Below are 60,948 nucleotides of genomic sequence, written 5' to 3'. Positions count from 1 at the left end.
ATATCTTCTCTTTCTATGAGGTTACAAACATCTTAACAAAAACCATAAGAAGTTTGTGTGCCATATAGAACAGTTAATCAATTAATATTTCTTGAGCAAATGAGAATATCATGCCTCTGAGAAAGGATGTGACTAATTAGTTTAAAAGATTTTGCCATGGAAAAATGTGAACAGCATAGCTTGTAATCTCTAATCTCAAGGTAAATCAGTTCTTCAGGTTCCAGTGGCCATTTAGATCATTTCTATTCAAAGTGTACCAACAGACTAGGGGTGAATCTTTTCCATTATTTAATCTATAGCACTTCATACAGTGTCTGACACTTGGTAGTCCGTCAGTGATTATTGTGTTGAAATTGAATACATTCAGTAGGTAGTTCAAACATTTATTGAGGTCTTACAACTTCCCTCCCATGACCTCTAATATTTATGAAAATTATTTGAAGAAGGTATTAGTATCATGATTTCAAATATGATGGATCTAAAGCCCAGAGATATTAAAACATTGTCCATCTTCCCAGCTAGAAAAGGACAGAGATAGGACACAAAGTTCATTTTCCTTGGATCCTCTAAACCCCAATCCTATGTCCTTTTCATAGATCAGACTACCTTACTTTCAGGGATTTTATTCTGTTGCATGGGCCTTAGTTGAATTAATGTAATTCCAAGTCTATAGAGAAATCTCATACTGGACTCAAATCTTCCTAAACTTGGTAGAGGAGCCATTTCAAAGAATGACTCTCAAAAAAACCTATTTTATATTGTTTGAGAACTTAACGCTGGTAGGGAAGAGACTTTGGACATGAAAAAGACAGATAAGTGAAGATCTATTGACAGTTTAATGGGAAATATTGCTCTTCATCAATTGTCTTTCTTTGATCCCATATCATAACTTTACATTCTTAAGCACTTTGTACTTAAACACCTTTCTTTTTTTGGCTAGTTATTTGCCCATCTAACTGTCCAATAGAATTGACTCCTATGACAAAAATTTACTCCCTATTTTTTTCTTCCCCCTCAACCCCATATAATCCATGGGATTATGTAGGAGTTTGTGGACTTGTTTTAGAACTGGAAGGAAACTCACACATTTGTGAAGCTGAGTGACTTGATTAAGGTCACAGATTTAGCTAGCCTCTCAGTTAAACTGTAGACCTAAAATGGACCCAAGAGATCATCTAATTCAACCCCTTCATTTTTTCAGAGAAGTTACCTTAACAAGTGCACACAATCCCAATACCTTTCAAGGTAAATACCTACAGTGACTTTCTACAATGACCCGGCTCCTAGTTGCAGAAGTGACTGATGTTTTGTGTGCCTTTGTGCTAACTTAAGGTTAGATTCTTAAATATACCCAGACCCCTAACTATAGTGGACAGAATTGAATGTTCAGTGACCTTTGGAAGCCTCGCCATGGAAACAAAGATTTGGATTTCTTCAGATTGGATTTCAATGTTCTTCCTCTAGAGCAAATAAATTGAGGCTCCTGCAGGCATGGGTTCTGTCAGATGAGACTTTAAATTTCAAAGTAAAAGATTCTTCTCAGCAGGATGTTAGAGTGTTGTGGTGTACCATTAGGAAGGAATACAGCCTGTCCCAATTCTCTTGGCTGACCCTTTGAAAACCTTGACAGAGGGAAAAATCTCATTCTTGGCCTCCTGTACTCATGGTTGCTCTAAAGAAATGGAATTGCTTTTTGCAGCTGATAGACACACATGGCTTCCAAAGAAAATATATCTAATTGTTGATCATTAATATAGAATAATAGAGAAGTGAAAAAGTTAAAATACAGGATTTTATGCATAATAAAAATATTGCTATGTTCAAACTCAAGAGCTCTAGAAAGTCAGTTCTGCCTCTGGGAAGTAATTTTTGTTGTGTAGAGGGAGGACCTGTAACTTAGAAAATGTAACAGTTGCTAGGTGGTCAGCTATAAGGGTGGGAGTAGAAAGTAAGGGGCTAATTTGTCCTTATTTCCAAGCTGACGCAACATGTTTTAAGTGGATGGTGTTTGGTTTCATTAAGTTAACAGCATCTCCTTGTGCTCTTTGATGCATCGCTCCAGTGCTTAGTAATTTAGTAACAGGTTGGAAATGGGCTCGGGGTAAAATGAGCCTCTGTTGCCATAGGGACAACTATCCACCTCTTATTTTTGAATTAGCATAGTAGCAGAAGGTGACATTTTGCCCCAGGGTTCAAGGGAAAAATAAAGTTATAAATTATACCATGCATACAAACTTGTTGAATGTACAAGTCCTCTAGAATCACTCTTAAAGTACTACCTGATCACAGATCGGTATGTCCTAATCAACTCAACATGAGACCTGATAATTTTACATTTGTGCAAAAAGAAATATATGAATGTGTTTATGATGAAAATTACCTGTTCACACTTTCTACTCCTGTAAGACTTGGCTTATTTGAGATGCAGATGAGCTGGTTTTCTAATCTTTTGAGGCATGTCATTAATTATTATTATCAGTCTAAGGAGCTGAATGAAATCGTAGGCATGAAACAAATCAACTCCAGATTTAATATAGGGTGTATGATTTAACTTTTGTTTTATTTTGCCTGCTTTATATTAGTCTTAAAGAACTTCAATGATTATGCCTTACTGAAATACTGAAAGCATTGCCCTTATAAATATCTGGAATAGCTACCAGATAAGACAGTATATATATCATGTTTGTAAAAAGTTTTAATAAATATTCACAGCAACAATTTCCAAATATGTCCTCACTAAAAAAAATGTGATTCAGCCAATAAAATCCACACAGTGGACACTAGAAGAGTTACTATGGTCTTTTTAGCCCACACTGCAATGAGATCTCTGTAATATCATTTAGGTCTTAGAAGTGCATTGTTCCTTTTGTGTGTATGTTAGCTTTTGCATGTGTATGTGTTATAGTTAAAGACTAACCTTTGGTTAAGATCTAAAGTCAGTGAAGAACAGTTAGCAATCTCACACAGCAAGGTGCTCTATAAGGCCCACCCCCTGCCCCCAACAGTAATGGTTTGTTGCAGTTTATAGTTTCTTGGGTAGAATATTTTAATGTAAGTATTGCAAATGTTTTTAGGTATTCTTGAATACCAGAATGCTAGAAAGTACAGTAGCTTTAAAAGTGCTAGAAAAGTCCATCATTTTGCTGCAATTTATGAAATGATGACAAATAGTATGGATTCTATTTCCTGGAACTGTAATCGATTTAGGTGGGAGAAGTAAGGGATAATAATCTATATGATAAGTAGCTCTCCATCAGTAAATGCATGGATCAAAAAACAACAACAACTGTGATACATTTACACAATAGAATACTACACAGCAAAAAGAAAGAAGGAACTCCTACCCTTTGTGACAGCATGGATGGAACTGGCGAGAATTATACTAAGTTAAATAAGCCAGGCAGGAAATGACAAATACCATATGATCTCACCTGTAAGTGGAACCTAATGAACAAAATAAACGAATAAGCAAAATAGAACCAGAGAGATGGAAATAAGGAACAAAGTGACAGTGACCAGAGGGATAGAGGGAGAGGGATGATGAGGGAAAGAAGGGGAAGGGTCTAGTCAAGGAACACGTATAAAGGACCCATGGACAACAAGGTGGGGAACTGGACTGAGGGACTGGAAGGCGTGTGGTGGTCGAGGCAGGGGAGAGCAATGGGGGGGAAAATGGGGACAACTGTAACTGAACAACAATAAAAAAATTAGAGTTTCATTTGCACTAACAAGCCTTCCTTTTGGATTCAAATGTTTTCTGGAAGGGCTAGTTATTCCTTAAATTTCTTTAATTTACTCAATTAGATTGAGTATTCTGAATGGGGAGAAGTAGAGATTTTGACTGCATGGAGATTTGGTCAGGATTGTGAGTGGTCGTCAAAACAGTGGTGATGAGTTCTGGGCCATAAGGGGTCAGAATCTTGCCCCTTCCCCAGGCTGTTCTATACCTGACCCCTCCCCAGCTCACTCTCTTTTTCTTTATTCAGAGATTTTTCAGACTGCCTGATTCTTGGAGAGATCTATAAACTCTTCTTTAGAATGCAAAGTCTCATTTTTGCCAGAGAGTTGAGAATTCACTCCTGAATATGAAATGTTCTTCTCAGGAAATAAAGCACAAAAGAAATTCCTCCCCCAACCCTTCATGTTCAAAGAGCTGTGATCAGGGTGAGTAGAAGAATATCTAGAAGACCATTCATGAACTTCCTAGCTGTTTTTACTTATTTATGAATCAGTTGATTGTTTCGACCTTTTTGCACATGAGTTGGTGGTGCTGGTTCATCTACCCTATTGTTGAAAGGGTTCAAGAAGAAGCTGAATGGTCACTTGCTGGAGTTGTCTGAGAGAGGGTTTAATCACTGGATGTTGCGTTGAGTTATGTTACCCTCAAGGTCTCTGCCAATCTGAAGTTCTAGGAGAGTGATGACAAATAAATTTCAAACAAGTGCACATTTGGTCAATTATGTCTTCATAATGTCCTTAATTGAAAAGAATTCCGAGGCCATGTCCAAGCTCTTCAGGAGAAATGTTTGTGATCAATTAGTCAGTGTTCACCTTTCTATATACAGCATGAGTATGTTTGACTGTGTTTGCCATTCCTGTCCTAGGAAATTCAGTAAGTTGATTCTGACCTGCATTTTCACCTGAAATTGTGTTCATAGTTTTCCGTTCGTGTTCACTGACTACACCTTGAACTCACCCAGCTGTTGTGTGTGACAGGCTGTTAGTTTGAAGAAAGAATAAGACAGCATGGCTCAGCGTAAAGCAGGCCTTAGAAAATAACTCAGTTATGTTTGTCATCAGCGTCTCTCAAATAAAGGGCAATGCTTTAAAAATGGAGACATTTAGATTGGTATGAGATAATTTGCTGCTATAGCTGTAATTAAAAGTGACAAAGGACTTGATATGTGGTCTCACAAGGCAATGCAATAATAGACCTAAATGTACAATCTTCCATTTAAAACATGACCTGTTGACTGTAGTGTAGTTTTGAGTTAAACTGGCTTTAAATCATTCTCAAGAAATTATGGCCCAGGTTTACATCTTAGATTAGTCAACCACAGGATTCCCCTATCAAGATACATAAAGTGAGACATTAGATGTATGTGATTTAGATGAATTGCTGTTTGCCTGTGTCTGTGTGAAAGGCTGTCAAAAGGGATGTTGCCTTTAATCTAAAAGTACTCAGCTGTTGGCATTTTGGCATTGTCCCTACTCCAAAATGAAGATACAAGATTTAAGGTATTTCTGAGGAATTTTAAATAATTGCTAGAACCAATTTGAGTTCTGTAAAAACCTGTACCTATCTTGGGAGTGAAAACAAAGAACTATTTATATAGATGATCCCTTGCCAAATTGGGCGTGTGAAAGCTTATAAGAATTTGCTTATATACCTTAATATAGTGACTTAATGCCTTAAGAATATAACTCCTTCAAATGCCTTAAATTTTAAGAGGGTTTTACTACCCATGTTTTCTTTTAAGAATGTGATGCATTTGGAACAATATAGTTGGGCAAATAATTCTTTAAGCATTACACTTGGCACCAAAGAGGAATTAAAATATAAGGTTTACAGATTGTGTATGCTAATACATCAACAAAACTAGAAAGCAGAAAGATCAGTGCAGGCATTTTCTCTTGTGTCAAGCGATTAGAGAGAGAATGCATTTCTCTAAATATAATGGGCACATCAGCTCGGTCTGACTAATCTTAGCAAACAGAGGTGAATTAAAAACAGGTAGGAAGACCTTAGTCCCAGAGTGAGCTGAAGTCAGCAAAGTTCTCCAAGTAGTTGAGGGCAAAGTTGTGGATAAACAAATGAGTTAAAGGCATTTCTTGTTATGTTATACGACGTGCTTTTCATATGGAATACATTTCTCCCAGCTGTTAGCAATAAGATACTATATGCCTTTACAAATAAACTACATACTTTCTTTTATCAGACAATAAAATTTCACATTTCCTTTGTTGCACTGACTGCCAGGAATCTCAGGACTATATTTAGTACTTAACTTCAGAAGCAATGTCATTCTAGCTTCCTGGTATAATTATGTCTTTTTTCCTCATGATTTCTCTTTTGCCTTAAAATAGTTGCTAGCTTAGAAGTTCTATAAAACTGTCAGTCACCTCAAATCATTTGTGGTACTATGAAGGGTTTAATTTCTATTTAAAATAAAAATATGTAGTCATTGTTAAAATAATTTGTGTTTTGACCTTAAGATCCAAAGATGAATTTAGAAATTTGGGCCATTTGGATTATGCAAATTGTTGTAAAACCACAGTCAAATGGGGGGCAGGATTGTTGTGTGGAAATGTAAAAAATTGAAAAAGCCTGGTGCATCATTTTTCTCCATGTACACAGAATACCACATGCATCTCCTTTCTTTCACATGACAGACTGCTACCCGTCCACCATGAGCCTTATGCCTGTCTATTCCACCTGTGTGAATGATCTTTGAAGATTTTCCTAAAACACAGTGAAAATTTTTCTTAAACACTGCCTCCTCTCTGAAACCTCTGTCTATATACCTCTCCTGCTAGATGCTTTCCAATTCCCACTACATTCATTTCCCCCCATTAATATTCCTTTATCAGTGTCATATTGTTGTTCAATATCTATATCCATGTCGTCTTCCCACCTATTACCTAGACCATTGCTTCTTAGCCTTGGCTTTGCATTGAAATCACTGGATGGGGGGATATAAAAATACTGCTGTGTTAATCCCACCCCTAGAGATTCTGATTTGATTGGTATGAAATGCAGTCTGGGTAGCAAGATCTTTGAAATCTTCCCAGGTGATTCTATCTGTAGCCACGATTGAGAAGATTAAGATCATTTTTATTTATTCTTCTCCGATTTAAGAACAGTAACTTGTAGTAGGTGTTTAAAAAATATTCACTAGTATGTCTGGCTTGGCAGCTGTTGGGAAATCTTTCATTCTGTCAGACACTCTTTAGAGAATGTAATTATTTGTCTCTTTTATTTATTGCGTTATAGAGCGTACATGAACTGAGCAGCCTCTGCTAAGAAAAAAGTGTGTGGAGTTGGAGCCCCGCCCTTGACCTGCCAGCCAAGGAGAGCTATGTACAAAAGTTCAAGTTACTCACTTCTGTGGTACCACTGCTCTTATTTATTATGTGCCTACTGTGTGCCAGACACTGTTCCAAATGCTTTGTGCATGTTAGCACACAATTGCTCACAGCACGACACTTTTTATATTACGGGGAACAGAAGGGGAAAACAAGACTGCGGCCACAGCTCTGAGGCTGGATTCACGTGACTCAAACCCAGGGTTCTTTGCACACACCAGGCTACTACTAAAGGCCTTTGGTTACTGTTGCTGTTTTGTATGTGTATGTTTAATAAAAATAATGATAAGAAGCTTATTTTCAGGCTTGTCTTTTTTAAACTGTCATTTCAGTGATTTAAAGACATAATGTCCATCAAATGTCATTCAGTGGGGGATTTGTGCAATACTCCTGCAAATGTGCTGTTTGATTGCAGCTGGTCACAAATCCTTTTAGAGCCCCCTTCTCTTCCAGAACCTGTACAAGACCTCAGCAAGGGTGGGTGGGTGGAGTATGGCCAGTATACTGGCTGACACAGTAGATGGAATTGGAAAACTATCCTTGACTCTTTAGTCACAAATGTAGGGACCCAATAAAAAAAATACAAGTACCACATCAGACCAAGCGTGGATAACAGTGTCTCAGGGTCCCCGTGCCCCCAGCCTCCTATAGACACACCTGTACTGTGGGTACTTTTATTAAGTTTGTCTTTACTGTTGACATATTTTCTTCCACTTCTGTACAGTGTTAAATTAGAAGCTTGCCCACAGGCGAGATGTTTTTAAAAACAACATCTATGAATACAACTGTTTTCAGAGACAGAAGGCAGTGGTAATTATTATACATGGCATTTCTCCGTGATATCCTCTCTCCCTCTCTCTCTCTCTCCCCCCTACTTTTAATTCCTCAAATCAGGCGACTTTAGCAATCCAATAGTGCAATCCGTATCTTTGTGATACCTGGATATTTCTTTAAGTTATTTAGAAATGCTTTATTTTGGTGTATATTTTTAATACAAGCAACATTTCTCATAAAGTATATCAATACAGAAAGTTTATGCCCTAGCAAAAGGGGGTATAATACTTTGAATGCTGCTTCCTAAGAATGACTGCATGCTGAAACTTTGCCTGGTGATTTCAAACAAAACCATAAGTAAGTTATTTTAGGTTAATCTCACTGAATGAGAATGGAAGCTAGTGTTCCCTCTTCCTCTTTGATGCAGTCGCTTGCCATAGTAATGTTTGCACAACGATGTCTCTTCTCCTGTTATTATTTTTAGACACAATTGCAGAATAAAAACTGTCTAGGAATGAGTACAGAATTATAAATAGTGTCATCAGATATCTCTTCAATTTAAGCTCATTTTTTAAAAATAACTTTTTTCAATGTTTGGGCTTCACGACAAGATTCTAGTTCACAGTGCCATTACTTGCTTCTACTCCTAAAGCTCTGCTGTGTGTGCCCAATGAGCCAATACACTCACAAAAGTAAGACCACTCCTCTCTCCTTGTTTTAATAAACGGGAAGTAAAGACTTTTAGTTTCCGAAGAAGCTAATTGTTCAAAAGGACCTACACAATATTTGATAGGGGTAGAGTTAAACTTAACTGTGCAAGTTAGGGTGCAGTAGGGAGTACTTCCTCCTATTTAATCATCACCAGAAAGAGGCTAGAAAAGCAGCAGCTTTGAATGGCAGATCTTGAAGGCTGAAGGTTTGTTCTACTGGAGAAACCAATAGGGCTTTTGCTCTACAAAGTGATTGATTATGTTTTAGAAGGTTTACACACGTTATGGTGAAAACAGTGATTACAGGCATAGCCTAGAGCCACTGCTCAAGTCCTTCCCAGACCAGCACCGCAAGTTAGAAATGCAAATTCTCAGACCCCCGCCCACACCTGAATCAGAACCTGAGGAAGTAGTCCAATGACGGCCGGTTTAACAATCTCTCTCGGTGGTTCTCTTTTGCTAAAACCTGAGAGCCGGTGGGCTGGAGACAGGAAGACTAGACATATCTCGAGTTGAGGAATGGCATTTAAATGACTCTGCACCTGGCATGTAGCAGGTACTCAGTGCATATTTACTGAATAAGTTAATACAGTCAAAGATGATAAGAGCTTAAACTGTGAAAGAAAAAATTACGAGAACCAAGAAAGAGTTTAGTTCCATTTGCAATTCAGTCAAGAGCAGAATTCACTTTTAATGAATGGGATTTTATAAATAATTTATGAAATAAATTTCCCCTTATTTGACAATTTTCTTCCTTGTTTTTCCTTGTAGTTGTTCACTCTAAACTCAAACGGTGTGTCGTGCTTTCTTACAAGATTTGAATTAAGGGGAAGAGTTTGGTAGCTCACACCTGCTTCTATAAAGCGCCTGGGTACAGCTCCTCCACTTGAATGAGAACCCAAGTGATAAGTGAGGTGACTGAGGCATACAAGGAATGGTGGCCCAGTTCTGGGTCTATCCGGAAATGTGACAGTGGGAATACGACAGATAATCCAGGACGGAGAAAGACTTGGGATGGTTAGGACCAGGAGGAGGGAAAACATCTTTGACCATGTTTTCATGAATCTGCATTGGCATTGCATCTGAGGAGATTCCAGCCTTGCTGTATGAGCATTAATGTCTTTGAATGCTAAAGGAAAATACTGAAAACAGGAGGATTTATCAGTGAGAGGGAGGCACACAGATATATACTCTTCATCAGCCGTTCTGTTGGAACCTGAACAAATGTATCTCATTTAGGCCTCACCACCTTATCATGCATATTAATACCACCATTTTATAAGCTGGGGCAAAGGGGATAATTTGTCTAAGGTTATACAGTCACAAAATGGTAATGCTCGATTACAAACTTGGGCAGTCTAACTCCACAGCCGGCCTTTAATCTCCTGTTACTAAACAAAACGCATGAGGTTGCGATAGTTTCAGACCTTCTGAGTCTTTATAAAGCATATATTTGTTTACATAAACATTATCAAGTTTATAATTGTATATAACATATAAATTCATAGTTTAAATAAAATATTTTGGACTTGAGTTTTGAAATAAGGATCACAAATGCCATCTCTTGCTATAGTATGTGTTGCCTGGGGAAATCAGATGTAATGGCCACATTCTGGCTCCCAGAAACTTTGGAAGGAACGTAACATTTCATCCCACTCCCTCAGCATTTCTTTCTCTATCAGAAGCTTTTAATTATGGTTGTATGCATATAAGTTGAAGCTTTTTTATCTGTGCTTTTCCTATAAAAGTAACATATTCTTCTTTTTCCTGCTTATATTTGATGTGTATTTCAAGCTCTGAAGTGAGTTACACTAGGGACATCCAACCAGACCTCTGTAAAGAATGAGGTCTCAGAGTTGTCACATTCTCCCTTCCTCTTCATGCATGAACGTTATTTGTTGTCAGACAACTTGGCAGCTTCATCAAAGCAGTCTTGGATGCAAGAGACTTGACTGTAACTGGTCTTTGGCTGGTTCGAGCCTTAGGGTCTTGAAAATTGCTTTTAACTTCTTCACCTGCAAAATGAGCATCACAGTATTTGCCTTGAATTTACCTTTTGTGGGATTGGTTGTGGTGAGGAATGACTGGGTGGGTTAATTTATGCCAAGTAATTTTAGCTCTGTAAAGGAAATATGACAAAAGTTAAGCATATATTCTATATATTTTATTCTGAAAATGGGCTTTGCAGTGCTAAAAATCTAGAAGTCTTTGGGTAAAGTGGGGGTGAAGACTAAGACATTATTCTTATTTTAAAATGATTTTTATAATATGGCTATCACTATTTCATCCTTTTGGATGTTTTATTCCTCATCCCCCATGTTCCAACAACCTTTCGTTCCTGTAGGAGCACTGGAACAACACTTGGTGACTTAGCAGGTGCTTGGTTGATTTAAGGTTGCACAGGAAGAAGTGACATACTACAGAGCAATGTCAGAACATGATGGGGGCATTCTTGCTTTTGTTTCTTCCTTAATCCAAAGAATCTATGCAATGAGGAACAAAAGATGGTAAAAACAGGACTGGAATTCAACCAATACACCCTGGTATAGCAGTGCATTAAAATATGAAAATACTTCTGTACCCTCTGTTCCCATCTGCCCACCCACCCCTATTTACTCCCTCAGCCTCCTCCATGTCAACACTGGGACTCTCTAAATGTCCTGTGTCCAGCAACTTAAGGGTTAACACTTACCCTAGCAAGGGCTTGCAGGACCCTGTTGTGGGGACTGTTCTGATTGGCTGTGACCAGGACTTACAGTTATTAAGTATTTTGAATACCCCTGTAACTACATATAAAACTAAAAAAATTGACCATACTACTTGCAGTGAAATTCTTGACAAATTACTTTTGTCTTCATTGATATGTGCCCATCTGCTTGGACCTTAATTCCTGTGATTTGTGCTTCTATTATTGCTTTAGGAACATACTATCAGCGTGGAGGAAGAAAGGGAGGGAGAGAGGAGGGAGGGGGATGAAGAGAGAGAGAGAGAAAAGAGGGCCATTGGGAAGCCAGTAGAAGGCCCACAGGCTCACATGGGAGATGAGTTTGGCCATATTCAATTTTACTGAACATCTTGAAGCATTTAAAACAAACAACATTCTATGGAACCCAGATGCATATAGGCATATACCCAGGTGCTTTCCTCCTAATATTTGAACCCATTTTATGGGAGATTTAATCCATATGTTAAATGATTGACTTCAAAAACTATTTCTTGAGGAGCTAATTGAAACGATGAAAAACAGGTCTAAAGGTTATGCTCAAAGATGCCATTCATGGATTGGGCGTCAGGGGGAGACTAGAAAGAGAAACTTGGGGGAGTTTTATGAAGTCATTTAAGCATGTGACATGTTCTAGAGCACAAGGGAATTCTTAAAATTTCATAATCATAGAATCTTCCCTCATTTCCAAAAGAACATGTTTTTGAGACAGTGTATATAATATAGCTATTTGTTCTCTTGAACACATCTCAGGGAAAAAAAAAAGTTAGGAAAATGAGCCCATTGTTTTTCAAAATTAGTGACAAACTTCAAAATAATTCCAAACAAACCTCCAATAAAACATTTTCCCCCTACTGTGAATCCTATTTAAACTGTTTGGATCAGCCTGTTTTAATGAGTCGTATTCACGCTGACACATCCACACACTTCAGACAAAGACGACTGTACCTCTAAACCCATTTAAAAATGATAGATGACTGTCAGTTTTGTGAAAGCAGCACATGCAGTGGCTTGATAGTGCAGAATGAAAGCAATCTACAAGTGCAAGTCTGTTTCTTTTGGCAACGGAAGGAGTTGCTAATGGATTCATCATTTTCTGTTAAGCATGAATGTCAAACAAAAAAACATTTAGGGCTCTATTCAACTGAATTTCCGGCTCGACGCTTGCCAGCCATGGAAGCCCTGTGACTTGGAACCTGTACAGCCCCAGCCTGATTCTTGTTTCCAAAGTTCTGTGGGGCCAGTGCCACGGAACTTGGAATTCTGCCGAGGGCTCCTCCTCCTCTCTTTGGCTCCCCTTCCCCCTTTTCTCCAATCATATGAAGCCACCAGTCATGCTTCCTAAATGAATGCCATCTATGGAGGGGAGCTGGTTGCCAACACTTACGACTTCAGCTGACTCCACGTCAGAGTCACACAGGAAGTCCACTAATGCCACTCAAGAAGGGAGGGCAGGATGAGGATTTGTGTATCCAGGGTTGCTGGGGCCTGTGTGCCTTGGAACTTACTGATTGCTGTGGACATTGCCTGCTTTCTATTTTGGTGTCATAAATATGCAACATGTTCTATAATTCTTCTCTAAAAAATAAATGCAAAAATAATAAAAGTTAGAATACCTGGGCTTCACAAATGTTATCTGGACCTTTGGAGGACTGGGGGGAACTTCTGGCCTTAGAACACAGCTATTTTTATGTCCTTGACTGCAAAAGAGCTACCTGTGTATGGAAGACTGGTTTCTTCCACTGGCCTCACAGTGTACAGTAGCAGGATTATGCAAACATCAAACAGATTAGCAACATCCACCCTGGCAAAAAAAGGTAACAATGACAGGCTTTGGGCCCTGACATATAAGAACACTACCAATTCTACCACCAGCTATGTGATCTTGGGCAGAACTTCTAAAGGAATAAATTAACGGTCTTCCTCAAAGATACTTGAATCTACTATATCAAATGTCACCTCTCTCAGGAAGACTTTCCAGAGAGACACAACCATGGTATATACTTCAAATATATATTTCTTATGATACCATTCATTTCTTTGACCATTTGTATTACATCCATATTTACAGTGGCTTGATACTCTTTTAAATTCTATATTCAATACCTCACAGAATTCCTAGTGTATCATAGGAGCTCAGAAAATTTTTATTGAATTTAATAGATATAACATCTGGGAGATAAAGTAGATTAAGCTATCATTCTCCCGGAGCATCCAGGACTTGGCCTATCTAACAATCAAAACTAAAGATGTTTTTTAGCAGAGTATTAAACTTTATAAAGGTTTAGTCACCACATGTTTTAAAAAAATACTTCCACTTAGATGATGCTTTAATTAAGTTAAATGATGTTTTGTGAAAGCACTTAGCTAAATGTTACATGCATATACCTCTTAGAAACATTATCTAGTTCACCCGGGAATTATCTATGCTTATATTATAATATATTAGCAAAGTTACATCCCAAGTGTCACTTTAACCCACAGAAATGATCAGATTTGTATTCTACAGGGCTTGTTTCAATGAAGAATTTTCAGAATGATGAAACCAGATTTAGCTGGTAGCAATTATTGGGACATTTCAGATGAGCTCAGCGTGAAGGATAAAACTAAAGGAAGATTAAGTCTCAAATACTAAAAGACAGGGGAAAAAATGAAAAGAAAGAACGAAAGGGCTTGAAATGCAGGAAAGGACCAGTTATCTGCAGGAAGCTGGTATTCTTGTGTGAGATGCATGTGACCCAGTCTGGGTTAGAATGTTATCTCTATGTGATCTGCAGGATTTCTCTCTTGACTATAGCAACCTCAGAAGAATGAATTAAAGTCTTAAGGAGAAAAATCAATAAAGAAAAAAAGATGAAAGCAGTATGTCTGGAGAGTATTTCAAAAACCATATAAAAGTCTCTTAAATGGCCACAGAAGACTAACCACTGTTTATAAGGATTTAACAAGAATACCAATAAGAACAGATTTTTTGGTCTCCTTAAAGGAGGAAAGGGGCTTCTGGGTGGTTGATGGCATTTGGCTGGTCTTTGTTTTATTCTAGTGTGTGCCACACAGAAACATGAATTGCATAAAAGACTGCCTATGATGATAAGAAATTCATTGGAGAGAGATTATGAGAAAGGTGGGGTTAGAGTAGCTCTTGGTGCTTGCTCAGTGCTATGGATGAAGTACAAGGCTGAATACCTTCCTTCTGACGAGCTCTATTTTATTCCCAACCTGGGAATGTCTCTGAACTCTATGCCAGAAACAGACAATATAGTAATTTAATCCCAACGATAATAATGCTTCATCTAATATAGCTTTAAAAAATCTGTAAAATGAGTTTTTCATATAATTATAAGACATGGGATTTATTCCAAACTTTCTGCAGGTCAACTCTCTCCTTAATTGAAATGAGATGATGAAAGAATTGAGAAGGAAAGAGCTGATGAAGTGCAAGTGACAGGAACTTTGGGAGGAACGGGTAGAGCATATTCCTACCAGTCAAGGAAAGGAACACCAAACAAAATCTAGAGTTTTAGAGAACTCAATTTCAATATGTTCACAGAAGACATAACTATGGTTCCCTTTGTGGGTCTGAAATCCATATGTGGAGAGTTTCGATGCTACATTCATCTAATAATGCACTGATTTATGCATTTCAGTACAGTCTTTCTTGAGTTCCCATCATACCACAGGTACTCTTTTGTTAATGAGAAGATTTCTCACTAATGAAAGTGAAATTCTCATAATACAAATATAAATATTTTTAATTAGGAAGAAAAAAATGTGTGTGTTTTATTGAAGGTCCAATGTGAAACTTCACAGAATCCTGTAAGTCTGGGTCTCAAGATTGGTTATATGACTCGTGAGAGTCCCAAAGCTAGTAAGCAAAGAGCTAGAATGCACATTGGCCTCCGTCTAATTCCAAAAGATGTGCTCTTGGCCCCAGGACAATAATCCCAGAATTGCTTAATCAATTGCTTAATCAATGAGCTCCTGTAGCTAAAAATGCCCCCATTAAGAATGGTGGGGTAATAGAGATTTTATAATTCACATTCTCATCCTTTCTTCACACATGCACACACATTCAGACACTCATCTGGGCCACCTAAGAAGAGACTTCAAGCAGTCCTAATCCAATCATTTAGTGACACTGCAACAAGTCATTTTTGCAGCCAGTCTAGTTTTACCCCGTGGTTATGGTCTCTTGACTCCCGTCCTTTTCCCTGTATGAAATCCCAGTGCTGACAATCTGTCTGTCCCCTGTTTTTCTCAGACTGAGAGTCTGCATTGCCTCAGCTCTTCTTGACTTGTAGAAGCTCTTTATTGCTTCTACAAGTCAAGCTGCCATCAAGCACTTTGGGTACTATGGGCTCCCTATGACCTGAGCTACCTTTCAAGACCCAGAACCTGCCCTCTCCAATGGGTAGGTCTAAATCTATCCCTAATCTTCCATAGTTGGCCTCATTCCATGTGAGAACACACACTTATGTTTCGAAATATGACTCTTTGCTCTTGAGAATCCCTTAGAAGTTTAAGATTTTCTTTTTGAGTCATCTCAAGGGGGTTTCAAATCAGAGTTTGCCATGAACCTGGTACTATGTCATGAACCTGAGTCTGTGCCTTTATTTCCTCACCTGAAAATTGGGAATGATATCTCTCTCTCTCTGGGCCGTAATGAGGATTAAGTGAATTAATTTATAAAATTCCCTTTTCAGAGTGCTTAGCAGGAATGTGCTCAATAAATGCTAACGCCTATTATAATCTTCACTAACATTTTCATGATTGCAATGGTCACTTCTGGGCAAGCAACATCTTAGGGGTGAATTGGTGGGAAATCCTTATTGATGTGAACTGGAGGCAGGAACTGGCACCTTGCATTACATAGAGAAGAAGGTGGTGCAGGTTCTTGGAAAGAACCCACAACAGGCCTTCGTTTTACTGCCAGTTCAGCCATCAATTAGGGATGATGCCGTTTCCCCTTTATTCTTACTATTTAACAAAAGCTGTCAGTGGTCTTTTTAATTGCAAGTTTCTGGAAATACTGGGTAAGAGTTTTGTATATATACAAATTTGGGCCCCAGTCCTGGAGAAATGATTCAGAAGTCTGGGTTGGGCTTCAGCACTTTTGTGTAAAAAGCTCTGTGATCCATCCCCATGAGAACTGCTTCTTATCAGTGTTCATTGACGGATCTTCAAGTCCTTCCTAACTTGACATCCTGCAATTTCATGGCAATAGTAAATGAAGAGAATAACATGGGAAATAAAAGGTGATTTGCCCAATTCTAGAGTATACATTTGTATTAATTTCCTAGAGCTCCCCTAACAGATCACCACAGACTGAATGACTTAAAAGGCAGGAATATATTTTTCACAGTTGTGGAGGTTAGAAGTCTGAGATCAAGGTGTCAGCTGGTTTGGCTTGATTTGGTTTGGTTTGGTTTGGTTTCTCCTGAGGCCTCCAAAGGCTTGCAGATACCTACCTTTGCTCTGTGTCCTCACATGATATGGTCTTACCTGGCATCTCTTTTTGTATCCAAATTTCCTCCTCCTGTAAGGACACCAGTCTGATTAGATTAAGACCCACCCCTAAGGGGGCTCTCATTTTAACTTAATCACCTCTTCAATGGCTCCATCTCCAAAAACAGTCATATTCTGAGAGCTAGGGCTTCAACACATGAATTTAGTGGAGACAAAAGTCAGTCCATAACAACATTGAAAGCCTTTAAAGGTGTATGTAGGAATTCACATCTAGAAATTTATCCCAAGGGAAGAAAGAGAGGTGCCCAAAGTGTTCCTTGAAGCAGGAGTCCTGCCTGTGCCAAAGAAGGCCTTCCAACCTTTGCCGGGGTGGGCCTGAGGAAGTAGGGCACCTCTAGGACCACGTTTGTCTGCCCTCCGACCAGTCCGGGCATTAGTGTCTGAGGTCTGTAGAAAGAGGGCTCGTAGGCAGAGCTGAAGGAAATGTTTTTGTTGCGGGGAGGGAGGGGCTTGAGGGTTAAGCAGCAATGTGTCATCTGAATCTCTCTAACACAAAACGACAAATGGTCATGGAAGTTAGATTTCTTCCAAATATGAAACAGAATGTGGGCCACTTAAAGCTTACTGGGGACACCAGTGGTTTCCAGAGGATACCAATGTACTCACGGAATGTTCACAAGAAGAGCTACTACCCCAACAGGAGCCAAACTGTTAGTGAACTCATGAGAAGCTTCTATCCCCAGGGGCTTCTATAAATGTTCCGGGCTGAGAGTCTGCATGAATGGGGGTGGAGGACAAGAGATGGTGACAGGTATGTCACTACTGTTAAGTAGATCCCAGCTGTACTCACTGGCTGCAGAGACCTGAGGAGATTCAAGTACCGCTTACAACAGAAGAAAGTTTGAAACAAAAAAAAACAATAACAAATGTTCAACAATGAGAGAATTGATTAGGTAAATTATTCTGTGCTTCTGTGCTCATACAAATATAATATTGTGAAGTTATTAAAAATCATGTTGTGGAAGAATATATATTTTCTTGATAACTATTTAGGATACAGTGCTAAATAAAAAAGATAAGAATAATATATATAGAAAAATAGCTTTTGGTTAATGAAAATTATCAATCACCTATTAAATAGCCAAGTGCATACATTCCAAGTCATGATTATCTTTGGATAGGGAAGTCAAACTTTCATTCTTAGTTGTCTTCTGTGTTTTTTCAAGTTTTCTGTATTGTGCATACAGGTTATTTATATAATTTGAGTTTTAAAAGAGTTTAATAAAAGAAAACCCAGCTCTGCTAAAATGGTATCCAGACTGATACCTGTCATTAATCTGTCTATGTGATTTGAGAGGGACTATTTATTTTCCTTTTCTTCTCAAAATTATTTTTCCTACTTTTTTTATTATAATCATTTTGAATAAAATGACAAAGACGGCAGATGGTAATTTAAAATACATTTAGTTGGAAAAAGAGAACGTTGGTAGCTCTATGCCAATGTCATTGTTTAAAACATTTTCTTATGGGTCTCCGAGACACAAAAGTCTGGAAATAACCACAATAAATATTCCATAATGTACCATAAAAATAAACCTCACTCATACATCTTAAACATATGCTGAGAGTCTTTCCCACCACTTTTTACACACAGGCTTCTGATTTGTGTCTCAGCGGGATCGCATCGTCATTTCTGTCCCGGGCTGGCCCAGGGGCCACCCAGCGGATTCAGATCATACACCCATACTAACTCATCAAAATACCCTCCATGTTCTGCTTATACATATCTATATGTATATCCTTATATGTAGCTATATCTCTATATACACACATATATCTGGTTATACACATACAGTGTACATAACTGCTTTCTTTTTAACTTGGCTAGTTCTGTACTTGACACCTTTCACATCTGGTGCCCAATGCATTGCAGAACTTTTTCTGACATGCAAAGCAGACCAGAGCCACCTCAACTGAGTGTGTATTTTGATTTTTTTGTTGTTCCTGGAAATATTACCCAGTCCTTTTTTTTAAGAAATTTGACCTAAGTCTCATCATTTTCTCTTCTTCATCTAAAATATGTCTAAAAAGTCAATTTTAAATCTAAATCTTCTTCAATGTGTACCTCACATTCCTGAGCTTTAAGAAAGAATAATAATAACATAAAAGGCGACATGATTTATAAGTGACCAATTCAAGTGTGGTTCTTTAGAGAGAAGTAGCATTCTTTTAGAATATATTATGAAGGATAATTCATAACTAGGACTGATTGAAATGTTGGTCAGAGCACCTATAATTATATCAGATGCTTTAGAAGGCATTTTAATTTAAAAACCATAATAACTGAGATTTTGTACAGAAATCACATAGCTATGTGTATTTCAAAATACATACCTGGAACACTTAACAAGGCATTTAATATAGTGTATCATGTGCCTTAAACAAATAATCCCATAAAGGTAACACATTACACTGACAGGCAAGTTTACCAAATGAGAGTAGGACTGTGTTAGGTTTGAAAGGCATCTGCACAAAGGTTAAAAAAAGAGGGGTGGGGGCCCTGAAAGGATTATTTGGAGACAATTGAAAACCAACTCACCTACTTCACTAATGCATCCAGGTCTAGAGTGAGGTTCTCCTTCTAGAGACTCATCCAAGGATTGTCTGTTTGTTTGTTTTTATGTTACTCAATGGAAAAGAGGAGAACATCTTTATTGATTCTGTCCTTATTTTTTCTATTTCATATTATTACATTCAACTTTTCCTCCAGATGTCTATAAATTGATTTTTTTTGTTTCTTTCAAATCTTTAGTAGTTGCTCAATAAATTTTAAATGAATGGGTGAATGAATGAAAATGAAGAATGATGTTTTAAACTTTTAAAATTTATTATAGAAATGTCGAACATGAGCAAGTTGAAAGATAATATAAAGAACTCTCATGGACCCATTGCCTAGATTCAACAGTTATCCATTTATGACCAAACTTGTTTCAGCTCTGCTTGTTTTACCTCTTTGCTTGGTTCTTTTAAAGCCAGTTCAGGTGTCCTGTAATTTCATCTCTAAGTATTTTAATATGCCCTTCTAAAAATACCTTTTTAAAAACTAATCACAGTATTACACTAAAAATTAATAATATCCTTAACATTTGGTCAGTTAAAGATTTCCTGGATTTTTGCACATATATTGTTTACTTAAATTAGGATCTAAATAAGGTACATACATTGCAATTGATTAATATGCCTCTGAAGCCTCATTTAATCTATATGTTTTCTTTCATCTTTTTTCTTCTCAATGTTTGTCCTATAGCTTTTTGTTTGTGCATTTTGCTATTCCTATCCCCTTGGTGTTGCTGAGAATGTTTTCTTGTCCCTCTGTTTCCTATAAATTGATAGCTTGATATAGAGCCTTGATCAGATTCAGGTTTGACTCTTTTTTTTTTAGCAAGAATATTTTACTTTGTGTACATACATCAGGAGGTATAATCTGCTTGCCTCTCTTTTTGAGATGTTAACAGCCATTAAGGATCATTGCCTAGATCCATTAATTCATTAAGAGCTGCAAAACACTGACCGACATTTCAGTAATTCCTAGATCTTCTATTATTCCTTTTTCATTTACTAGCTGGAACACTTTTCTAAAGAAGTATTCTTTATCAAGTATTTATTCAAACTGAGGTACAGTTCAATAGTAAAGACAGAACAAATGTTTCTTTCCCTGTGTTAACCAATTTTCAAAATAATGTTAAATCTTTAACATTTTCCAAAGTAATCAATACATTTTTAAAGTATTATTACAAATGTACAAATTTAAACATACTTGTTATGTTTCAACCCATTTTAGATATTATCATTATCGTTGCTCAAATTACTGTATCTTTAACCAGTGGAGAGCTTTACAAGTTGTCTGGTGCATTTATTTGACAAAATTCTAATAAACCTAATATTTTTCCTACTCTCTAGTATGACAAGTTGTAGATTGCCTGCCCCACCCTAAAGCAGGCACTTTTTAAAAAGGATCTCTTGTTCTTTTTAATGGGAAGAAGCATCTAAATATTACCATTTTGATGATAGGAGTACCTAACGCTTCTGGATTGGTAATTGCTTCTAGGCCTTTTCAGTGGACAGAGCTAAGAAATAAGTATTTTTTTGCATGCAAAATCTTTTAATAACAAAGTAGGATATGGGGTTAATTTTTGTAGCTGTCTGTGGCCCATGGGCCTCTTGTGTGCTCAAACTTCTGGCCCTTGGTAGGGTTTGGTGTGGCTGTGAGGGGTTCCTGGTGCTTTGACAAAATGCCTGTGCACCTCTGGGCCCTTGGCCAAAGATCAGGAAGCAGGATGGTGCTGTAGCCCTTGGGGGATTCCAGAGCCAGCTGCTCAAAGGTGAGGATCTTGCTGCTGTCCTTAAGGAGTTGGCTCAAGTAGCTGCTCACATGAAGAGCACACACCCGCAGCTTGGGCACCTCCTGCACCTACATGTCATCAGTTGTAGATCCTGCAACAACAGCAGGTTTGCCCTTCCATCCAGGAAGCTTCATCTTCTGGATCGTAGAGGAAGGGCACAGAGGTGGCCGATGGGTATGGCTCATGAACAACCTCTGCAGCATCACTTGGTTGAAGGTGGAATTGGTTCATCTGGCTGGAAACCTGTACAGCTTGACCACAGCTTTAGGTAGAAGTCCTGGCTCTTAAGTTGCTTGCCCCGGGCCTTTTGGTCTCTGTCGTGGTGAATGTCCACTTCCATGATGGTTCCTCCTATTCCACCAGGTCCAGAAAGAGTGGAAATAGGTATTTTTCGGAGACAACACATCATTATTTCATACTGATACCTCCAATTCAAATTCAGGACTAGAGGATTTTTACTTAAACTCTTCTTATACCTGCACTCTTTTGTTCCATACAAATGTTCTTTATTCTGGCACTAAAATAAGTACTTATTTGCTTTATCTTAAAATAAATACATAACAGAATCAGAATAACATTAAAACTACCACCAACAATATGATTACTGAAAACAGTACAAGTTTTGTTTGTAATTCTTTGGTCCTTAGAATATATTCCACTAGGGATAAATGTTTGAAATACTGCATTTTAAAGTTACCAGGATTAGCCCTGGCTGGCATAGCTCAGTGGATTGAGTGCGGGCTTTGAACCAAAGTGTAGCAGGTTCGATTCCCAGTCAGGGTACATGCCTGGGTTGCAGGCCATGACCCCCAGCAACCACACATTGATGTTTCTCTCTCTCTCTCTCTCTCTTTCTCCCTCCCTTCCCTTTCTAAAAAATAAATAAATAAAATCTTTAAAAAAATAAAGTTACCAGGATTATTTCTTTTCTGTGTGGTTATGCTTTCAAACCAAGGACAGAGGTAGTATAACACATACATAAACATTTATAGTGCCACACACTTCTCCACTTTCCCTCTTTCTCCGAGCATAGCACAGTAATGAACAGAGATACTCCACATTCCTTTGTACAGCAGTGTAGTACTCCACTGGGTGTGCTGAAATTGATTTAGCTTTTTAGAGAGAAGTAATGTGCCTGTTCAAGCCTTTGGCCATGTTTCTATATTGGATTGTATCACTCTTTTTATTTAAAGAGGTTCTTTAGATATTCTGGATACATGTGACAACCTTTGTCAGAGAGAATTGCAAACATGAACTCCTACTCTGCATCTTAACTTTTAAAGCCTCTAAATGAGTTTTTAATGAGCAGACATTCGTAATTTTTATGTGGTCAAACTTATCATTTTTCCCTTTATGGTTAGTGCTTTTTAAAATTCTGTTTTGGGAAGTCTTTGCTTATGACAAGATCATGAGGGTATTTTCCTACATCATGTTCTAAAAGCTTAATTGTTTTTACCTTATATATTTTCATCTACAGTTCACCTAGAATTCAATTTTTCTCTGGTATAATGGGAGATTAAGTTTTCTCTTTGGATATCCAATTGACTTGCCATGATTTGTTACAGTTCTGCTCAGCTCACCATTCTGTAATGTGACCTCCGCCCTAAGTCAGGCGTTCACACCAAGATCCTTTTCTGGCTTCCTTCTTGCGTCCCACTGGACCATTTGCCTAAGCTTGAATTGGTGTTACAGTGTCTTAATTGATGTAGCTTGAGAGCTAGTGGTGTGTTCTCCAAGTGTGTTCCTCCAATCTACCTTGTATGTTCTTGGTTCTTTGCATTTTAAAGATACATTTTAGAAACTTGTCTGTTTCTCCCTCCAAAAATCCTCGCTGGGATTTTGGTTGTGACGTTGAGTCTGTCACTTGCTTTGGGGAGAACTGGCGTATTTACAACATGGACTCTACTGATTTATGATCAAGGGATAGCTCTTTATTTATTTAGGGACTTTACAATTTCTTTCAATAACATTTTAAAGTTTACTGTGTTGGTTTTGTGCGTATTAGATTTATTCTAAGGTATTTAAAGTCAATGCTATTATAAATGTTATTTTTCTAATAGTTTCATTTCTTTATAAAAGTACAATTGATTTTTGTAAATTGATATTGATATTTGTAAATTGATGTATCAGATATTGAGACCTTGCTAAATTCACTTATTAAGTATAATAACTTATCTCTAAATTACTTTGGATTTTTCCATGCACAATTATGCCACTTACAGATGATGACAGTGCTTTATTGCCCTGGCGAGGGTCTCCAGAACCATGTTGAATAAAAGTGGTAATAACATGTGTCTTTGCTTCATTTCTCATCTCATTGAAGTGCTGAAAGTTTTAGCACTTCAATGTTAAGTATTCAATTTCAGTAGGATTCTCTTGCACTTTTTATCGGATTATGGAAATTTTCACTATTCCCAGTTTTCTATTTCTCATTTCTGGCTTTTTTTTAATGACTAGGTTATGAATGTTATCAAATTCTTTTTCTCTAACTACAGAGTAATAATATAATTTTTATTTTAATTTTTCCCCTCACTTGATGACATTTTTTCATGGCTTTTTAGAGAGAGAGGAAGGAAGAGAGGAAGGGAGAGACAGAAACATCAATGTGAGAGAGAAGCAGGGACTGGTCACCTCCCTTCACATGTCCAGACTGTGCATTGTATGCACCTGGACCGAGGATCGAACCCAAAATCTGGGTATGTGCTCTGACCAGGAATCGAACTTGCATCTTTTCAGTTATGCAGGACATACCAACCAACTGAGCCACAGTGGCCAGGGCTATTCTAATTTTTAATGTGTTGAATTAATTGATTTTAAAATTTGAATTGAAGTATAATTTACATACATTAATATACACAAATTTTAAGTGTACAGCCTGGTGAATATCTGTATATGTATATACCCAAGGAACCAGCATTTAGATCAAGATTTAAACTATCTTCACCCACCAGAAAGTTCCTTTGTGCCCATTCTCAGCCCACATACAGAGGTAATCATTATTCTAATCTTTGTCACCATGGATCAGTTTTGCTTGTTAACTTCATATAAATAAGTCGTCCAGTATGTAAGTTTAGTGTTTAACTTCTTCCATTCAATATAAATTTTTATGTTATTTAACAATGTGTTTTTAATTTCTAGGTGGAAGTTCCTTTTTGTTTTTTTATTTTGTTGTTAATTTTAGCTTCATTGCACTTTAGTCAAAAATGTTGTTTGTATTATTTCTTCTTAGAAGACATTGAAAATTTCTTTGTGGTCCAGGTATAGGAATATAATTGTTTTAAAAAAGAGTGAAACAGAGATTTATTCTAATAGTTTCATCTTAGAAAAAAAGCCCAGATTTTTGGAGAATCTCACAATATTCCTTTGAGGTAGGTGGGTAGAGCAGGTAATACTTTTATGCTATTGCTACTTTGGAAATCCAATTTTAATGTTTTAATTTTAAAACTCAACTGAAGTTTGTGCTTCCTGAGATATTGTACAGTTGAGAAGTCAAGGGCTTTCAAAGCCCTTCACTGTCTCTAACATTTAGTTGCTTAGAATTACTTACTTTGGTTTTCTTATCTGTAAAATAGAAATAGTAGTATCCATTTAATATTGTTTTTGTGATGACTGAATGAGATATCTTATGTAAAGCATCTGGTAAGTGGAATAGGTAGGCACTTAATAGATAGCAGCTGTGGCTATGATTGTTATTAGCTTTAAATAAGCTTAGTCCGTGCTGTTCTCGCCAACATGTGAGAAAATGACATCTAGTTCTAGACTGACTAAGCAGCAAAGGAGCCTGGATTGAGAGGAGCAAACATTCACTAATCAAGCCTTATTTCTCTGAATTGACATATTATCCTCCATTCATATTCAAATCCTCCAGAAATAGCGTCACAGGAAAGCATAGCAGCCCCTTCGTCATTTGCATGAGTTATAATATGGATGATTCCAACATCAACCAGAATCAAGGGCCAGTTTGATCACCAGGAGAGAAAAGGTCCTTATTAGTGGGTAGGGAAGAAGGGCAGGAAAAGGAACAGGTAAACGAAGATGATAAACTTTACTTTATTATTTTAGCCCAGAAACAGGTCCTGCTAAGGATCACTAGTTGACGTTTGTGATCAGTTTTCATTCACAAAGAGCCTTGTCAAGGGCTCCCAGGGACTCTGACTCTGGATTTTGCATTCTCTTCCCCAGCAGTCCAAAATTATACCTTTGCTTCCCCTCTGTGGTACTTTCAGTTTGTCCTGTTGGCTCGTAGCCAAATCCTCAGGCTCCAGCAGTCTCATTCCTGACTGTCTTCCAGTTTGAGAAGAATGAAGACTTGGGAGAGGGAGGGGGCAGTTCAAGGAGGAAAGAACCTACAGGTGAGCCACAGGGCAGTTCCCGCCTGTGACATGCTGTACTTCTCAAGGTTACACGGATCAAGCTGCTCGCAGTCAGTTGTGAAGAGAAAGCTTCCCTCTCTCCTGGTGTGATAGCAATGGGAATGGCTGGTTGTGATAATAACAGTGTGCTCCAGGCCTGATGGATGTGGTGACAGCACCAGGCTCGCATGAAACCTACTGCCAAGACTTTGGGCCTCACTGGGACTGTTGACAACCTCTTTTTCTACTTGACTCATATTGCAATCACCTGAGAAGCATGTTGTCCAAAATTTCAAAGACAGTGAAGCAGAATTAATGGGCCAGAGGCAGCACCGAGTGGGCATTATTTGTTGGCAGGTTAAAAAAAAAGTCAGATAAAAAAAGGTCAGCTAAAGAGGGTGTAGGTTGTGGTTGTTGAGAAACATGCTTATCACAGTCAAGTCCGAACAGGTTCAGCTGGTTTTGTGTGGCTATTTATGTGGCCACTTACTGTCTCAACAGGAAGTCATCACTCGGTAGATCTGCAAGCAGTCAGCTTACCCACCGGTCAGTGCGCAGCTGTGATATGCCTGTAATCTAGAAAAAGCATCGCAGGAAAGTACAGCAGTCTCTTAATCATTTGCTCGAATCATAACGTTCTCATAAAGCTGACTTCGAAACATGATTTTATGTGTACACATGCTTTTGTTTGTGTTCAGCAATTTTTCATGTCCAATTTTAAATATACTTAAAAAATAGAATGAGTTAGTTGACTTTCCAAAAATTTGTGGAGTTTCAGGAATGGCTTTATATACTATAGTTTTAAATTGCAACCTTTAACTTTCATTGCTGGTTGAACACTGATGTAATCCATGGAGGAATCAACCAAAAGGGCTGGAAAACGGATGTGAGGTGGCAATGTCACCTACCATCAGAACAGCTGGATCTGGACCCCGTGGGAGACCTGGATTTCCTGCTTGCACATTCACTCAAGGATGATCAGCCCTGGAAGGTGGAACTCACACTAACTCAAGGGCACAGAGTCATACAAATCAGAATGCCTATTTTATGAATTCAATGAGATACATAACCGGCTCATTCAGGTTGGCGTACAATTCTTTTCCCATAATCAAAGCATATGAGTAGCCAAATCGTAATCAGAGGCCACCTTTTGGATTTATCCAGAAATCATGCTCAGGAATCAGAAATAGTTTAATTCTAGGTGAATGAATGGTATACTCCCTTCCTATAGGCAGATCTGCTTGGGAAATAAGAGGTTGCTTGATGAACACAGAGTCAGAACACTCAAAACTTTCCCCATGAATAACATCCCAGCTACATGGTGCATCTGTTACAATTGTTAGGCCTGCACTAACATCATTTTAGCCCAAAGTCCAAGATTGATATTACAGTTACTCTTGGCGGTGAACATTCTATGGGTTTTGGTAGGTGTATTATGATACATATCAACCATTATAGTGTCATATCGAATAATTTCACTGTCCTAAAAATTCTCTATTTAACCCTTCCCAACTCCGCTTCCTCAGCTACAACTGAACTTTATATTGTCTCCATAGGGACTCCATCCTGCCCTTTTCAGGATGTCACATAGTTAGAATTCTACAGTATGTAGCCTTTCCAGATTGGATTCTTTCATGCAGTAATATGCATTTAAGTTTCTTCCCACTTTTTTAATGGCTTGATAGATTTTTTTAAGTGCTAAATAACATTCCATTGCCTGAATGTACCACAGTTTATTTGTCCATTTACCTACTGAAGCAACTTGGTTGTGTCCAAGTTTTGGCAATTAGGAATTAAGCTGCTATAAACAGCCGTGTGTAGGTTTTTGTGTGGATATAAGTTTTCAACCCATTTCAGTAAATACCAAGGAATGTGATTGCTAGATCGTATGGTAAAAGTTTGTTCAGTTTTGTAAGAAGCTGCCAAACTGTCTCCCACAGTGACCGTGCTATTCTCCCCAGCAATGAATGAGAGCTGCCGCGGCTCCTTGTCAGCCTTTGCTGTAGTCAGTGTTCTGCGTTTTCACCATTCTGGAGAAGTGTAGTGGTGTGTCACTGTCATTTTAGTTTGCATTTCCCCGGTGACATGTGATTTCATCTTTTTACATGCTTATTTGCCATCTCTACATCTTCTTTGGGGAGGTACCTGTTCAGGTCTGTTGATCATAATATGGTCAGTATGTTTGTTTTCTTATTGTTGAGTTTTAAGGGTATCTTAGATAATCATCATCAGCTATGTCTTTTATAAATATTTCCTCCCAGTCTGTGGCAGTGGTCTTCTCATTCTCCTGAGATCCACTTTTTTAAATCTTCTTTTTTTCCTATTACATTGAGCTTTTCGGTTATCTTTACTATTTCTTTCCTTTCATTTCCTTGAATTTATTTTGATTCTTTAAATTTCATTTCATTTATCCTGCTGTTATTCTAACATACTAAGTGGGATACTCGATTTACCTCTTTTTCAGTCTTCCTTTCCAAGGAGAATTTAGATAATAAATTTCCTTTCAAGTGCCATATCAGCTGCATCTCCCAAGTTTTGGTTGATAGACCAAATGAAATTATAATGGAAATTTTAAAAAATGAAATTACTACCAACCAAAATTTATGGTGCAGCTAAATTGGCACTTAGGGAACAACCAATGTATGTGCAAGGTTTTCTGTTGTTACTGATTTTTAAAAATTGCATTGTGTTTTGAAAGTGTATTTTATGTAACATGGATTTAAAAAATATTGCTTTGTGGTCTATATTAGAACATAAGAAACTCTTAAAAATACTACATGTCTGCATAAGAAAATATGTATTTTCTAGTTTGTGGTGTATTACTCTATAGTATCATTTTGATAATTCAAATACCTGATGACTCTCACTAATGCAGGCTTATTTCCTCACACCTTTGTGCTTTCCACTTCACCTGATCGAACTCTTTAAGGCCTGGTTTTACAGTTGACTCCTTCAGAAAGGATTGGCTTTTGATTCTGCCAGGTGTCTGACGTAATTACCAACTCAGGAACACTTTCACTGAATTTTCAGCGGGGAAGGTTTATATGGCTGCACAGGTGGTCAAAATTCCAGCCCCAAACTGACGTGAGAGCAGTTTGATGTGGATGGGACTCCTCAGAGGGCTCTATTTTCTGCTCCTCCAAGAGCCAAAGCCATGGTCACTGTGCATTCTCAATATCTTTTTTCTGTGGGGCACATTTTGTTAGTTCACTGTCTGAAGGGGCCACCTTTATGTGGTCCCATCTTTGTGTAGGGGCCATTAGTTTGAATTCTTATATTGTAGAGGTCTTAGGCCTCTGTTTGTCCAAGTTTTTAGAACTTCCCTCCCTTCTACCTTAATAGAGTTGGGTTAAAATATCTCATTTTTGGTGACTACTGTTAGTCAGAGTAGGTTGAATGGTACTGCAATAATTAATTAATTCTGAATGCTTTACATGTTATTTCTTGCCCATGATACCTGTCTTGAGCAGGTTAGTGGAGAGCTCTGCTCCATGGAATCACCTAGGGGACCCAGCTAATATAGGTTTCACCATCTCAGCCCATGACCTGGCCGTTTGCTAAAACAAAAGAACAGAAGAGAGACCATATGAGGCATTCTACTGCCTCAACTCTGAAGCGACTCCCATCACTCCTGCACACATTTCACAGACCATCATTGGGCACATGAACCTCCTTATTTTTGAGAGGACTGGGAAGTATAGTTTTCTGGCATCTAGGAAAGAGGAAAATAAAATAGGATTTGGTGATCATATATCTTTGTCTCTGTGATAGCTACTACATGTTACCTAATGTCCTGAGCATTCCTAAGTCCTTGAGTGACCAGCTTCACTTTATGAACAATAATTAACCTCCTCTATATAAGTTCTTCAAAGGTGTTATACATGATTTAATATTTATTAATGATAAATCAGGATTTTAAAATTAGTTTGAAAACTTCAAATTCATAATGTGTACTGCAAAGCTGACTGGACCCAATTTGATTTTAGCTCTAATTAAACAACAACAACAACAACAACAACAACAACAACAACAAAATAAAATGTGTATTGTGGTAGTCTGAGAAAAGCAGACATAAAAATTGTATCTCCAGGCAATTCATTTATCAGTAGCCTGGTGTTCTTCATAAGATTTGACAGTGTGCAAATTTTGGTCATCACTGTTTTGATTATAGCTATTTCTTATCACAAATAGACCTTTCTTCTATATGAAACCATCCATTTCTCCTTTAAAAGTTATTTGAAGATGAGTGCAAGGTACTGCACTACACAGGGAAATTGATACAAGTCTTATAAAGAAGCAGCAGGGGCAAGCGAAGGAACATGAATGGAGGACTCATGGGCACAGACAATGGGGGGGATTGACTGTGAGAGTGGGGGGTATGGGGTAGGGGTAAGCAATGGGGAAAAAGGCAGGACAAGTATAACTGAATGACAGTTTTAACAAACTTGCATACAGAACTGTGTGACAGAGACAAAATTCACCTCCATCTATTCTGTTGCTTCACTTTGTCTGCTGCCTTATTTTAGACAGTTATCTGACTTCTTTAACAATGTAGTTGTGTTCTTTTGTTTTTCCAGCAGAGCTGTAGGAAGGCCCATTGTCTCTCTTCTTCAGCTGCAGGTGAGTACTAGAGGGACTAAAAATGGAACAGCCAATCCTCTTTAACTCCCTGATGTATGTGTGGATTTTAATAAGCACTTCCTGAAGTTAGGCTCCGACTGTCAAGTAGGAACATAATAATAGCAGGCAAGAGAATACTACTAAAGGTAAATACTTGCCTGGAGAGATACTCCTAATCAATGCTTATTCCTTATTCCTTTAAGGCTGATCTGGAAGTGGGATTAGAGGGTTAACCGGTGGGTGTCCTTTTTCCTTGAGTTGGAGAGAAATACTTTTGTTGATTCAGTGGCTGTGGTGAGTCAGAGGGGACTATGATCCAGGATGAAGCCCTTGCAGGTAGAGACTTAACTAAGGCTGTTTTGTCTAAATTCTTCCGAGACTTAAATTCATGATACAAACATTTGATCATGCTTTGAAAATGTGGTGAAACTACTCTTCCCCTTCTCTTTGGGCACTTGGGTTAACGGGGGGGGGGGGGGGGGGGGGGGGGGGGGGGGGGGGGGGGGGGGTGGAGGAACCTGAGCTTTAAAGGCAGGTGGAACCTCTTTTTACTTACAAGCTGTGTGACTCTTGGCACAATACTTATCTCTATTTTGTGAAGTAGGATTCATTATACATTCTGGATTGTTGTGACGATGAGTGCTACATGACATATAAAAGACACTCAATAAATGGTAATTATTACTATTAACTGTAATGCTTAAAATGTATTAGGAACCCTACATTATATTCAATTTATGTAGATATGTCCTAATTTATTCTTTTACTCGGACCCATATTGCCAAAATGTTTACAGACTTCCTGGGAAAATGGCTTTCCTTTCGATAGATGACTGTCAAGTCTTTCATAGAGACATATAGGGAATATCACTACGGGCACAAACCTTCAAAAAATAGGGTAATGAAATTTCTTAAACCAAATAGAATGTGTTTCTATGCCATTGGCATCCTGTGTGCCAATGTTCTTTGAAGTCATTTCAGTTTTCTGTGTGCCATTTTCATCATCTGTAGAATGTGGGTGTCAGCTAATCTCCAAATTCTCTTCTAACTCAAACCCCCTATTTACTGATGCAGTGAGAGAGGGCATGATTCGGAAACTCTGGTTTTAGGAACTATGGATTTCCATTATGAAACTGTTCCCTAAGCGGCAACTTACTTTCTAGTAGCTGTTCTAGGAGGTAGGAGAAGGCTGGCAGTTTCAAGAAGAAAGTATTATTATCTTAACCACAAAGCTTTGTTGTACAACAAAAGTACAAATTGCCTGCAAATTGGAGGTCTTAATTGGACTGCAAGACACCTATGGACTAAAAACATCTGAAGCTAGGAAAACAGGCTGGCTTCAGAAATGTAAGATAGAACCATTTTCTATAGCTCCTCCCTTTCTGTCTTAAGACACAACCACTGAACATATACATTTATTGCTTGAAAAATATTTGTTCCATGGTTTGGGCATAACCTGGGTGTCAGCTGCCCATAAGCATTCTCTCCCCACACAGCTGGACAGTGTGACATCATTCATACTATGACAAGTCTTGCATTTAGAAAGCAAGAGAAATATTAGTGATCCATTTTACACATTTCAAATGTGGTACTATTAGAAATATGACTTTTAATACTACATTAAGTAAAAGATAATAATAATAATAATAATAATAATCTCTGAACTTCCTGAAAGCGGGAACTGTCTTATTTATCTTTATTTCCTTAATACCTTTCACAGGCAAGAGGATATTTAAAGGTTTAAGGGAATATTTAATATTTTTTGCCAGAGATTTTTAAATTGAATTTATTTTTGAGGTAGCAGTGCACTTTCTCAAGTGTTTTACTAATTTCTTCCTCGCCATTATTTTCATGCTGATGATCTCATTTAATCTTTAAAAAAATACGATTCTATGAGTTATTTTGGAAAATAGGAGTAATTCTTCACCTAGGATTTGATAGTGAATTGAAAGTCCCTCTACCCTGTGAGACCAGTCATCTCTGTCCAGTTCCAACTATAAAATATTCCTGAAGAACATGTGCTTTGGTGCAAGGCAAATTATTATTTTGTAGTTGTAAGAATTTGGAAACTTAACCATTACTTAACTCCTCAAGCTTCAGTTTTCTTATCTGTACAATGCCTTTGTTGTTGTGGCTTTAGACGATATTAGACAGAATGTGTATAAAACCTCTAGCACAATGCCTGGCACATGGGGGAGCTCTTATGATTGTCATGAAGCTATTTTCCCCTCGGGCAAGAAATGACATTTTTCTGCTTGAAAATCAAGACCAGCTGCCTGGCACTTTATTAAATCTAGGCAATATCCCTTTTTGGCTTGAGAAAAAGATGTAGGATTTCAGAATTATCACATGAAGTTAAAAATGCTAACCCCTCTGCCCAAGGGCAATCCCCCGAGTTCCTGAGCATCTACTCAGCCAGAACTGCTAGAATAAAGAACAGTCAAGACAAGGTCCCCATGCAGAGCTGAATGATTCATGTGCAAACACCCTCTCTGATTCATAACAAGGGAAGAAATCATCCTGTCATTCCCAGAAGCCCACAGAGCCAGCCTCATTTGGCAGAGACTGTGGGGGCTCCCAGCTTCCGGGCACAAGAGTTTGGCTGCATTCTGCATGCTTAGTGATGACCAAATTGGTGAGGAATACAGCTGAGCAGCAGGGCTGCCGACTCATGGAGGTACTGTGGGTAATTAGAGATTCATTACAATCCCATAGTTTGTATCATGGCTCGGGGTCAACACAGGGTCACTGCACATGGCAAACTTAGGGAGCTGTGTCTGGAAGGATGACGCCAGCTAAGAGAAGCTGGGAGAATGAAACGGACAGGGATTAGGAGCCGGGAGGGGGACGCTGGGGGTGGTGGTCTGTAGATACACAGCCAGGGACTGGCGACAGCCCGGATGTGGGGCAGTGGGCCCGGGGCCTCTGGGGAAGGGAGCAAAACACAGGCAGCTGAACTGGCTTCCCTACCGCCATCCCTGCCACCTCCAATTAACCTTCTAAGCCAAGGGTTCCCAGGGGCTGGCATGTCAGGGGCCAGTCCAATTTCAAAAAATAATTGGGGCCTGACATGGGGTAGCCAACTTTTATTTTGCAGAGAGAGTAAGGACATTGAAAACAAACAAAACAGTTGCCATCCACTGTCACCATCATTTCAGAAGAGAAAGGGGATTTTTACACTAAATAATGTAGGAAGGACATAATCTCAGGATAAATGACAGTCATGTAAATTTAATTAATTTAGCTCACCAACTTGTGGTTGTTTTTCTCATTACCATGAAGACTTATGAAAACTCTCTTGCAGACTAGCTTTAGGTTTTTCCCTCCTGATTTTCCATAACAGCAAGACCCAGAGAAGAGTTTTATAAAGAATACCCATGAAGAGAAAAATAACACTATAGACTTCATAAACCTTATCAACTTGTGAAGAAAAACTTCTGAAGAGTTCTTTATGAAGAACTTCCATCCATCCTCTACAGTTTTTTCACTCTATAGTTAAAAGAAAAGAAGAAAAAAAAGAAAGGGAAAGTTTTCTATTAAATCATGTCATTGAGATGGTATTTGAACTTCTGCTATAAAAACATCCCAATGTATTTAAATAGGATTTTTGATTATGTATTTTTTCAGGTGACATAACAGTAACTTAGACCATTCATTTGTAAAGGACTTTCACACTTATAATCTTATGATTCATAAACAAATCCTATAGATATTATTGTTATTTTTATTGCTGTTATTATTATTACATTACCCATTTTATAGATGAGGAAGCTGAGGGTAAGATTTGCTCAAGTTTTCCTATTTGATAAATTGTGGAGCTAGGACTTAACCACAGGCCCTCTGGTTCCCAATTTTGTGCTTCTTTACTTCATGCAGAAGACGGAGGTACCTTGACATTTTGCCTTGCTTAATCTATTTTATTCTCTAGAACAAGATGATCACACTTTGGGAATGCCTTACAAAGACCCTAAAATTCAACCAGGATAGACCTAAAATGAAAGCTATGTGCTCAATCCCAGAACCCTCTAGTGACCAGGGTGTGTCAGCTCCAACGTGGTCTGTTTAGTCACAGGTTATGCTCCCGAGTGGAGTGCCCTGTGGGGAGGGATTACACAAAAGAGAAAAGCAGAATGTTCAGTTAACAACACAAAAAGTGCCAGTGTCTCTCTCACCTGTAGCTAGTTTTGTGTTTGTACTTCTAGATTTTGTTTTCCTTTAAAGGACACTTTTGTACCTTCTCCTATTCCATCAAAAACTAATTGAACTTGGTGCTAACTTGTACACATTAAGAGCTGGGAGATATCTCCTTGCTCTGAAGTGTTCTTTCCAAAAGTAGTGGGAGGAGGGGCCATGGAGCAGAGGGAATGTGCTGTGGGTGAGGGACAGCTGGGTTGTGTACCCTTGTGCGGGACCAGCCGGAATGCAGTGACTGTGTTTGCCCTGCATCTCTGCCCTCATACTCACCTCACAGGAGTTAAAATGCTCCTTCAGTTTTGGGTCTGCTTGCAACTTCACTTCCTTTCCAGTACTAATGCACAGCAATCCAGAGCTAATTAAAAAAAAAAGAAGGAATTCGTTTTTCAGGGAAAGAAGGGCTTTGACCTTAGTGATTAAATTCAGGGATTCTCATCTCCATCCCTTTGAAACTGTGAAGGGCTTTCTGTTTTGCTTTTACAGAATGGGTAGACCAGAATTCTAGGTGGGTTGGAACTATCAGCTTTTTAAGTTTTAAAATTCTTTGAAAATGAAAGAAACTGTATAATTTATCGTTTTTATACACTAATATGTGTGCCTCATTTGCCTGATTAATAGAGCTAAGATAGAATCCTAATTAGTTCCTAACCCTAAGATTAAAAAAATCCTTCATCTACATTCAAATAAGGTATGTATCTGAGTTAACAGAATTGCTCCAGTGATAATTTCTTGGTTTTGAGACTCTACTATGATTATGTCTGATGTAATCATCGGTGGAAGCTGGGTGAAGGCTACATGGAAACTGTACTATTTTTGCAACTTCTTCAGAGTCCTAAACTATTTCAAAATTTACATCATTTCAAAAATCAAAACTTTTTAAAAGTATATTTTATTGATTATGCTATTATAGTTGCCCTGTGTTTTTCTCCCCTTTATCCCTTTCCTCCCTGCACCTTCCCTCCCTCCAGCACTCCCCACCCCTCTTAGTTCACATCCATGGGTCATACATATAAGTTCTTTGGCTTCTCCATTTCCTATACTATTCTTAACCTCCCCCTGTCTATTTTGTACTTATCAGTTATGCTTCTTATTCCCTGTACCTTTCCCCTCATTCTCCCCCCTCACTCTCCTCTAGATAGCTTTTTACCTAGAAGGCTAAAAAGTAAAAAACAAAAGTACAAAAGTGATGTATCATATATTCATATCCTTAGAATGCCAAAGATTCTTTGTCTAGGTAATTCAAAATAATAATCTAAAAAATTTCTTTGTTTAGTACCATATGTTTCATGAGTATCTGACTATCTTTCTCATGTATTAGCAGGCCAAAGGACCTCCACTTGGAATTAATAAAAGGTACCTTTCTATTAAAGAAAATTCTATAAAAGAGGATTTTGGGTATTATTAATAGCTACCATCCATTGTGGAAAGCACTTGTCCCATGGGCTCCTTGTCCATTATCTAATTTAATCCTCATAATAACCTCGTGAGGTAGATATTATTGTTTCCCTTTTTACAGATAAGAGGCCGACACACAGAATTGAGTATCTTATTCAAGGCCACCCAGCTATAAGTGACAGGTTCTCTCTAGAACAACTTCTTAAAATTCCTGTGCTACCACCATAGTTTGTTACCTGCTGGATTTTGATGAGAAGATGTGTATTTTCTAATTCATTCAGCTATTCATTGATATATATCCTGTTTTACTGTACAGGTTTATTCTGCTGTAAATGTGTCATTCGATTATTCATTGATTGACTCATGCATTGAACAAACATGTATGAAGTGCCTAACGTGTGCCAAGCATATAGACTGTGGCAAAAACAGAAATATGTAATAATGCCTCTGCCTTCACAGAGGGAAACAAGTAGACCTATAAATACTTTCTTAAAAATAGCAATAAGCCTATTGAAGAAAAGTAAGGAGGGCAAGGAGAATGGAGGATGCAGTAGGAGTGGAGGATGCAGTGGGAGTGAGGTGGGAGATGAGGCTGCTATTTCAGATGAGGTGTCTGGGGAAAGCCTCTCTGCAGAGATAGCAGGTGAGCAGGGACCCGATGAAATGGGGGGAAATGCCTCAGGGGAAAAGGAAGTACACAGGCCCTGCAGCACAGTGGGGCTGGAGCTCGGAGAGCCAGGAGAGTGCTGGGAACTACCATGGGAGAGGTGGCTGGGCTAGGTCACTGCAGGGTTTGTGTAGCCTTGGTGAAGAATTTGGATTTTAGTCTAAGTGTGACAGGAAGCTACTGGAAAAAGACTCAGTTAAATTTACCTTTGAAAAGCATCACTTTGGCTGCTACTTGGGGAACTGTGTATTAGGGGGACAGGTTAGAAGCAAGGGGACTATTGGGGGCCAGTCAAGGGCTTCTGGTAGCCATGATGATGGTGACAGTTTCCTTCTCCTCTGGCTCAAAGATCTATTCAAAGATCTATGACTTCCTGACAATAAATTCTAATATTGAATGTCGTTTGGTTTAACAGTGTAGGCATCCCAAATTGCCAAAGCTGTAGGCACAGAACGAATAACACATTTTGTATTCAGAGTGTCTCTGGGAAAAGGAGGAAAATGACAGACAGAAGGGAACAAAGGGTGTGTGTGCTTTGCCATTGTCTCTGAAGTGGATAAAGTTCATTCATTTGCCCTCCCCCTTTCAGCTCCCATAGTGCTTATTTCTGCCTAAATTTTACACAATCACATGTAGCCTTACTGTACAATTTCCTTTAAGGAGATACAGTATTTTTGGACCATAAGACATACCGCCCCCCCAATTTGGGGGGAATAATGGTTGGTAATGCTGCTGTTGAGTTGTGTTTACATTTACATTGGTAAAATATTATGTTATTTATATCATTAAATATTTTACCACATTTTTTTGCTTCAAAATTTTTTTCCCTATTTTCCTCTAACACCTAGGTGCATCTTCTGTTCCAAAAAATACAGTATATCTCCTTTTTGAGAATAGCAGAAGCTCCTAAGGGTAGATACTGTACTGATACAGCTCCTATGCTCACTGACTAGCACAGGGAATGTTACAAATGTGTACTTCTAAAACAAATTATAATTTAGGCAACTGAATGGGTGCAATTGAAGTGTGGCATTTATTAAAGTTGAGGCTTAGAAAATAACTTGGCTGTGTTGGATGTCTCCTTGCTCTAATGCATTTCTTCCAAAGGAAGAAATCCCTTTTCACAGGATATTAATAAGAGGTATTTAAAAACAGGGTTTGTGGTCAGGTAGTTTGGGGTGCCTATGGGTGAAATGAAATTACCTATGTTTCTCACTGAACTTCTCTGTGGTTTTAGTATGCTGATGCCTACTGTGAATACCCAAGGAGTGACATAATTTGTAGTCTTTTCCTAAGTTATTCGACCATGGCACTCTTTTTCTCATGAAACTATTTTTCCAAGGGCATCTCCTAAGACTAGAGTTATGAAAGCACATCCTTTGCAAAAGATTTCAGTGGAAATCATAATAGATAATAAAGTGGGTAGGCTTTTCTTCAGGCTCCATTATAAGGACCAAAAATGGTAGTGAGGAAGAATAATTAGCAAAGTCTTGATTGTCTTTTTCAAGCCAATCATCAGAAAGACAGTATTTAAACATACTTCCCGCTTTAATCTTAGCAAAATGCTGACTGTGCTTATCATCCTGATGTGAAATACAGAATTCACTTAATTCACAGCTTATATCACAATCTGTTGTAAATAGTCAATTAATTTGTTGGAGTAAAAAAAATATCCATTTACCAATCAATTTGTTTAACTATGAAATTCAGCAAAAACCTGTACCAGTTTGTTGCTGGAAATGACTTCTGCTGACCCACAGTTGTGGTCACTACAGTACTCTGTTTTTCAGTTTCACCTGAGTCTGAAAGTAGTGAATGACCAGTGGTCCCCAACCTTTTTGGCACCAGAGACTGTTTTCATGGAAGACAATTTTTCCATGGATGGCAGGTGGGGGGATGTTTCTGGGATGATTCAAGCACATTACATTGAAGCTCAGCTCCTACTGTGTGGCCCGGTTCCTAAGAGACCAGGAGTGGTACCAGTCCGTGACCCAGAGGCTGGGGACCCCAGCTGAATGTGATCCATTTGGTATGCCTTCCATGATAATGTGGCCAGGAAGCAGCTGTGAGCAGATGACACTGTGAAGAAATGGCTGTGGTGGTCTGGGCAAGGTCTCTTGAAATTAATCTGTGAGTGTCATTCAGGGCATCTCGAGGCGGCGTTCAGGCCTTCAGCAGTTAGGAGAATGATCTGGTTAAGGAATCAAAAGCAACACAAACAGAGCATTTAGAGATCCTATGCTAAACAGACTGACACTAACTATGTATTATAACTGAAAGATCTTAGTGGTTATAATTGAGAAAGCTAGTGTCCACTTTTCCCCTACTAGCATCTGTCAGAATGTGGCTGCCAATGGCAACTGAATAACAGGTATAATGAAAAAGACTATAGATTGAGAGAACCCAGGTAACCCCATGAAAGATGGTGTTACCCTCCAAAGAGCTAATAGGCAGACAAATTTGACATCACAGTGAATCTCCTATGACAGAAACCCAGTCTTATTCCCAATACAGCCTTCTGCTGAGAGAGATGATCTTAAGGATTGTGGCTCATTGTTTGGTTCTTATTCTGTTAATTTTATTGTATATTACCTGGGAGACTAGTAACTGAGCTCAATCGCTGTTTAACTTTACATCGGTAGCTTATAACTAATAATAAAGGGTCCAGCAGAAGTAATGCCTGCTTGAGCGTTGTTGGTAGGGCAATATATGGGTGTCATAATTCATAATTTGAACATTTCACCTAAATTGTCATATGGTATGCTTGAGTGTGATTTTGTTATGTTATAGAATTACATGCTTATGATTTTGTAATAAAAGATTTTGTAAAACAAAGGGCCATTATTTGTGCTGGATCCTGTATCAGTAATATATTGTGATAAAGTTTTTTTCCTTTCAGTTTAAACAGTTTTACAGCTCACAGGCAATGAAACTTACATGTGGCACAAGGTGCTCTTTTAAGAGAGAACAAGCAGTTGCTACTTGCTCCATTTTAGAAAGAGAGAAACCAAGATGCCAAGGGACAGAAGTTGTGGAAGCTGTTCTAGGATAGATACCGGCTTTGTGAGTGTTGGTCCTGTTCACTATGTTGAATTACAATATACTTGTTTTGCCACCATTTTGCAACACCCAGTGTGTGGGTGGTACCACCCCCTCTAAGGTGCCTTTCCGTGTCCCCACTGCTAAGGGTGAAGTCCAGCGTTCTTAGTGTGGCTTATCATGTCTGCCTCCCACTTCACATACACTGTTACCTTGACCTTGGAAAATCCCTGCTTCCTCATTCCCTACCCCCTCCTAGCGACTTCTTCCCTTTTCTCTGCGTCTTCCCTGGGATCCTTCCCTGACACCACTTGCACCACTTAATTGTACCTCCCTTTCCTCACCTATCTGATGCACATGCACACACATGCAAGCACACACAGGTAAGTACTTCTGCCAGCAATATAGTCTGTAATGTTTATTTTCCCCACTGATCCCTAAGCTCCCTAAAGCAGATACCACAACTCTGTTATTCATTGTTGCATCTTTCCAGCCTATCAAAGTGCCAAAAAATTAAACAATAAATGATATTCTGTGATATTTATGGTGTTAATAAAAACAATGACTTTCCTAATAGTTCTATTAGAGGGCTTGTTTCAGTCTTACTTAAAGTTAGTAGTGCTAAAATTTTCAAAAAAGTTTATAAGTATCATTTAACATTCTCACTGAATGGAGGTTCTAAAAGAATTGTTATAAAAGGCTTTTGTACACTGGATGGTGTGGCTCAGTGGATTGAGTGCTGGCCTTCGAACCAAAAGGTCGCCAGTTGGATTCCCAGTCAGGTCTCATGCCTGGGTTGCAGGCCAGGTCCCCAGTAGGGGGTGCATGAGAAGCAATCACAATTGATGTTTCTCTCCCTCTCTCTTTCCCTTCCCCTCTCTCTAAAAATAAATAAATAAAACCTTTTTCTTAATAAAAAGTCTGTTGTAATAACCATGTATGGTATCAACTGAGTACTAGACTTACTGGGATGATCACTCTGTAAATTATGTAAGTGTCTCAGAATTATGTTGTACACCTGAAAATAACATAATGTTATGTGTCAACTATAAAGTGAATTTTAAAAAGCCTGAAGTCTAATCAGTAGCAAACACTCTTTATTTTTTTTGTGAGCTCTTTCAGAAGAGTTAGTGTACATTTTAGGTGTGACGGACGTAGAAATATGGAGAGTATGTGCTGGACATCTGAAGATTGAACACTTGTCATTTCAGTAAGTCAACCTAGCCTATGTAGTATTTTGCAATTTTCCTAAAGTATAAAATTTAATCACCCGAAAGGTGCATCTGAGTTGTGAAAATTCATCATTTTTATGTTTTTCTCTTCATTGTTTAATATAGTAACTCTTAAAAATAGAAAAATAAACTTTATTTGGGTAACAAAGGCAGTAAATGAGGAATATATTTAGTCACAATTGAAAAGACAATACATTTATAGTGTGAAGATATGCACAGAAAATAATTCATGGGCCATCTGGGGTCATGTAAAAACATTTCCATTTTCTCTAGTCTGGGATTGTTAGGGTTTTGGGGTTATCCCTCATAACCCCCAAAGGTTGGGGGTCTCACATACACATTTGGCATTTTAGCACAGTGTGACTGCCCTCCCAGCATAGAAGAGACATGTTGCCACTGATTACATAGGAACATTTTCCTGTGTTTGAAATATGTAGTTAAATATATGTATGTATAGGCTGGAGATAGCACTGACAATGAACTATTACTTTGTGAAGGACAAGAAAGCATTTGAAAGGTCTAGTAAAATACTGGCCAACTTAATTTGTCTAGGCTGGGATTGGACTAAAATGACTTTTTTTGGTGTGCCATTATATCTTTCTTTCTGAATGGGGGGCACTTTTCCCTTCTCTTGCTCTGCTCCTCAATCCTCCCCTTGCACAGCTGACACCCCTAAACCTTCTGTCATGGGAAGGCACATAGTTTCTGCCTTTGCTGATTCAAACACAAGGCCAGGCTTACAACCGTGGGACCTGAGTAGTCACACAGGACTCCGAAGGGCCAATGCTTGGCTTATCGCTCTCCTGTTACTCTCCTCAAGTTCTCAACATTTTTACCTTTGAACTGCATTTTCTATGTCAAACCTGTGGGGCAATGAAGCCTGAGCTTAAGCAAAAGATATACACACAATATGTTGTCATCACTCCTTTCCTCCTCGTTTGCACACAGGATCCACGATGGCCCATGAGCACAGAACTGTGCCAGACCCACAATGCGTGGGACTTCAGTGAGCCTCACACCAAGCCCAGAATTGCTACTAATTTGGAAACAAAGCAATGAATTCCAAGGACCACAAAAGACCAAGGAGTTTATCAAATCCTTTCTTAGTTGTACTACTTCCTTGTATTAGCAATCCACTAATGCTGAAAATGATAGCAGAAGGGAAAGGAAAAACAGGCAATTCCTAGTTCTGTCTTTCCTTACTCATCATAAGCCAAGTGGAAAATGTTAGTGGAATGTGGACATATCAACAAATGAAATAAAAACAATCAAGTTAGTTTTATGTAACATTTTCATTGTTCTGATAAGAACAATATACATATGCATGCATGAGCTATGAAAGATGAATTGTGTACTTTCAATGATTTTGCTTTTGAGTTAAATGCTGTTTTATAAAACTGGTGTTGTACAACACAAAGATGAATTTTGAAATTCATGCTAATAATTAAAGTTTTTAATTTTGTTCTTTACTTAGGAAGACATTAAATAGCAAATAAAAACACAATGACAGGTTGAGATCACAGAAAAACTTAAAAACTTTGTTTTATTAACTTTAATGTCACATATTTCTTGCTTTTTAAGCAACGGCCCCAGATTTTCATTTGGCACTGGGTGCTACAAACATGCAGGAGCCCTGGCCACTGAGTCTCTCTGCTGACAGCCGCTAGGGCTGCTGGAGCTTCTGAGCCCCAGCCCCCTCCCCAGGGCCACCTCCCTAGAGAGAAACCATTGTAAAGGGGTTGGGGGCTGCCCATATTTGCAGAAGCCATGGGGCTGGGGCAGGGAGAGTTTAGCTCAATCAGGGGGTCCAGGTGTATTCCGTGTGGTGGTTTAAAAATTTCCAAACACTCTGTTATTTAGCAAGTATTGCTACAAGTCATTATACTGATGCTTTGCATGAAATTGCTGACACCTTGGAAACTGCTTAATGATACATAAAATTCTATTTTTTCTGTGTGGAATGCCACTGGGCAAGTGGGTATTACTTATAGATGTATAAATATTGTGCATATTAGCATGAAGAGTCACTTACAAGTCAATAAGCTTTCTGAACAGTAGAAGAACAAAAGAGAAAAAAATCACAGTGAAATGAATACTTTCATAGGATTTTGTTTGATTATTTCTTAACCTTGGTAAGGCGAGCCATTTCTATAAAAGAGTGGCTTTAATTTTAATTTGAAGGTAATACAAAGCAACATGAAATTGGTTTTTTATTTTACTATTTAGCCTTGAAAGACAAAAATCATATTTGCTTTTATTTTAGAATCCTAACTGGAACAACGGAATATATTTGAAACATGGTAAAGCTACTGTGCCTTGTTGCTTTTTCTAATCCTTCTTTCCCACTTTGTTCTTTAGATCCACGGCATTCTGACTTGCCTTGAATTTTTTTTCCCAATGCAACAACACTTGGAGCATATTTACAAAGCAGTTAATAAGAACAAAGTGTACCACCACAATCATTACTTTCTAGCATAGAGATCAAGGCGTGGCCTTACAGAATGATGGGCTGACCCTGTGGGACAAGCCTTATGTTTCAGCTTCCAATTCCAAAAGTTAGAATATTTTTGCTTTTGTTTGTTTTTCTTCTCATTACCTTTATACATAATCATATCAGTGTGGCCCATGGACATGCATACATTGGGACTTGGGAGAGTCTCAGAAAATTGGGTTGAATCTGTTCATGTAGCTTATGAAGGTAATGAATCAGCCTCTTGGGGCCTCTACTGCTCACCCACAAGATGAAGAAAAGTCCTAGCTCAAGAAGTTATCATAAATAGCAGGTGAGGTGACATATGCAGAGTCTGGAGCTGACACATGTAAGCACTCTGTGACTATTTTGTCCTCCTCCTTCTTCCTTTCACATAGAACTTTACACGCACTTAAACATTAGCTTTGAGGTTGGGGGGTGGAGGGATTGAGCCAAAAGCAAAAAGGACTCATGGACACGGACAATAGTGTGGCGAGTCCTGGTGGGGGGGAGGTAAGGGGACTAAATGGTAATGGAAAATAATACAATAAAGATTAAATTAAAAGAGTAAAGTTTTTACCATATGTAAACATTTCAAACATGTGTACTGGTATGTTTATAACAGAAAGTATGACTCCAACTCCCCGCTCTGCTTCCAAACTTCTAGGCCGATTCCCTAGGTAACGGTAGAACATCTTTCTGAAAATTCTCCTGGTATATCTAAGAATCTAGTTAGGTAGCTAGCTCCCCATTTTTTTTACAGTCACAAGTGAGGTCATACTGTATGTGCCAATAGATAATTTTTCCTTTACATGTTTACCCAGGAGCCCATGAGTCAGAGTTTCTATCTTTTGAACTGTTCCCTACTATCTTACTTTGGGGATCCTCTGTAATTTACTTTGAATTGACTCTTCTCAGTTTTTTGTGAACACTGAAGCAGTGAGCATTGTTACATGCATATCCTTAGCCAGCTGGGGTGGATGTAGCCCTGTGGATGTACAAATACTTATGCAGGATACATCCCTAGAAGTATAGTTGCTGGATCTTTTCTATGTGTCCCTTTCAGCTCCAGGTCCATCATTGATCTTCCTTTCCTCTTATCAAAAGAGCTAACTTCCACAGTAATAATTTGATATAATAATACTATTAATAATAATACCTTTCTATCACTTCTCAGGATTGTGGTGAAGAACAACTGCTGTTGGTAAAGAAGCCTGTGTTAACTTGAAAATGTTTACATATAATTAAAATTGCAAAAACTCAGGACATGTGGTAATAAACTTCACCATTTTTAGTTACGGGAAAGGCATTGACCCTCTTAGGAGTTTGGAAGAACTAAATCATGAGGGATGGCTTTCAGAGAGGACTAGAGGGCTGCTCTAAAATCATTCCATGTGTGTAGACATCTCCTCTGTGAGCGCTAATCCTGTAAACTATGAACCTTCTCTAAGGTACTCTTCCTGGAAACCATGCTGGACTGTAGCCATAAGGACCAAACATGAAGTAGCACGAATGAGGCGCTCCCCGCCATGGGGCCATCCACCTCATTATGTACCCTGGTCACAAAGGGAGACACTCACGCTTTTCTCCAGCTTGGTGAACTTCCTAAGTGGTTTCAGAAGCTCAAATTACAAACAGCTTCTTAATTGTCTTTGAAAACCACCCTTCCTATGAGTGTTGAGTTATTGCTGATTGAGTCTTATCCTTGGGTTTTCGGGTGTCCTAGCTAACAAGCCCTGGATCCAAGGAAAATATAGAGCAACGCTCTGAAAGCAAACCTGCTCCTGTCCGTAAGAAAACGCCATTATTCAGCTGCTGCCATGGACTTGGGAAACAATGTGTGCCTTTCATCCCTCTGCTGTGCTAACAGTCCTCATTGTAAATGCCTGGCCCGAGAATGCGTTCCACCGTGCAGGAAGCGACATGGCACAGTGACTTTAAGAGTATTCCTTATTTTTGTTGCTTGGATAACACCAGTGTCTAACTCCGCAGCAAGAGGAAGGTTATGGTAACTTACATCCCAGTGAAGATGGCTCACTAATCCTCTGATTAGCTCACCTGTACAAACTTTTGCAATTAAAGCAATGCCATAAATTTACAGTGTCTGCATCCAGAGAAATTCTTCTAGAAGAACCTTCTCTTGGGTAACTATAAAATAAATAGGTAGAGAATGTCACCACCTTTTCCCCAGAATATTTTGGCCCCCGTGATAAGTAAAGATATTTCCAAGGTTATGTAGTTAGGTCAAACTCAAATCTGTCAGACTCCAAAATCTACGTTTCTCTCTCACACTAGGTCATCTCTCAAATAAAAGAGCTTGCTGGCTTCTATGTAAAGTTTTAGCTTTTTAATACTTCAACTCTGCCCCCAAGGCAAAACTTTTCTTCAGAAATGAATGATCTCAGGGAAAGAATCTTTTTTTTACTTCTCAATAATCTCTATAAATTATATGAAATTGCAGTCAGTTTATTGCTTACCACATCAGATAAAAATAGCTAGGAAGATTGTGTTTGGGATTATTTGACTTGACGTATAGGCTGATGGTATACGTGACATTTCTAGAGGGTGGGGGTGGGCAAAAGATACAGACGGTGATTATGTGGATTAACTGAAACTGGGGAACCAGGAAAAGCCTCAGTGACTGCCAGCTGGCAGAGACCAGGGACAGAGGAAGCACAGCGCACAAAGAAGACAGAGCAGGTAGCCTGCAGGAGCCGCGACCCAGAAGTCACACCGGAGCAAGTGTGACTGTAGTTGAACTGCTTCTCACCTGGGCAGCTCTGTGTGTTGTGGTCTAGGGTGAATTGCAACTTGGTTTTATTTACTTAAAAATAGTTAGTGGTTCTGTGATATCTTGGATTATTTTAGCAACAGCATTCCATTTGGGTTCTTTCTAGCTGAAAAACTTGGCTTCCCTGTCTCAGGGTTTACTGGTCATTCCTTAAATATCTCTAATTTTTCTCATTATTAAAGGGTGTTTGACAAAAATATGCTAAAACAGCAACAGGAATCACACATAGCCATGTGTTAGGTATTCAAGGTTAATAGCTAGGGTGACTCTGAACCAAGCTGAGAAAGTCCCCGTTTAAATCAACAAATTATAGAGTCTGCCTTACCAAAGCTAATTACCACTTTGTGGAACTGGAGCTGAATTGTGAGAGGTCCTCGGGGCCTGGAGACCAGGCCTCAGACTATGAGGAGCTTTAAGGCAACCTCAGCACCCTGGCTCCAGGCCACAACCTCCCCAGGAGGATCTGCCCACTGAAATCCTTCGGAGAGCAGTTGACTCCTGCCAGAGCAGGAAGAATGTCTTCATCTTTGGCCATGGCTGGTTCCTGAAAGGTCTTGGGTTTCACACTATAGCCAACAGGGCGGGTGGAGCTCATTCTCTGGGTGACACAGTATCCTCTTCATTGCACTGTGTCTCTCAGGCCTGCTATTGCTGCTCACTGTTGCTGTCAGCTAAGCCTTCTCATACCTCCAAGCTCTGTGCTTCCCCTTCTCAACCCCACCTCCCACGCTCCTGCCCTCCTGCCCGCAGGCTTACCTGCCTCCCAGGGAGAGGTTAGCCTGCTGAGGACACACACGGCTTATCAGATTCTTTTGTATGCCCAGCATCTTGCACCTGGAAAATGTTCAGAAATTATTTATCGATGATGCCAATCTTTATGAACAAACTATGTCCCTCACTTTCCAGTGCCAATGCCATTCTCCCCCTCCAGCTGGTACAAAGTGCCTACAGCACAGCATTCTTCATTTTGCCAAAAGCTTACATATTTTGTACGTCTCTTTTTTGTCATACCTGAGAATAAAAATAAACCAATGTGAAGATTTAAATGTTAAAACACACTGAAACCTTCTAAAGAAAGAGACTAATATGAAGATAGTTCTAGATATTCAAAAATTGTATTTCTCTTGAGTAGACTGAAGTCAGAGGCAGTGTCTTTAGGAGGGCTGCTGACATAATGCATATATGGTACTTGGAAAGGGAAAGAGGACTGAGAACATAGTCTTCTCCTCTTAACACTGCGTGACTTTGTTTGGCACAGTGGCTAGTTGCCGCCTTGAAGTGCCCTTGGAGTCCTGCGGAGATGGGATCCAGGATAAACACTTGCTTGTGAGTTCCTTAAGCCCAGGGTCTGATTGCTTATCGTGCGTCTCCTCAGTCACTAAAATGTGGCAGGTGTTCAATAATCTTTCCTTAAACAGGATGGCAACAAACAAGACCCACAGTTTCAGGCGCTGGGGATTTTACACATGAAGTGGAGTAGGATTCTGACTTCTAGAGGGGGCATTACAAAGGGGTTCTCAAGGACCATTCAATAACTCAGCTTTGGATTGGCCCCATTGCTGTAACATCCTGGAAGACCAGGGCCTAGCCAGAGACTGGTTCTTAATTGGAGCAAAGCAAATTCTTAATTAGCTGTAGTACACAGATAGATACCTTGGGACCTAATACCTACTGGCCTATTCCCTACCTTGGCCCAGTCCAGGAGATGTTGTTGCAGAAACATCAGGTAATTTCCTTGCACCACTGGACTGGCTGTCTTTGTTTCGCCTCTTGCCTATCGCCTTTCCTACCTATGAAACACCTCTCCAAGGCTCAGACCAGGCACTATGCATGGCAGAAGACCCATTCAGAACTCCGTCAGCAACCCTGCCTCTTCTGTGTTCCTGTATCAGTTTGGGCATAACTACCCTTGCATTGGAATTGCATATTTGCTTTTTGTCTCCCCCAAATAGTAAGCTATCTCTCATGAACCTTGTCATCCTCACCCTAATGCCCCCCAACTCAGCAGAGTTTTTGTTGTAATTTAAGGGCTTCATAAAAGTTTGTTGAACTGAAATGAGCCTTGTCTGTATACTGGTGGACATTGCTGTGTATTAGAACTGCATGGATGTGGTGTTACATGTTACTATGGATTCAGTGCTTTCCATCTGATCTTCTTTAAAAAGCTAGAGGCTAAATTTAGACTATTCCTTGCTAGTGTGTTTATTTGTAATTAGATTGATGATTTTCAGGGAAAGAAAAAGAAAAGTCGACCTGTGAGTTATTTGTTTCCCCCACCCAAATCATTTTCTGGAAGGATGATACCTCATAGCTGAGATCAAAGATAATTGTACCTGTCTTAGAAACCCTCAGGTTATTTTTAAGTAAAACAAAATGGGATGATTAGAAAAGATTATGTTTGGAAATATAATTATTTCCTAACTTCTGAGTACATGCCTTGCTTGAGAGTGCTTCTTTGAATACGTGCACTGACAAATATCCCATTAAAAGATAGACTTGTTTACAGCAAAAACATTTCAGTGCAACAAGGTTACTTCTTATAGTACATTGTAATTATATAGTGCAATTATAAAAATTCTGATTACAAAAGGAAGACATATGTGAATTTTAATTATTTCCAAAAGCTTATCTATTAAAAATATCCTATTTTATGTAAAGTGAATCAAAGGTAGTTTGTCTAAACTGAAGAATTTTTTGGTATCTTCTTGAGAAAGGGACTGATAGGGTATAATTAATAAAAATTTTGAAAATAAACACTGCCTTTTATTGCTTCACTGAAATATAGCCAAATATACTTATTAATCTGCACAGTTGACCAGCCAGTGGCTAACTACTGTTATGTGAGACACCTTGGGCCATGCTTCAGAAACTTAAGAAAGGCAATTCACCTTTCATGGGAATAATTAGGGCAGATGCCAATTATGCAGAGACATTGCAAGGATGATTGGTTGTCATTTACATTATTCCAAAGGGTTATCTTTCTAGCAATTAGGTAACCACTCAGTTACTGTTAGGAGGTCAAGATCTCAATGTAAATACATTTCAATGTTATGTCAGAGCTCCAAAGAACTGTCCAGTGTAATTATTAATCTGGAACCATGTTTGCTACACTTAAGGGTCCTGGAATAAAGAACATAGCCTAGATATGTTCTGCCATAGTTTTGCTCTTAGATTGTCTTATGTGAGTTGTTAGAATGGAAAATATGTGAAAATACCTAAGTTATTCAATAAGTATTTTCTGCAGATCCGGGGACACTATGTAGAACACAGAAAGACATTGTATGTTCCTGCCCTAAAGTAACTTAGAAGCTAATTTGGAAGATGCAACTTAAGCATGAATAATTAAAGAATAGCAAATATAATCCATTTTCAAGATGTCATGGGAGATTAGGAAGTTATCAAGCAGAGGATTTTGGAGCAGTCGAAAGGGTCAATCTTCTTGACTACCTGGGGCTGGTTTCCAGGTCAGAAGTGTTGCACATGCAGACTGCAGAATTCACTTGTGCTCTGTGGTCTTGATAAAATACCTGAATTTTGGAGAAAAACATCCCTGGCCTCTGCTGATAAGGTTGACTGAGAGATGCCAAATGGAACTTGTGGTCCAATTTTGATCCAGGGACTCTTTATTTTTTGGATAGCAAGAACCTGGGTCTTAAAAAAATATTGTTCTGGAAAATAGACCATGTATTGTTCTGCCAAAAATAGACAAATGGAAGGGCCACCAAGCATGCAGCATGGGAGAATTAAGTTGAGAAAAAAATGCACTTGAAGATGAGATTTTTAACTTGCCAAGTTTGAGAGAACTATGGAGCAGCATTGATTTCAGACGTTTCCAATAACATACCATAGATGAAAACAAGCCTGAGATTCAAAAGGATAAAGACCCCTGCTGAAATTACTGAGTCTCCTTAATTTATGATGAGGTAAAGAAAATTCAGGAGAAATTCTCATTTTGACACTTCTATTTGAGCTATTCTAAAACAAAGGCATGAATCCAAAGGTACAATCTTCAAAAAACAAACAAAGTAAAAAAGGTTTTTTGACACTTATGTCTTTTTCTTACTTTTATTTATATAATTTCTTTAGCAAATATTTAAATGTCTATCTTTTAACATGAAGATAGACATTTTGAAGTATGCTAAGTTGCAGCTTACATGTATAAAGAAACTCCAGCATGTGGTGGGAATCTGTTCTTTTACCTTCTCAGCATTGCTTTCCCCCTTTATAAAATTACATTACTACTCTCTTAGTAGTTGTATTGCCCTCATTGTGTGGGATTCTGTGGGACTACTCATCAAAGGGCATCATCCCCTCTTCCCCAGGCTAAAATTGCTGAGAAAGTGTTCCAGGTCTGGCCCATTAGAGTTTCCCATTGTGCTGGTCACATTGGACAGTGAACTAGAATCCTTCATTGGGGTTTTGTAGATAAATCCTAGGAAAAGAAGTTCTCTTTTCTCCTGGGGTCATTAAAGTACAATGATACAAGTCTAAGGTTGACCAGCCTCTTTGGTTCCAGTAGTAGAAGAATGCTTATCAGGTACAGGAGAGAATGAGGTTGGTAATTAACAGAAAGGGTGGGAAGCAAAGACCAGAGATGAAAAGAAAAGAGAGTGAGCGTATGCATGTATGTGAGTGTATGCATGCTGATGGCGCCTTTTGTGTCCCTTGCAGTCTCTGAGCCCAGTTCCATCCCTGAATTTCTCAACTGTGTGAACCAGATATTTGCTAAGGTTAGCTTGAGTCAAATCTCTTTTCATCTGTAGCAGAAAAAATCCAGCTCTACAAATAAGGTTAAAACTTGGTACATATTATTAATCTCTTACTTACTAAACAGACAATAGAAACCATTTGTTCATTCCTTTATTCATCCATCTGTCCATCCATGCATCCATCCATCCCTCCACCCATTTATGCAACAAACATCTAATAACAACCTGCTGTGTTCCAGGCTCTATGCACAGCACTTTGGATACAAAGATGACTAAGACATGATCCCAACCCTCAAGGAGTGTCCATCCTAGAGAGATAGATATGTGAATGAATCATTCATAAGAAAATGAGAGATTTAAAATATTGACATGAGCACACACTCATAGAGGTGCCTAGGAATCTTCCATCAGAGAAAGTTGGGCAGTAAAGTAATAAGCAGGGGTATATAGGAAAAGAATGATCTGAAGAAGAAGCTGGAATATTTGATCAAATGTGTGATGGCCGGAAAGCACCTGGAACTTCTGGGTACTAGTGAGGAAATGATCACTGTGGTGTAAAGTGTATATAGCAGAGGTGGTGAGATATGAGGTTGGAAAGGTGCATTATGGGAGTATTGTGAAGGACTCAATATGTCAGGCCAAGAACTTTGGATAATCTTAAAGACAGCAGAAAATGAATAGAGAAATATTTTTAAATCTTTACTTGTTTTGTTTGGGTCAAAGGAGAGCATGATCATCTTATTCTTAGGCACTTTTTTATTTTTTAATGAATGAATGAATGAATGAATAAGAAATCAGGTCTGTAGACATTAGGAGAGGAAAGAATTTTGAAAGTGGGGAGTGGATTGGCCCTCTCTGAAATTTAAAAATGCAATGGTAAATAAAACTGGAGAGAAAATAACAAATGATTAAGAGTGATCTGCTTTTATTTCAATGTTTCTTCAATTTTTATTAATGTGTTGAGTCTAATGGCTCTATCACCTGTAGAATGAGGTTTAATATTTGCCCTAGTGGAAAGAATCAGAATATGCCCAAGATATTGGAGGAAAGAGCTCATGACTGAGAATGTGATACTTCTGCATAGAGGAACAGCCTCACTGTGTTACTGAGGACTTCCAGCACTAGCTCCTTTCTCGCTGGCATTCATGCCAGGGGCTCCCACTGAGGCAACGTGTGGGGCAGAGCATGAAGGCAAGCCTGAAAGTTAGTGCCCAGAAAAGGTTGTCACTGCATACTCATACCACCTTTTACAGGAGGAGGGGTTTGCTTACCAGAGGCCAGGCTTCTTGATCCTAAGAATCTTTTTCTCTGTTCATTGGGGAAATAACTGATATTTTCTTCAGGCTCATGGCTGCAACTTGGAGACAACTGGAAAAAAACAGGTTCATAGAAAAAGGAAAAGCAATCTTTTTACAGCATATTTCACAAACTGTGACAATTGCATCTTGATAATTATTCATTTAGTTTGAGAAGCTTCAGGAGTTCAAACAGAGGGAGCATGATTCATAAACTTTAAATAGTAGCAAGTAAAGTCATATCTGTGACAGGGAGCAGGAGGCTGCCGTGGTGCGGTGAGAGATTTCTGGATCGTGGGGCAGAGAAGGTGAAACTAATTAAAATGGCTGAAACTTCAGGCCATGGCCTTGCTCAGAAGACTTTAAAATGTTCGTGAAATTTTGGTTAGCACATTTAAATGATTAACTCAGATGGTGCTCCAACTCACTCAAGTAAAAGTTGTTAATAGGTAACATACTGTGAATGTCGGACACAAAAACTTAGAAAATTGTGCACATCATGACCCACATAGGCAGAAGAGAAAATGAACTGATAGATCTTTTCCAAATAATAGTTAACACACCTAGAATCTGTCAAGTGCCCTGCACTGTCATAAGTGCTTTAGTTATTAATTTAATTCTTACAACTCTGTGAAGTGGGTATCATAATTATCCTCATTTGGCAGAAAAGAACATTAGAATACAAAGAATAGAATTTGTCTAAGACCAGACAGATGGTAAATGGCATAACTAGGGACTCAAACCCATGTTTTCTAGCTCCAAAGTCTGAATTCTGAGAAGTCAGAGAATGGTATAAATTATGTTCTTATTAAAAATCATCATACAGGGAAAAGTACTTTGTAAACTATAAATGCCATTATAATAGAAAGAAGGAAACATGGAGAAGAAGACAAGGGAAAGAACAAGAAAAATATCAAGACGAAGAAGCAGGAAAAAGAGGTGGGAGAGGAAGAAGAGGAGGAAGAGAAAATGGGTGAAAATTAAAAAGGAGGTAAGAGGGTGAAGCCTCTGACGTACTAGTGACATCAAGACTAAGTTGCTCAGCCTTGTATCTGGCTGCACACTTATTGATCACTTGGATTTCCTACGGTGATTGCCCAGCACATTCTCTTACGCCAACCAGGGTGACAATCACGACCCCAGAATCATTGCTCGTTCCATCCAATTCCTGCTGCCCTGAATGCATCCCCGCTCCCATATTCTGTCCACACAGCCCCATCTTCTTCATCCATCAAAACCACCTCTAGTGTAGCTCCTCTTGATGAAACTGTCAACTACTCCAGCTTTTAGTGAGTTTTTGGACCACTTTGAGAACCACATTTTAGATTCTGACCACCTTTTGGTATTCTCTGGTTAAAATCAGTCATTTTACAAAGGAGAGAAACGGAAGCCCAAAGAAGAAAGAGAGTTTGCCCAAGGCCACCAGCTAGCTGTGACAGTTCCAGAAGCCATTGCAATTCTCCTCTCACTCCACATTCCTGACCTGCATTGTTCAAGCTGACTACACATGTCTTCTCTCTCTAGCTGGACTGACCCTCAACAGCCAGGACCTGATCTTCCTTGACTTTTGTGCCTTCTGCTTCATGTAGCATGGTGTGGCACATAGTAGTTTCTCAATAAATGACAGACTGATTAAGAACTAATGAATTCTCTCCTTGGATATCAAAAAAACTTTAGAAATAGGACAGAAAGTTAAAAAATCATCAGCTCTGCTATAATGCAGAATAAATATTTTCTGAAGCATTTACATAAGAGCTGTTACAACTCATGCATTTTAAAGATTATCTTTTATTTTTAAAAATAATTGTGTGTCTCTTAATAGTGATTTAAACCAATGCATCCTCATTAGCCCTTTTTGTGTTCTGTTATGTAAACAGAATACTTGCCTCTCTTTCAGGGCAGCAGGAAAACTTTTTTAGTGACAAAATATATAAATTTTCCTTTCTTAAGTTTCACCACAAATGGTAAATAGAGCAAAGGGGCATCTTAAATCATGCAACAAAGCCCTCATTAAACACTTGCTGGCAGTTGATCAAGATTAATGTGTGGGTTTATTCACTGAACAAAGTGCATGGAAGACTCTTGCTTATTAAACATAACAAATTACAAAGAAATAAATTGGTTCATTACCTTTAATTGTAGCATCCCTGATTGACCACATTATCAGGGTCAAATACGACAACAGAAATGAACTTTGGGTCAATATTGTTTTATGCTACACATTATCAGTTACTCCACTAGTAGTATATAGCAACTAATAATTACATTCTTAAAAGCCTTCTTAATAGTATTGCAAAAGTAGAAATCACAAAAGGAGGCAGAAGAACTTACTAAGGACATGAAGAGACAAGAGAAAGTCCTCTAGTTCTAAAGGCAGCACGAACACTGAAAGCTTTCCAAAGGGGAGGCAAAAAGAAAAGCCAGAGAAACCAATAGGCATTAAGTAACTATTATGTGCCATGCACTCTGTTGTACCTTTCACAAACATGACCTTTTTTAATTCTCACCAACCACCTTTGCAGTAGATATTTTAAACTCTATTTCCAAGTGGGGCACTAAAATTTCAAGAGGTAAAATTGCCTTGGTTTGTAAATGGTAAGCCTGGATGCAAACACAGGGTTGTAGGACTTCAGTACCACAAGGACATTGTTGTTGTCCTAGTGAACATCCATGGCCACTCTGGCCTTATTACCAGTCCCAGGCAGTCAACCTTGACTGACAGTCCAGCAACCTCTTGCCAGTGATGGATTTGAGAGTGGACAATGACCCAAATGTGGCCAATGAAACATGAAGGGTAGCCTGCTTTGGAGGCTTCTGGAAAGATTCTTCTTGCTCTTAAAAATAGGTCCACAGAAAAGAGACACTCTTTGGCCTTTGGATGGTGTTGCTGCCTTTAATCAGGAGAGATGTGATTGACCTGCTGACATTAAGAGGAAGGAAAGATGAAAAGGGTGTGAGTCTATGATCATGCACTTGAATTTCTGAATTCTCTGGTCTAGGACTGCCTTAGCCCCAGCCTCTTGTTACATGAAATAATACATTTTCCTTTTTGCTTAGGCTACTTTTAGTTTTGCAAAACATCTTCTCAGATACAAATTTCATGTCCTTTCAACAAAACCGAGATTAAATTAGAAACAAAACAAAACACTGCTTCCTGAGAGAGTTCACAGGCAAGCTGAAATCATCCCAGGCACGTGAGGAAACAAGTATCTTAAAACAAAACAGCAAAGGACAGTTGAACGGGAAAGTGATGAGCGTGTTTACAGTGATTGTGCTGGGCCAAAGGCTTAATACCAACTGCACATTTCACCTCTAATGACACCTTTTCTCTGAGAAGCTTAAGGGACTTAAGGCAGAGGGAACCCTTTGTTTTGGGTAGGTTCTGATGAATATATTCTCTTTGGTCCTTAGTTCCCCTCACAGAACATAGCAGCCTTTTTGGAATGGGTCCGACCTTGCAGAAAGAAGTAAAAATTGGCCAAGCAGGAAACATGTCTTGCCATCCCTTCCTGTCTGTACATTCCATGGTCTCTGTGCACTACCCACATTTTAGAGTAAATAATATTACCATTATTTAGAATTGGTTCCTTGAGAACCAGTTTTGTGGGTCTCCGATCCTTGGCAGTACTGATCCAAGTTATTGCAGCTCTTTCAAGTAAAGTGGGTATGTACTCCCAGGCGCTGCTATGGAGGTGCTGTGGGCATGTTCGCAGAAAAAAATGAGAAATGTTCAAGTTGCCTTGCATTATAGATCCTTGATGTTGTAGACCAAAGTGGAATTTCTGGGAATGAGTATACATAAATTTAAACATATTTATATAGAAACAATGCAAGAGGACCAACTGAAAATAAATCAGTGAGTGTAGCATGGGATTAAGGGGAACAAATAGAGATGATATAGCCATTTAAATGGGTGCAAATCCTGACTCTGCCATTGGATAGCTCCATGGCCTTCGGTAATATATCCAGACCTTCTCACATTCAGTCTCCTCCTCTGCTTGTCAGAGGTCACAGTACTGAAGTCACAGAAAATTCTAGGGTTTGGCAATATTGTTAGCTTACTTCTTGCATACTTACATGATACTTATAGCCTTAACACTTTAAGTGGATTATTTCACAACCGCGTGGGGTAGATATTTTCTTTCTTTGCTCATTTTGCAGATGTGCCAGTTGAGGCCTAAGAAAGGACAAACCGTTTTCTGAAAGTCATGCAGCCAGTGAAATGGAAAGAGGCATTGAGTGGAGAGTTGCTGACTCCACCCCTCCAGGCTCTGACCACTCGGTGGACACGGAGAGAGGTGTCCCGCCCAGCTCAGGCTATCCCCTAGTGACCCACCCAGGGGAACTCCTCTCTGTCTCCCTTGCAGGGTTTCTGAGCACTGGCCCACTCTAGTCAGAACCCACTCACTTGTTCCTGCCAGAATTTTTTCCTTTTCATAATCCAGCCCCAAACTAAGCTTTACAGTATTGGGTAAACCTTTGCATCCACATTTAAGCTTCCTTTGATTTTAAAAGTGTTTCTTCTTTCTGGTGAGATCCTTAGTTATTGTAAGAGCTAATATTGAAGTCTCTAATAAAGAAGCCATTGAGACAAAGGCCTTTGCCAAGAGCAAAATTGTCCAATTACAGGCCATCAGTGTACTGAAATGGGTGTGCCCTTTATACTTTCTGGGTGGCCCACATGCCCTCCCCTCCACTTCGCAGAATCAGCCCGCCTTGTTCCTTTCCCCCCTGCCCCCATCACCAGTTAGCGGTTGTCAGGTTTAAGAGGATTCGCCTCAGGGAATTCCTTCCCTCCAGTTTACCTTATGAGCTGTCCAGTCGGCTACACATCCACTGGGTGAAGATTCCCACACTTGAAGGCTAATCAGGCCTTCATCAGAATTTATATGATTTGCTGGTTCTGCTAAACCCTCTTTCTAACCCACCACACATTTACAATGTGCTGTTCCTGGGCTCTGTCTGCATGCCCTGAGCTGTGTCAAGCATTATTAACATGTACAAGCTTTGCTCAAGGTTGATGTTTTAGGTCATCTGGGTGGTGTAGTTTCCCCTTTCACTTCACTCCTTTCAGAGTGACTTTTTCTTTTATCCTCTCCAGAGGGTGTGTTTATTGATTTCAGAGAGGGAGGAAGGGAGGAAGAGAGGGAGAGAAACGTGGATGTGAGAGAGAAACAGTGATTGGTTGCTTTTCACACACACCATGACCAGGACTGAACCTGCAACCTAGGTAGGTGCCCTGACCAGGAATCAAACCCACAACCTTTAGGTTTACTGGATAATGCTCCAACTAACTGAGCCACACAGGCCAGGGCCACAGTGACATTTTTCACTTCATTCTCCTTTCTTCCCTCCCCTCCCTGCCCCCTTCCTTCCTTCCATCCTTCCTTCCTATCTTTCTCCCTTGCATTTTGTATATCCTGCTCATTCAATTGTTGCTTGTTTCCACAGGTGTCACACATGGAATTTAAAGATAATCCGACATCAGAATAGTGTTTCTTTGGACTCTGGACATGAATGTGGGTCCTGGTTTCTGACAACCCCTTCCTGTGTCAGCTACAGAGGAAGGGTCTCCAGGTCCTCCAGGTAAGGTGGAGGACTAGGTAAATGAGTGCAGCCCAGGGGGTGCCAGAAGTCCAGAGGCGGCTACACTGCACAGCCCAGCTTAATTTTGGTTTCTCTGGAAACCTTCTTTAAACCCACAGTCCCCATTCCAGGATAGCTTTTAAAAATCCCTCTTCTGCCCTCCCACAGTGCCCTGTGTATCACTGGTACCCTGACGTGTCTGTCTCTCCAAACAGACAGTGGCATCCTTGCGGCCAAAGGCTGTATGTTAAACATCTCTGTATCCCTAGTGTCTAACATGTTGTTTGGCACATAATAAGAGTTCCCAAAATGTTTGTTGAATCACTAACTGAATGAGGTGGACCTGTGAATTCTCTTTAGAAGATACTAGTTCTGATCTTACCTCACTTTCTTCTCTTTGGAAGGAGGTACCCAGGCTGTATCAATACATAATTGATGAAAATGATGGCTGAAACACACTAGAAAGTAAGAGATGTGGAATAATTACTTTAAAATACCACTAGGCACTTTACTTGGAAACAGTTTCTAGACTGTTAAGGATACATGTCAAACAGACCATCAAACAAGAAATAACAGGGTTTTGTTTGTTTTGGCAACTGTTCTTGGGTAGATGTGTCTGTGTCACTTGCTAAGGACATCTAGTTCTGGGCTGTTTGGGTGATCAGGCATGTCGTAAGTGATTCCCTAAATGCCATGAAGTTGTAAAGCTGAAGAAGAAGAAATTTAAGGCATAGCTAAAGAAATCTCTAAAAATGTATGTAAAAATATGCCTTAACTATGTTCCCAGATTGTGTTATCTCCTTAGAAATCCTGCTTCCTTGTCCTGTGTAATTCCTTGTCTTGAAGTCAATGGTCATCTTCACTTTTTGGGGGGCCTCTGCATGTGTTTTTAATCTCGGCCTCATTTCAGCTTCCAGCTGTGTCTGGCCTCTCCATAATCTCTTTTGTAAGAGATGTCTCCAGAAGAGTTAGCAGTAGGGATGCCTCTTACAGATCAACCGGCAAATGCCCTAAGCATCTTTATACACCTACCTATCTCTAGCGAGTTATCAGACATAAGTGGTTTTCTCACCTTAATGGATGATATGTTGCCCTTTCGATAAGAGCAATCCTAGAATTTACAGCAGGGAAAATTCACAGGCTACTTGTAGGAGCTTTGTGATGGGTTGTTTCCAGTTGACAGCATTTTATCTTGGTTTTCTTGAGAGAAAACAATTATGCACTTGGACATACAAGCAAAATTTGCTTTCGGATGCCAAACTGGCCACGATTCATTGTTCTTGGTCTGAGTCTGTGAAAGGGAAAATCGCAAGGATGAGAGTTTCTAATTTATTACATCTTTTGAAAATAAATAACTGACAAGTTCATGTTTTGTTTGGTTGTTTTAGAATACAAATAACAGATTGCGTGAATACTTACTTGAGCTCAACTCACCTTGCCAGTCACTAAGCTATCTGGCAGTTAACAAAAAGGTTTTAAGATAGAAACTGGACTATTTAGCCTTCATTAATCATTCATACTGTTCAAACACATCATCCAGTAACTGAAGAGGGGGGTTAATGGTAGCTAAGCTTGAGTTTGTTGTCAAAAGTAGGTTTAACTTTCTATGAACTCACTGGACACAAAGAATTCTGCCTGCTTACTATTCCAAATGTCACCAGCTAGGAGCAAACAGATGACTACTAATGGTAATTAAATACCTCTGAAGCCATTTGTACCAGTAACAAAGAGTTACTGTCAGAACTTGAATGAAGTCCATCTGCCCATTTTAAAAGAATGTTAACATTATATAAGTGATAAAGCAGACAGCAACAACTAAATAAATAGACAGACAAATAAGTTCGGTGATAACATTTCTCTAGATGAACACTTGATTTCTTTGGCTTTTCCTTTGGCCTTTCCCTTGGAAACAGAAGATTAATGAAAATATTCTGTAGTCCTTAGTTATTTCAATCCCTCTTTGGCCCATGGAATAATTAGAAGGAGGTTTTTGATTAAGGTTCTCCCATCTATATTCCCAAAGTTGTGAAACAATTGGTTTAATTTTTATTTGACATTTTTTTTCCTTTGTGCCTTGCAAACTTCCTGGATTTAGTGTCTACTATTGATTTTTTAAAATTCCCTATGCTCTCATCTCCTTAAGTGAAAGGAGGAAAAAAAGAGGGCTGATTTTTCTGCTTTCTGTCTTCACAGCAGAGAACCCCACAGTTGCTACTTCTTGCACAGAGGGATTGACAGCCCTGGGTTTTTCTTTGGTGGGCTCATCTATTCAACTGCCTGAGGCCCCTGCACAGGGCTGTCTGACTTCTGTTGGACATCCACTGTGGTTTCCTCTGCATCTTCATCTTTTTCTACTGTGACGAGACAAAATATGAAAAGATATTGCTTGAAAGAACCAAAGGGTGAAGAATGTCTAAATGCTTTTGAAATGCACCTAAAATCCTAGAGCAGCCAGAATAAAAGTGCACAGAGGGTTCTGAGAGGGAGCTAATGCATTCATCAAGCCTTTGGAAAGGCAGTTTCTTGTAAAGATATGGACTTCATTAAATCAGTCAAAGGGTTTTAATAGCTCTCTTTTGCCTGGAGGTAGAAGTACTTGTATATCTGATGACTCGGTTCTAGTGAGAAGAGAAAGTGTCAGGGGAAGAAGGGGAATTGCAAGGGAATCAGTAGCAATTGTATAGTGGGGGTAAATGAGTACTGAGAACTTAAACATTCATCCATGCCCTTACATAATGCTTATCTCAGTGCTGGAGAAGGAATGCAAAACATTTTGGAGACACAGAGAGCAAAGCTAAGAAAGGAAAATGGGTGTATAAAATAAGAAATGGTAGCCTATATCAGTCAGGTCATTTTAATGTTCCAAATAAAAAACTTAACACTATTTAAAACAATGGGAGAACTTTCTGATTTGCATAACTGAGAAATCAAGAGGTAGCGCATGCCTCAAGATTGGCTTGATCTAGCTCAGCAATGTTTCTAAAGGCTCTGTCCCTTTGCTCTGCCTTTTGCTCATGGCATCAGTTTTATCCTGAGACTGGTTTCACACATGGTTGCAAGGTGGCTGCCAACAGGTCCTGGGACGGCGTTCTGTCTGTCTGTCTCTCTCTATGTAAATATATACAGATAGATATGGAGAGACATATACATGTATACATATATTCTTATTTCTATATGTGTACACACACACACACACACACACACACACACACACACAAACACATAGAGAGAGAGAGAGGCCGTTTTTCTCCTGACCAAACAAAAATCCTGGATTTCATTCTGATAGGCCTCGTTTAGGGTACATTTGTGATGGGAATGAACAACTTAGTGTTCACATCTGGAATTGGGGGTAAGGGCTCAATGACCCCTGAACCGCAAAAGATAGTAGTGGGGAGAAAAATGATGGAACATATGTGGCAAGTCAGTTCACAATACATG

General features: G+C 39.0%; 1 pseudogene; it reads right to left on the bottom strand.

Annotated features, from left to right (window-relative positions):
• Positions 1-20,906: 20,906 nt before the first annotated feature.
• On the bottom strand, positions 20,907-21,526 carry LOC114490923 (annotated as a pseudogene).
• Positions 21,527-60,948: the final 39,422 nt, after the last annotated feature.

This window comes from Phyllostomus discolor, chromosome 2 (genome assembly GCF_004126475.2).
Source record: "Phyllostomus discolor isolate MPI-MPIP mPhyDis1 chromosome 2, mPhyDis1.pri.v3, whole genome shotgun sequence".
NCBI lineage: Eukaryota > Metazoa > Chordata > Mammalia > Chiroptera > Phyllostomidae > Phyllostomus > Phyllostomus discolor.
This window is presented reverse-complemented; position numbering and strand designations above follow the sequence as displayed.